Source organism: Glycine max, chromosome 14 (assembly GCF_000004515.6).
Source record: "Glycine max cultivar Williams 82 chromosome 14, Glycine_max_v4.0, whole genome shotgun sequence".
In the NCBI taxonomy this organism is placed as follows: Eukaryota; Viridiplantae; Streptophyta; class Magnoliopsida; order Fabales; family Fabaceae; genus Glycine; species Glycine max.
In genome coordinates, this window is record NC_038250.2 from 20,818,390 (window position 1) to 20,887,822 (window position 69,433).

General features: G+C 36.8%; 2 non-coding genes across 2 annotated transcripts; one reads left to right on the forward strand and one right to left on the reverse strand.

Moving 5' to 3' along the window:
• Window positions 1-27,801: 27,801 nt before the first annotated feature.
• Window positions 27,802-27,908, reverse strand: LOC112999416 (small nucleolar RNA R71). The gene has a single exon (XR_003264603.1). It is a non-coding gene; the product is annotated as a small nucleolar RNA R71 (small nucleolar RNA).
• A 13,784-nt stretch (window positions 27,909-41,692) lies between these two features.
• Window positions 41,693-41,799, forward strand: LOC112999426 (small nucleolar RNA R71). Its single transcript, XR_003264613.1, has one exon. It is a non-coding gene; the product is annotated as a small nucleolar RNA R71 (small nucleolar RNA).
• Window positions 41,800-69,433: the final 27,634 nt, after the last annotated feature.

Genomic DNA, 69,433 nt, shown 5'->3' on the forward strand with positions numbered 1-69,433 from the left:
TTGTTTTAATTTAATGATCACCTGCAAACAAAGACCCATGTACTCCCTGAAATTAAGCATGTACTAAGTGCATTATTTGTCTGTCACTTTCCATAGAAGTATATGCAAAGGTTAAATAATAAAAATAGATTGATCACATGCATCCTCTTAGATTATTTTTTAAGTAAATTATTAGAGGAAAAGGTACATAATGTGGCTTTACCAATGAAGAGAGAGAACAAGAATATCAGTGGGAAGACAAGCTAGGAAATTGTCCTCTGCATCCGTACTGCGGTTTCCAACAAAATACTCAACAAAAGAAAGGAAATGTGATAACAAATTGTCCTTTCTTTTTACTTATTTATTGATGCCTTCTTAATTGTAGAAAATTGATTAACTATTGCATTTTGCTAGCTTCTGAAACAAATAGTTGCAATGGCCCAATCAGTTTACTATTTTGGTAACATTAGAAGGCAGAAAGAAATATATGCAGATGAAAAAATATAGGTAAGAAACCATTATCTACCAGAAACCTAATAGCAAATATTTCTTGCATCCCACCATATTTTCCTTTTATGGTTTCAATAGTTTCTCAAACTCTTCGATCAAAATAAAGTTGTATGAAAAACTGCTTCTTAATAATTTTCCTAACACTGATAAAGATGCCACAAGCTTTGACTGTTAACAAGTCAACCCCAAAATAGATTTGAAAATACCATAGAAAAGAGGTTAGTGAAAAGGGTGATACAATCAATAGGAGGATAAAATAGTTATTTTTAGTTTAAGAATAATGCTAAAGCAATTTGTCAAGTAAATCTAAGACAACATGAAAACCTACATTTGCTTCCATCCAAAATAAATACAACTTAATGTACAAACCTGATAAGCACTACAACTCTAGAAAGCTAACTAGTACCACAAACAAGTAAACTGTTAAAATGTGAGCCTTCTAAAGAATCTCATTCCTCATATCTCTTTTCTTGACTAGAATATGCATTCCTTAAAAATTTCCATCAAAATAAATCATAGTCATGTGAATGTATGAATACATGATTTTGATGATGTCAAAGAATAATCAAATAAGGCTGTGTTCAAGATTACTTCAACAAACATTCAAAGGTTAAGCATTGCTTCAAGATTAATACAAGATTGCTTCAACAAACAAGCATTGCTTCAAGATTAATTCAAGATCAAACTTTGCCTCAAAACAAAGTGTTTCAAGACATCCAAGGCTATGGTAATCGATTACCAAGCAGTATAATCGATTACCAGAAGACAATTTTGAAAAACAACTTTTAAAAAAAAGATTTTGAATTTGAATTTTGAATCATGTAATCGATTACCAGATGTTTGTAATCAATTACAAACAATAGAACTCTTCAAATTCAATTTGAAAAGTCACGACCCTTCAAAATATAACTGTGTAATCAATTACCAGAAACCTGTAATCGATTACCAGTGAAGAATTTCAGAAAAAGTTTTTTGAAAAAACACATCTTTTCAAACCATTTTGAAAAGGCATGAAGGGCCTATATATGTGTGTGTCTGACTTCAAAAAGCAAGAGAGAGATATTCTAAGAGAACTTCATTGCCAAATGTTCTCTGAACAACTCTTGGGCAAACACTTACAAATCTATTGAGAGTTCATCCAGGAATTTCAAATTGTATTATCATTTCTAAAAGAGAGAAATTCCTCTAGGAACTTCAATTTGTATCATTCACTGTAAAGGAGAGAAATCTTTCTGTTCATCTTAGAAAGTTAGTTGTAATCAAGAGACTGGTTGTTTCTTGAATTGTGAGTTTCCTGAACACAAGGGAAAGGGATTCCTCGGGTGTTCAGAAGTTGTAAAAAGGATTTTTACAAAGTTAGTGAAAATCTCAAGAGGGTTGCTTGAGTATTGGACGTAGGCATGGAAAGTGACCGAACCAGTATAAATCGAATTTGCATTTCTCTCTTCCCTTATTTCATTTATTTTATTGCAATCAATTTTATCTTACACATTTAAAAGAACATTGTTAAATTGATTACTTCTTCTTCTTCTTCTTCTTATGTATTCTAAGCCTATCATTTAAAAGGGGGGGGGGTGATGCAATCCTACCCCCAAGGGTATTGGATAGAAGACTCCAAGAGGATTGAACTAAAGCTACTAAAGAAGGCCCTTGGGTTCTCATGAAACTAAGGGTAGATTTTTTGAGCTCATTGGCCAAGGTTGGGTCCACTCTTCTTTGTAAATATTAGAATAGGTTTTTCCTTTTTTTGGGCCTTGTATTTTGGCCATTCTAGTAGTATAGGGTTTTAGCCTTGTATTTAAGGGCATTTTGAGTAGTCTTTATAGTAGGGGCTTTTTTTTGTATGTTCATGTACTTTTGGAATGGGGGTGAACTTAGACATTATAGGGGGTGTGTAGCTAAGCTCTAGCTTCTCATCTCAAGGAGGTGAGCTTAGCTATTAGAGAGGTATGTGTAGCTAAGCTCTAGCTTCTTTAGGAATCTTCTCAAGGAAGCTTCTCAAGGAGGTGAGCTTAGTTATTAGAGGGGTATGTGTAGCTATGCTCTAACTTCTCAAGGAAGTTTTCTCAAAGAAGCTTCTCAAGGAATTTTTCTTAAGAAAGCTTCTCAAGGAAGCTACCTTGTCTATAAATAGAAACATGTGTAACACTTGTTGTAACTTTGACGAATGAAAGTCTTATGAGACACACTTCAAAGTTCCACTTCTCTCCCTCTTTTATTCCTTCAATTTTGTGCTCCCCCCTTCTCTCTTTCTTTTCCTCCATTAAAGCATCATCTTCAAGCTTCTTATCCAAGACACATTCTTGGTGGTGAAGCTCCTTCTTCCAGGGCTTATTCCCTAGTGAATAGTGTCTCCCTTCTCCTCTTCTCCTTTGCCTTTCGCTGCATCTCCGTGGTGGAAAATCACCATTGAAGCTCAAAGATCTAGCCTCCATAGAAGCTCTACAAGAAAGCTTCCCTCAGGGAGGGGGGGGGGGGGGTTAAAGTTTGTTAGTAGGAAAATTGTGAAACTTAATTCATCCCTCCTCTCAAGTTATTGAGGCCACTTGTCTAACAAGTCCTTCAAAAAGCTCCAACTAATTATGCCACAATGGCTCACAAGGAAAGTATCAATAACTTTATTTGTTTCCGACTTGTCCATTTATGTATAAGCCAAGAAAATACGCAAGAAAAAAAACATAGCAAATCTACGCTCAATACCATGGGGTAAACAGAATCAACTATAAGAGATAAAGAATCCCAAATAATTATGTTAGTTTCAATATGATGGGTGATATGAAACACAAACACTAAGCAGTGACTGAAAAATCATAAAAAATAGATGAAACAGATCAATGGTAAATTGGGAAGAAAAAGGATAATTATATCAATTCTCAACAACCCACCAATATTATGGCAATGAGCCAATAACATAGTCCATCTTTTTTTATGTTCAACTATCAAAAGAAAAAATATCAGCTTGTCATCATCAAATTTCAAAACAAATTAACCTGAAACTAGAACATATCTCACCTAGTTTAACTCTTATGATAAGCCTCTAGAAATCAATCGCCCTTGATCAACCTCCCTTCAATCCTTCTCAACTCTTGTTTGTCCTATTTTATACAATCCATTGATCAAAGTCCCATAACTAACTTGGTCTAGCTTAGATCCTTGAGCTGCCACTTTGTCATGAAAGTGCAATGCTTTCCTAATCTCGCCATTAAGGGTGATAACCAATTTTGAGAATGTTGGCTAATACAGAAAAAGCCAAGTTGATTTGACGGAGGTGACAAAAGCAATTGATGACGATGTTAAAGGTAACAATGTCAGGGAATTGTGATTTCTTAGAAAGGGAAATAACAGTGTATAGTGTTTGTTCTTCACAAGGGATCCTAAAATCTTATTAAATTGAAAGATGGGTGGTGTAGGATGCTCATGGAGCATGCAATTGAATGAGACAATGACATCATCAAGATTGTGAAAGAGTAGAGGCTAAGAGTGTAGGGTTGCGGCGGGGTGACAACAAAAAAGAAAACGGAGAAACCTAGGAATGGAAAGAGCATACCTTAACCTTAACATCGACATTATCATTGTTGTTCTGCTAAAATATGGCATAGTGTGACCTTGCAAGGATTGAAAGAGGTTCAAGAATGAACAAAATATGAGGGTTCTCAATGCTCTGGTGTTGCAGATGGGGGTCCTCTCTTCCACCATCTACGACCAGCTCGACAACGTCGACTGCCACCAGTGCCACTACTGTAACCAGATCTCCTATGATAATGAATCTTACACCAGAGGCTGGCTCGCTCTTGAAACAATCACGCTGGGAAAAAACCGTGATTCGGAACACCGCCATCGGCTACAGGAACTTGAACCAGGGAATGTTTATCAGTGCTGCTAGGCTTTTGGGCCTCGAGTTTTAGAACCTCGATGTCGGTGTAGTTGACGCGGTTCTCAAGTTGAGGAGGAGGTCAAAGTTGCGGAAGCCGACGTCGACGTCAATGGAGACCACAGAGGAGCCTAGGCGATGGGGGGTTTAGGTTTTTTGTGATTCCTCTGGAGGAGAGGGGAATAGGGGCAGAACGATGAGAGAAGCAGAATGAGGAGAGACGAGGGGAGGAACGAGGAGAAAACAACAAATGAGGAGAGACGAGGGGATGTGAGGTTTGTGAACGTGAGGGGTAAAATTATAATTATCTACATTCAAAGGCGGTTTTCACGAAAACCGTCCTTGAAATGTTCACGGTATTTACACAATTGCCATTATTATACAAACGAAAATGGTTTTTTGACAACCGTCGTAGAAAAGAGTTTTTTTAGTTGTGAGGAGAGGAGTGATGAACACAAGCTACGACTGTCTCAATCATATATTCTAAACACGTGTCTGAATTGCACGAAGGAGAAGTGGACGAGCCTGTAGGCACAAGAGAATCTCATAAGAATTAGAATAACCAAAGTCATTAGTTGAACATGTTAACTTGTGACACATAGTTTGATTATTGTAAAATGAACTATAAAGTTAGTAATTTTATTCATAAACATGACTTCTATTTTACTCACCTCATTCCACAAAGCCTGTACACTTTGACATTTTTCCATTTGTGTAATGTCAGACCTGCAACATCTACATTCTACACCAATGGTCCTAAATAAGGGATTACATATAGGGGGAACAACATTAACTTAATTAACATTGTTTTTTGGTAGGGCACCATCATTATAATTTTATTTAGAAAAAAACAAATAGTAGTAATATTATTAGACTATTAGAATTTTTATTATTGAATCTTACTTGAGTAATCATTTTAGTAGTTCCATTTATTTCATACAACTATCGTTAAATATAAAAAAATTCTGACACGATTTTGCCTCTCTTTTAAATTATAAAGCGCTACTCATCATTTAAATACCATGCATTGTTGTTGCTCATCTCTAATTTAATACTACTATATATGAAAATTATGGTGCTCATGTTGTTTACTATTTATGCCTAAATAGGTTTCACCACATTTAGACTAGAAATTCTGCTTCTGCATATTCTAATTTCTATTTAAATTGAAACCCTGCATCATCTTTACTCATTAAGAGAAGGATGATGGTCTCTCTCTAAATAAGATGGATACCCGTTAATATTTTTACTTTTTCCAATTACCAATAGTTTGTGCATTTTATGAAGGTTCTTTTTTTATCATTTCTGATAGGGCCTAGGAAGTTATAGAATGAGTGACAATGTAGTTAGAGAATTTAGTTCAATGGTGATAGTTGGAAGAGCAAGGGGGTTTAACTTTTATAGTAGAAGGGAGATTCAGATTTGTTAGTTTGAGAAAACAGAGCAGTTACTCAGTTGTGAAAGGGTGAAACCCTTTGTTGAAACGGAAATCCATAGAAGGAGAATTGAGATTTGGGTTTGCAGTTATCAATAACAGAATTGTCCTTTCTCCTTTTATCTTCATATGTTTTCTTTGTTCTTTGGGTTTTTGTTAGTGTTATTATGTTCCATAGTTAGTTAGAGAGGTGTTATTATGTATATAGTTAGAAGAAATAAGTTATATTTCTTATCAACAAGAAGGGGGTTGGGAGTGAGAGGTATCCTATCATTTTGTGAGAGTATTAGAGCCTTTGGGCATTGGGAGGTCTAGACCTTCGAGTCTAGGTACCTTATAATAATAACATACAGTGGAAAAATGTGTGCAAGAATTTGAGGTCTTGGTTTGAGATCTTGGTGACACGTATATAATAATAATGTGTGTAATTACTAAGCAAATAAATAAGTAAAACATAAATCTTTGTAATTTATTTTATTTTTTACTAACAAAATACGACTTACTAGTACTAGTAGATAAAAATAAAAATTTATTAAAAAATTGCAGATGAATCTACATTGGCACCACAAATTCATAGAGCAAACATAATACTGGTACTTCAGTTCACGTGTGCAGGGCAGATTGGGAAATTCACGAGCACTTGTACAGTTCTACCTCCCTCTCATTTCCCTCACAATCTCTAGATCTGCAAAAACAGTAAGAAAGATGAGAAAGCAGGTGCACAAAGAAGCGAGGAGGCTGTGGAGGGCGGAGGAGCTGTAGTGGACCCGGGCCAGAGAGGGTTGTAGCTGCAGGAAATGGACATCAGCATTTGAAATTATATAAAAGTTGAACACTTAGTAGCTAGCTATCCGCTTCTTTTTAGATTTGAACTAATGATTAGATTCTTCCGAAGTTTCAAAGTGTTATCAATGAGTTGATTTTTTATATAACAGCCTCGGTCTATTGAACATTCTCCTAGGAAACATCATCTTACATCCTTGTAAATTGTTTCAATTATTTTTATACTTGCCTATTTGAAACCATGCTGAATTTTATTTTCCTTCTCAAGTGACAATTAAATTAAACTATCCAAGTGTTTGAATATTAAACTGAGAAGATGAATATGAATGGTTTGATTTGAGTGTGCTGAATACTCTATTTTTGAATCTAATCCTACGTAAATATGGTTAAATCTAAACTTATATTTTTGTTTGTTGGTTGAGATTGTTAAAGACTAATACATCTGAAAGTTGCAACAACTTTTATGTTGAGTTTATTTATTAACAATATTTTTTTACCTTTTCATCTTTATTTGATAGGGAATTGTACATTCTTATGTGGCATAGGATCAATATATTCGATACGCAAGATATCATTACAAGCTCTTTTTCGCACATTCTCACCATTGAGATTTGTGAAACAATGTCTGAGGTGAAAGAAATGTCTTTCACATTGTAGCTTTCTTTTTCCCACATATACCCAAATTTATTTCAGTAAAACTATGATTCCGGAAACATTAACAGTTGGATAGTCGTGAAATTTAAGCACCAGGTTCTCAATTCACGGTCGCACACCTCCACCGTTGGGATTTGTCAAATAATGTCCACAGAGAGAGAAACATCCCTCACATGGAGACAGTAGAATGGAGGCTTCAATCCCTTCTCCTTCGCTTTAACTCTTGGAAACCCTAATAGAGTAACCAGATGAAAAATTTGAGGAATCTTATAAAACTGCTATAGATGCCACTATCGTTGCCAGAATACACACGTGAGCCCGCTTAGACGTAAGGGATGAGTTTATCGCAATTGGGGGTTAAAATGAGCATGTGTAAGGATCCTTAGAAGATTAAATTGGGGCTTATTTTGGGATGTTTATTGAATTATAATTTTCCTTTATGATTACAAATACAATATTGTTGTGTTTGACACACCAATTGATGTCCTAATGCGAATTGGTTGATAAAATTGAGTGCTCTTGGTGTTTTCGTGTTTTTGACCTATGATTTTGATTCATTGATTTTAATATGATTGTGTGAAATTGTTTGAGGGGTTTTACTCCCCATGTTATGAGAAGCATTTTTGTATACATTGTTATATTGAGATTATGAAATGGTGATTCAAATTGTGAGTAAGTGACAAATTGAACCTGTGATGAATGGTGAGATACATGTGTATTGAGATATTATATGTATTGAGTTGTGAGCTATGAACTGTGAAATCACACAATTATAAGACCCTTTAAGGGCGACGAGTTTTTGAACGACAAGTATTGTGATTGGATCCACTCTGGGAACCCGATGAGTTGAATCACTTTGAGGCCCGACGAGTTAAAATGATTTCAAAAACAATTGAGTAGTTGTATGTATTGCATAATTCATAGGTAAAGTGTATATGATTCATGAGGCGCGATAACATGCTGGTTTTGGATTATATCATTGGGATTGAGACCGACTATATGTGATAAATTGAGTATATATTGACTTGTAATATATATGTGCATTGAGTTGTAAGCTATGAATCATATAATCACACAACTATAAGACCCTTTAAGGGTGACGAGTTAATGTCCGACGAATATTGTGATGAGAATCACTGTGGAGACCCGATGAGTTTAATCACAAGCACAACGAGATAAAATTAGTTTGAGAACAATTAAGGAGTCGTGTGTTTTGTACAATTCATAGATAGAGTCTGTGTGCTAAAATGTTTTCTGGGTTGAACCTGAATCAGGAGGGAGCCTGACGGACTCTTCGGAGTCTAGGCCTTGGGGGTAAATACACCCGGTTTGAGTGCTCCTTTAAGCCTGTGCCGATTCCACGTGGTTGAAGCATTCTCGCAAAACAGCTTGACTCTGTTTAGTCTCCCTATGATTTTACCTAGTGAGAGTGACCTGACTTACCAATGTGTGGTTTGTCTTGTCATGTACTCCTGGGCATCCGATGAGGTTTTTCAATGACATGGTACCATATTAAATATATGATTGAGTCTTAGTATATCTGTTGCGTAACGCTTGTGTATTGGTTTATTTGATTGGTGGAGTGATAATGTTTGATCCTTGAGTACATGAATGATGTGAAAATGAATGAGACATGTTGTGTTGAGATGTGATGTTACACGACAAGTGGTAGAATGACATGAGCTATGTTTAAGTAAGTTGTATTTCATTTATATGATATGTATATCTATGCTACCTTGTTTCTCTCTATTAGTTAGGAATGTGATAACTCACTCCCTGTGTATTGTTTGTGTTTGGATCCTATGATGATCTCGAAATTTGTGTTCGTGAGAGCATATGGTTAGGTGAATGGCTATGGAGAACTTCATAATAGAAGACACTGGAACACAATGCTCTGATAGGATGTGATATTGGGGAATAGGTTTCTATATTAATTGCATGAAGTTTTGGACGACCTTGTTTTGAGCCGAGATAATTTTATTATTTATTTGGACACATTCCATTATGATGTTAGAAAAATGAATGTGAGCCTTTTACCCTTTTGAATTGTTTTTATTTAAATGTGTTTTAATTTTTTTTAATTAATTCCACATTCTTATTCCTTTTATTATTAGTACACATATGTGTGAGGTAGACGGTGTCTCAGATTGGATGTCAACCATAGTCCTATGAGGTGTCAAGGATAATTGGAAAATTGTAATTGTTTACTTCATAACTAATTTCATTTGTTATAGTTGTTATTATTTTTCACTGATTAAGTTATGTTTTATTATATGATGTAGAATTTTACTGATCCAAGACCATTAGAACCAGAGAGAATAAAAGCAATTTGCATTCAGTGGGCAAAATGTTTACTAAGTTAGAAATGAAGCACTAAGTGTTTAAGGAATTTTACAATTGTTAAAGTTATGTAAATCTTTGGTTATAGATCATATTTATGTATTGAGATTATTGTTTCATGTACTTTTAGTGTTTTTTCTATTTAATAGTATTTATTCAATAATAATTTGAATATAATATATACAGTCTGGATTGGTTCTAGTTTTAATTTGCAGGTTTGAGTTTATTTAAGAAATGGACAGAATATAAAAGAAAATGCAAAAAACAACATCGATTCTGTTTAAATCGATGTTGTATTGTACTATACAACATCAGTTTTGACCAAAATCGATGTGGTATAGTGCCAAAACAACATCAATTCTGGCAAAATCGGTGTTGTAATCCACCATACAACATTGGTTTATTTTATTTTTTTTTCTATTTGCTACTATACAATACCAGTTTTTGGGAGACTGATGTTGTATAAAGGATTTCAACATTGGTTTTTATAATCAATGTTAAAAATGACCTACTTTTAAAGAGGCCATTTCAACACCGGTTCAAAATCAATGTTAAATGTCCATATGAATCAATGTTAATGACCTATTTTCTAGTAGTGCATCAACCTTTTCTTGAGCAATGCTCCCTAAATAGGTCTTGAATGTCTTTCCATGTAGGCCTAAAGCTTTCCCGGTGTCAGGATCCACATTAACTAGTAGCTTCTTCTCATCAGATAATCTTTTTAGTCGTGTGAATTGTCTAGTCCTCCTAGATGTAGACCATCACTACTAGAAAATATTCTTTTAATGTCATCATTTTAACATTAGTTTTATAAAAGCCAATGTTAAAGAAAGTGTGGGGGCATAATTGTAAATAAGTTGAGTTAGTCAAGATCGGTTCTTTTAATAACTGATGTCGTGTGCTAACATTAATATCAGTTTGTATAAAAACCAATGGTGTTTTATCAATTGTTAACATTGGTTTTTTTAAAAATTGATGTTGTATGTCTATGTTAACATCAATTTTTATAAAAACCAATATTGTGTTTTTTCCCAAATTAAAACCCCAATCTGTTTTAGTCTCTTTTTTCACCCACTCTCATCACCACTCTTAGTCGTGGCTCTTGCCAAGCCCTTGAGACGCTCTTTGTGTTGTTGTTGTTGTCATCGCCTCTCATTGCTAACACCGTTGCCCATTGTCATTGCCTCTCAGTGTCGTTATTCTAGTACCTCTATGTTTTGGCCAAACCCTCTCGAGCCGTCAACTTTCATCCACGCCACGATTGGTTTTAGGTTATTAGATTCTCTTAGTTTGAACTACAACTAATGCTTTAAAGAACGCTGAGTAGTTAACACTTATTTTTGTGATTGGGTTATTAAATCCCATACCTCAAATGCATCACATTGAATCTAGTTTGAAGTTTTATTGATCAAAGTTAGAAGTTAATTTCTTTTTGTTGTGCTAGAGTATATCATTAGACTATCGTGGATGGTTGATGAAAGTGAAATTGTTCTTTAAGTATGACAACATAAATTTATAGGTTCACTATCTATTTGTGGCTGAAATTGAATTTTGTTTTCGCTACTGTTATTTACCATTGATTTTTTAGAATAGAATTGATCTTTTGATTATGAACACATTGGCCAATGAAATGCTTAAGTCACTACTATGTTAATTCTGTATGCATGTACTTTAGTCCATGATGAGAAATCTAAGACTTTATGAGTTTCTAAAATAATATATTAAGAAAAGGTGGTAGCTTACAGTAGAAAACAATTAATATACAAAATTACATTGCCCCATGCTCTAATGATTCCCAATTTATGGGTTGGAAGACATAGTAAACTCTAGGTGAGTCTTTAAAGAGCAATGCTACATAGATACATACAACTGTTATGGTCACGATGGAGAGCATGAATGGCCAATAAATCATTATTGTTCTCTTACCACCATAAGCCACCTTTTGATGGCATGCCTAGCATGGACATGACATTATTGTGGTTTCAATCTTCTCAATCAGTAAGCTTGAAACTCTACATGTCCTATTTCTATCTGATTGCTTCTATGTTGTGTTACTATCTACAATAGTTCTAGGGATATCAACCAAATGTTGTCTTTCACCTATTTTGTTGGTCTTCTTCTGGACTAGTTAAATGTAACAGTAATAGCCCCTTAGGCAAGCATAGTCGTTAGGGGTCAAACTTGTACTATCTTGGGCACCTTTCCATGCTACAATTCCCACCTGATCACAACTGAGATAAAGGTTAGAAACATTGCACACTAAAGTGAGACTAGTAATTCAATCAGGATCAATGTAAATATTTTGAAAACCATGCAAACTTTCCTACATAATTACTTTGTGCAAAATGTTCACGTTAGAGAACATACTCGTTGAGAAGTCCTAAAGCCATGTATGCCACTAAAAATCATTATATTGAACCCAATGATCGAAGATCCACCTCCTCAATTGAACAGTCTAGTGGGAATGACAACAAAGAATTGAATTATCATTCCCCACCCAATGTTTGGTGTGGTTATGACTTTCATTCATTGAAACACTAGTCACATTGACAATAGATCCCTTATATAACAACAAGGCAGGATGGTAGGGGTGAATTGAAGTCGTGGGAAAATATATTTTATATATTTTTTTTCATTTCAGAAAAATACATGGAATGTAAATTATTGAATTTATAATTCCACGATTCTAATTTGGAGAAAGTGATTGTTTAAACTCATTTTAACCTTAATTATTTTTCCATTCTATCCACCTTTATTCCACCAGACTAAATGCAAAGTGAAAAGGGGGAGAGACAATGCTCTAAGTAAAATTAATGTAGCCTTTATAGCCATCTCATTTCAATCTTGGAGACATTGCTCTAAAAGCATGAAAATACATAAAACATATAGAGCATGAGTTCTAAGCTACCGGTTTGTACTTAATTCAGTGCGAAAGAGAATTGAAAATCAGATTGACTGAATTTGTTTGTGTTTTTATGACTTGTTTAATGGAATTGAAAATGAGATTATGTGAGAAAAATACTTGGAATATTGTGATTTCACTTAAACATTGTGTAGAATAAAGCTTTTCTTTTATTATTTTGATGGAACGATAACATTAATAATTATGCAGTTGATTCTAGATTTTCTTATTTGGACTTGCAATGAGTTTATGAAATAGTTGAAATGAGTTTATTTTTTTTCTTTTATTTGAGTTGAAATTTTAATAAAATTATTTATTTTGATTGGAATATGACCAAATAAAATTTTGATAATAACATAGGTAATTAAAAACTGGATTTGTTTGACTGTGTGCACTAATATGCACTACACTTAAATCTATTGCAAGACAATATTCATCAGCAGTGAATAAGTGTGTAGTACAGTTTTCTTGCATTATCATTATTTTTTTCTTTTGCTTCTGCATCGGCTTTAAAAAAATTCAATTGATAGGTATTCAACTTGAGTCCATAATGGTCGGCACCTGATCGGGAAGGTCACACATACGATCTTGGGAAGTACTAAGTTATATGCTTTCTAATGAGTTATCCCGTGCCAAACTGTCAACTTGCATACAATTTCATCCCTCAAAGTACTAACTCGTATAAATGAAATCTTTTAGAGAACCAAAGCAACACCATTTACTTACAACTTTAGGGGACCAAATTGTATATTAACTCTCAAAAGTAATTGTAGAAGTAAATTTTGTTTTATTTAATAATTCTAGTGGAGCATAATAATTGCTTGAGTGAAAGGTTGCACTGCACTTGTGACTTGCCAGTGTACTGTGTGTTCTATCATTTATGTGTTCATGCAAGGACCAATTATGTAGTGTCATTAGTGTGTGTCGCAACCTACCCTTTTGTGGGTGAGTGAGGCAAGGCTCACGGGTGCGTCTTCCAAAGGAGGAAAATGCGCGGAGTCGCCACCAACGTTTATTTGTGAAAAACGTCGGAAAAACCGAAGGAAACCGCTCATGAAGAATATTCCAGATTCGGGAGTTGTATTTACGTTTGAGGAAGGTATTAGCACCTCTCACGTTTGTCCCAAAGGACAACAGCCTTAGATTAGAATTGTGTTAAATTATGTATCTAAACTTTTATTTCTTTTTTATTTTTGAGGTCGACAAAAGTGGGGCTCTTGCTCCTACGTACCCTCCATCGAATAGGAAATCAGACCTACGTAGTTCTTTCAAAAGGGCGAATCAAGCGATTCTTTTACTTGGAAGGTGGTCCTTTTAAGGCGTTGGACCTTAAAATGATCCATTTTTACTTGGTGAGAAAAACTGAGGTATCGAACCTTAAAATCCTTTTTAGTGATTTTTTTTGCGGATGAGCTTGACTTTGCGAGTTGATTTTAGCCTTAGTTTCACGTTAGTTATTAGTCAATTCAATTTAGAAAGAGAAATCCCAAAGAGAAACGTCCGATTGATTTTTTTTGGTTTATTTTATTAAAAGATATTTTTTGATTATTATATTATTATTTTACCTCTTTTTGGTTTCCAACGTGGTTACGGCATGACCGAGCGGTCGGATTTCATTTTAACAGAAATTAACGGATATTACAATTCAAATGATCGGTAGAAATTTATTTTATTTTTTTGATTAGGTGAGAAAATGACTTAAGTAAATGACTAAAGCACGTCAAAAGGGGGTACGGAAAGTAAATGAAATGAAAATAAAAGTACGTGAAACAAATGGGGACCACTAAGGGTACATAGAATGAATTGAAAAGTTCAATTTCGGGAACTTACCGATTGAAGAACGAAGAACAACGAAGAATGAACGACGAACGACGAAGAACGATTGAAAATCTTCGCGAAATCACCCACAGAAACGTTATGGAAACATTACGGAAGCACCTCGGCTTGGATTTTCTTCACGAAAACAATTTTTCTCACTAATTTTAAGTGATCCCGAAATACCAGGAGGGCTGAACCCTTTCTCCTTCACTCCTCCCCCTATTTATAGGAAAATAGGGGAGGAGCTTGCCACCCAGCTCGCCCAGGCGAGCCAGGTTGCTTCCTCTAGAAGCAACCGCCTTCTGGAGGAACAACCTAGAAGGCCCAAGTGGGCCTGGTTTCTATTTGCACCCCTTTTTTACTAAATACACCCCTTGCTTTTTTTGGTGATTCTTTTTCCGTAACATTAGGAAACTTTACAAATTTCGTAACGATACTTGTTTTCTTTCCGTAAGGTCACGGAACCTTACGGGTCACGTAATTACTCCTTTTTTGGCTTTTGGAATGTTACGGAACTTCACGGATTGCGTAACAATGCTTCCTTTTGATTTTCGGCATGTTACGGAATCTCACGGATTATGTAACAATGCTTCCTTTTGATCTCCGGCATGTCACGGAACTTCACGTATTGTGCAACAAAGGGTGCCCAGTACCTCGAAGCGGTCAAACAAAGGTTGCATGCCATCAAACAAAGGTCCCCGGACGAAATTAGGGTATGACAATTGCCCCTCTTTACTTACCTTTTATCGGAGATAAGAGGAAAGCAAAGATAAAACACTGGTTTCGTCCGTCTTCGCCCTCTCTGTGATTAGTCTATGACGACTCCCGTCTCTCCTTCTTCTTTCTCTGCATAACACAAAACAAGCACAAACAAAAAAAAAAACCAATAACATAATATATACATATACACGTGCTTGGCGAAGGAACCGATCGGGAAAATAACAAAAAAATCATATTTTCCAGTCACCGGAGGCACCGCGCTTGATAACGGAGGACACATGAACAACGCTAGGCTATCAATTCATGGGGCTCCGAATAGGATGGTGGAGGATACACGAAAGCGCTAGGCAATCAATTCGTGGGGCTCCGGACTTGATGGTGTTGAACGCACGAAAAGCGCTAGGCAATCAATTCGTGGGGCTCCGAACTCGATGGTGGAGGATGCATGAATGACAATCAATTCATGGGGCTCCGGATAAGATTTGAGGGTGGAGCATAAATGAACAGCGCTAGGCAATCAATTCGTGGGGCTCCAGACTCGATGGGGGAGGATGCATGAATGACAATCAATTCATGGGGCTCCGGATAAGATTTGAGGGTGGAGGATACACGAACAACACTAGGCAATCAATTCGTGGGGCTTCGGACACGATGGTGGAGGATGCATGAATGACAATCAATTCATGGGGCTCCGGATAAGATTCATTGGTGGAGGATGCACGAACAGCTAGACAATCAATTTGTGGGGCTCCGGACTCGATGGTGGAGGATGTATGAATGACAATCAATTCATGGGGCTCCAGATAAGATTCATTGGCGGAGGATGCACGAACAGCGCTAGGCAATCAATTCGTGGGGCTCCGGACTCAATGGTGGAGGATGCATGAATGACAATCAATTCATGGGGCTCTGGATAAGATTCATTGGTGGAGGATGCACGAACAGCGCTAGGCAATCAATTCGTGGGGCTGCGGACTCAATGGTGGAGGATGCATGAATGAAAATATATTCATGGGGCTCCAGATAAGATTCATTGGTGGAGGTGCACGAACAGCGCTAGGCAATCAATTCGTGGGGCTCCGGACTCGATGGTGGAGGATGCATGAATGACAATCAATTCATGGGGCTCCGGATAAGATTCATTTGTGGAGGATGCACGAACAGCGCTAGGCAATCAAATCGTGGGGCTCCAGACTCAATGGTGGAGGATGCATGAATGACAATCAATTCATGGGGCTCCGGATAAGATTCATTGGTGGAGGATGCACGAACAGCGCTAGGCAATCAATTCGTGGGGCTCCGGACTCGATGGTGGAGGATGCATGAATGACAATCAATTCATGGGGCTCCGGATAAGATTCATTGGTGGAGGATGCACGAACAGCGCTAGGCAATCAATTCGTGGGGCTCCAGACTCGATGGTGGAGGATGCATGAATGATAATCAATTCATGGGGCTCCAGATAAGATTCATTGGCGGGACCAAATGGTCCACCGGGTTCTTTCACCTAAAAGGCGAACATGCTTCAACAAGGAAAAATAAATCATTCACGAGAGCACCATATTTTAGAGAAACAATATACTTATGCCAAAAGTAATTTTCCTTGTAACTGATAATGAAGGGCAGGATGTGAACATTTAGCTTTTAAATGAACATTCAGGGGAAACGTCGGGTCAAGCTGAAACTGGGAATAAAATCACTCATAGTGTATAAAAAAACTCACACAGGTAAGTGTTTTACCCTAATCCCAAACCATAGTTGCACCATGACTTCATTTTGCACATGATTTCCTATCGAACCAAAAGATCACACGCACGATCACGGATCAATAGGATTTTCTCGAGGGTAGTGTTTTTGGAGGGGAAGCTGGGAGTTTCGGTCTTTTCCTCATTTTTATGTGGGGCGGGATATCGCCAGTCGAGAGTGACTTTGAATGGCAATCCCAAAGGAAGAACTACTTCAAAAAAATGGGTTTTCCATTGCCGGCAGTCATTTACCCTGCCGAAAATTTATCTGGTCAGAAGATCTTCTGTTCTCTTTCCTGGTTTCCTGTATTGATCGAGAATTATTCAGTTTTTCCTTCGATCTTTTTTTCTTTTTACTTTCTTCCGATCTTCGATCGGGAATCCTTCTTTTCCTTTTCTTTTCTTTCTTTTCATTTCTCCCTTTCTGATCTTTGATTAGGAATTCAGGTTTTAGCATTCGTTATTCGCTCTCCCTTGCGGAGATTCTACTGTCTTTTTCTTCGGGGGAAAGGATGAGGATTCTTTTCATGGGCCAAGGTTCAAAGTAGCTTAAGGTTGTGTCTCAACATGGTCTTTTCATCGTGCGAGCCCGATTTTGATATCTGGGGCAACACAAATTCGTGTGTCAAGGTGCCGGTCTCGGGTTGAATTTCCATATTATTTCCACGAGGCACGCGTAACAATGATGATTTGGAAACAACGTGCAAAATTAGTCATGGCTACAGATAGGTGGGTACTCAAGCATCCAGTTTATGGCATTGTGATACTAAGGCTTGGGATTTACACAAGTAGACCCAATATTTCCAAATTATGTTCTTTCATCGGTTCAACGAATCCATCCATTCTTATCTCGGTTGTTCTGGAAAATAAACTCTTAGCATCAGTTTCTTGTTTCCAAAAGATATGTTTGCTCTCTATGAATGATTTATTCTTCCTATGACCATAACATGCTGAACTTCGAGGTCTTTCTTTCTTTTTCTTTTTGTTTCATTTTTTTATGTTTGCAAAAACTATACATCCATCACTATCTATGAGAAAAACTTTCCTTTGTACACCTACATTCCTATACACGACAAACTTTTTCTGTATACACACGTATTAAAAACTCTTTCTCTTTATATCAACACGGTCTATATAAAAACTCTATTCCTGTTGAAAGATTTATTTTTCGTTTTTCAACATACACTCGTGGTTTATACAAAAATTTCTTTATATACACTCATTACTCACACACAAGAATTTCTTTTCACACATTATTTATACGCACACAAAATCTTTCCATACACTTTTTACATATAAAAAACTCTTTTATTTTCTTTATATATAGACACGACATTTGTTCACAACGCCTCTTTCTTTTTCTATTCTTGGTGTTATCATGATTTTTGTTCATTTTATTTTTAGGACGACGTTCCTAAAGGAAAACTCTACAAGGTTCTGGAATTTCAACAAACATTATCGACAATAACGAAGTAAGCACTAATGCAACAGTCCAAAAAAAATGTATGCACAAAACAAAAGACAATCGAAAAAACAAAACAAACGTTAGTCCCTCAAGTTATAAAAATAAGACAACATACATAAAAATGAAAAGAATACGAATCTGGGGATCCCACGGTCATGTGGCTCCGCATGCCACCGGACTCTTGGGTCACGGTAACAAAAGGTGGGGTGGTCAACAAAAGCAGGGCTTTTGCTCCTACGTATCCTCAATTTGTGATGAGGAACTCAGACCTACGTAGTTCTTGATAACTGTGAGACTAAAATAGTCTCGATGTTTTCTTCACTAAAATGCGAACATGCATTAGTAAAGAAACAAAACTTCCAACTGATCGGAGCAACATATGCTTTTTTGGATGAAAAACAACGTGTCTATCGGGGAAGGAGAGTATGTTGATGAAATTTTCTCATAACCATGAATGAGATTTAGCATTTCATTTCTAAATGACCATTTAGAGGAAATACTAGGTCCAAAAAATAGAAGAAAATCACTCAAAGGGTATCAACCTCACACAAATAAGTTTTTTATCCTAATTTCGAACCATAGATATGTCATGACTTTATTTTGCAAATTATTTCCCATCAAATCAAAGATTACATGCGTGATCATGGATCAATGGGACTTTTTTCTTGGGAATGGTTTGTTTTCTTGGTGGGAAATTTGGCTTTGAGTGTTTTTGGCCTTTTCCTTTTCTGTTTTTGTTTAGTGTGAGGCGAACAAGTCACCGACGCACAGGATTTTGGTTGGCAATCAAAGGGAGAGGACCACTTTAGGTCGTGGTTTCCTTTCTTTTCTCGTTTACTTGGTGACAATTCTGTATTGTTCAGATGTTGTCTGGTCCAAAGACCTTTCTGCATATTTCTTCTATTTTCTTCCGATCCTTGATCAGGAATTTTCTTTCTTTTTTGCTTTCTCTCCCTCTTTTGATTGGGAATTTTCTTTCTTTTTTGCTTTCTCCTATTCTTTGATTGGGAATTTTCTTTTCTTTTTTTTTCTTCCGAGGGCAAAGATTATGGTGAGTTGGGCCTTTGGGTCAAGGCTTGTAGGACGGCTGGACATGATATATGTCAGGGTTTGGCCAGCGGTTCGGGGATAAAAGGGATGTCCCACATTATTTCCATTATACACATGCAACAATGATGATTAGGAAATTTTATCCAAAACTGGTCATGCATGCACCCATGTGGACACTCAAGCATCATGTTTTTTTATGGTCATGTGACACTAGGGCTCAAGATTCATTTTCCCTATTTAAGTCAACCCAGTGTCTCCAAAATATGCTCATTTATCAATTTATGCATTCATCCGAGTCCATTTTGGGCGTTCGGGAAAATTTTCACAGCATTCACTCTTCAGATGTATCACACACATTTTCTTTCAAAAATTGGTTATGATCAGTGAATTTTTCAAAGAAAAGCTGGAAGTTATCTCTTTTCAAAAGCATGTTGGTTTTTTTTCAGCTAGACAACTTATTTTTCTGTTTTTTTTTTCATGAGGTATTTTGCTACCTAAACATATGTATATTTTTGTGTGGTATTTTTGCTATATAGATGCATATCCCAGGTATCTTGCTACCTAAACATACATATATATATTTTGTGAAGTATTTTTGCTATATACATGCATATCTAAGGTATCTTGCTACCTAAACATACATATATATTTTGTGAGGTATTTTTGCTATATACATGCATATCTAAGGTATCTTGCTACCTAAACATACATATATATATATTTTATGAGGTATGACTACCTTCCGAGCTTGTGCTTGTTTTATTTAAATTCCTAGGATCATGAACAACTAGGTGTGTCCTACTATGACTGGAGAAACAAAGGTGATCAAATAACAAGCAGAGATTTAAAAGGTACTAGGTTGCCTCCTAGTAGCGCTTCTTTAACGTCTTGAGTTGGACGCCTTATGACTTGTCGGTCACAGACCTAGTACTTTGCTTACCTTTGGCTTTGGACTTGGTCGCCTATTGGTCGGCCATGTGTCGTAGGCAACACTCTAACCTTTTGTGGATGAGCTGAGGTGAACTCTAGAGGTGGTGGCAGTGCGTTTGTTGCCCGCTGCCGGCCATCCCTAGGTTGCTGTGGTGTCTCGCCCTGCGCTTGCCTGGGGGCGCAGTACTTCTTGATGAAAGCCCGGTTAATAGGGAGCCTTATGAACTTGCTGGGGGCGACGGGCACTCCGTAGAACTGACAGAGGCCCGTAATTAGAGCTGGAAACCCTAGGACCCTGTTCGACTTCTTTGGGTCCACTGGGTGTCTTGCGGGCGCGATCCCTGCAAACAATAGATGACATCAGAAATCAGTTGAGAGAAGTGCATACTTACCTATGTCATGATGGCATGACCATGCTGGGGGGGGACGGGCACCTTGTAGGACTGACAGAGGCTAGTAACCAGAGCTGGAAATCCCAGGGCCCTATTGGGCTCCTCCGGGTCAACTGGGTGTCTTGTGGGCGCGATCCCTACAAATAATAGATGACATCAGAAACCAGTTGAGAGAAGTGCATACTTACCTATGTCGAAACGACACAGACCAACTGATATTTCCACAAGGGGAGATCGGCATTGCGGTCGCCGGGTGGAATGTTTCTAAGCAGCAACATCATCCATATATGTGCAAGAGTGGTCATGTTGGTGCGCATGACCCACACTCGTCTCTTTGCAGCGACATGGGTGAAATCTTGCCCCGGTATGCATAGTAGCTGCATGATAGCCTCCCTCTCTGGTTGTGCTCGCACAGTTGGTTGCCCTTCAATATCAGGAGGTGGCCTAGGAACTGATAAAAGGAAACTACTGGCCCCATAACCGGGAGTGCAAGTCTCGATTAAGCATTTAAGGGCAGAGGACCTTAAATTCTCTTAAGGCACAGATGAGGAGCCCTTTGAAAGTGAGGATGCGTAGCCCTCTAAAGGTGAGGACGTGCAACACTCTGAAGGTGAGGGCATGCAGCTCTCTGAAGGCGAGGACATGTACTCCTCTGAAGGCGAGGGCGTGTAGCCCTCTGAAGGCGAGGGCGTGCAGCCCTCTGAAGGTGAGGATGTGTAGTCCTCTGAAGGTGAGGACGTGTAGTCCTCTGAAGACGAGGGCGTGTAACCCTTTGATGGCAAGGACGTGTAGTCCTCTGAAGGCGAGGGCGTGTAGCCCTCTAAAGGCGAGGGTGTGCAGTCCTCTGAAGGTGAGGACGTGTAGTCCTCTGAAGGTGAGGGCGTGTACCCAAGGGTCCACCCTTATGAGAATGCAAGAGATTGACTCATCGAGAGGGTCGATCATCCCAAATTCAAAAGATTGGACATTAGATGTAGGAAATCTATGCAGTTAACATGATTTTTAGGGATGCAGATGTATGCAACCTTTGAAATTTGGTAAATGTGGACTTCATATGAAACAATGCAATGCAACGGAAAGTTGTACAATGTTCATGACATTCTTTCCCTATTTTGTGATTTTGATTTTGATTTAAATTTTTTGGAAAACACAGATTGACTGTCCTTTTGAAAGAGGTGATAATTCATGCAACCTTATCCTATCTTTTGCAAATCTCTCAGGGAACTCCCTCAGAGTGTATGTTCTGTTTGATTTAGTCACTTGACCATTTTGGAGTGATGACAATGGAGCTTTTTGATGTTTAATCAATCCATTGAAATGCCAGGGTTTGTCCCCCCCCCCCTTTTTTTTGTTTAAAAACATCGACAGGTGAGAACTTTTGATCTGCCCCTAGGTTCGCTTGAGGCTCATGCACGATGCCCCTTATTGCCCCAGTGTAGGGCTTTGAGGTACCAATCGTTGTCTTTCGTCATGACCTTGTAGCAGAGAACCTATTTGGTGAGAACTTCTAATCTGCCCCTAGGTTCGCTTGAGGTTCATGCACGGTGCCCCTCATTGCCCCAGTGTAAGGCTTTGAGGTACCAATCGTTGTCTTGTTTTCACAACCTCGTAGTGAGGAAGAATGAAAGAAGCAGTTGATTCTTGCAAAAAGAATTTTCCAAGGACGAGAAATAGTTGAAGGATTTTTTTTCAGTTGATGGATTAAGTCAAATGACTCCTATGTAGAAGCAAGATGTTTTGATGATGCCAAAGGATCAAGTGCTTCTAAGTTTTATTCAAGACAAGAATCCAAGAATCCAAGAAAATCAAGATATATGATCAAGTTGATCTCTAGAATCTTAGGAAGAAGTTTCCAAATTGAAAAAGAAAAAGGTTTGGCCAAAGAATTCTATCTAAATCATTTCAAATTGAGATTTACAAAGAGAGTGGAAAATCTCAAGTGGGTTGCTTGAGGACTGGACGTAGGCACGGGAAGTGGCCGAACCAGTATAAATCAAGTTTGCATTCCTCTCTTCCCTTAAACATCTTTTATTTATTGCTATTTATCTTTTGCTTTAACGAAGTTTATTTTGAATTGTCTTTTGAGTAATTCATGTTAAGGGTGCATTGTTAATGCAAAAAGAGAGAGTGAAAGTTTAATTGGGGAATAGTCTTTGTATCTTAATTCAACCCCCCATTCTTAAGATAACTAAGGCCATTTGTCCAACATCCTATTATTGATAACTCTCTTCTCTCTAAAAAGACAAACTTTCCGGAATGATAAAATGAGGTCACATAAACGTCTTGAAAACACAGTCAATCAAATGCTTTTTTTTCTTTTCTTTTTGAACTTTTATTTTATTTTGAAACTTATTTGTTTTGAACTTTACTCGTTGTTTTACGGCATCCCCACCAACGTGCAAGACGAGTAATTTCTGATTGAACGGTCTTGGAAGTCAGCACTCAGGAGCGCATGTCGCTCGAGCAAGCAAACCAATGGCTTGCACCCACATTCCAGTGGAAGCATAGATGTAATTATGAGAGGATGAGGGACAAAGATGTCAGATTTATCCATTTTATTTAGCATTGTAACTATGGTTTACAATAATGGCATAAACTTGTAGATCCTGATGAGTCATTAGAGATATCTAACAACAGCTTTCAAAATTGCCCCATGTGTGGTGTCCCTTGTCAGTGTTAGGATTCAACAAGTGATTCTCCTTAAATTTCAGCCAGCCCGCATCAATTAGACTTTGCATCTCATGCTTCAGGGTCATATAGTGCTCAATGGAATGCCCTAGGGCTCCCCATGATATGCACATGTTGCGTTCAAGTCGTATCCTCGGAAAGATGGAGGTTGAGGAAACCTAGTAAGGGTTATGGCTACCATTGAACTATTAAGTAGATATGGGAGCAAGTCAGCATAGGACACCGGAATCGGGGTGAATTCTACAGGCTTTTTCACTGCAAAATTCATTTCTTGGTTGGTGTTTGGGTTTGTGCTAAAGGTGGTGTTCGTCATTGGAAGTGCGGTAGACAGGTTTTGTGGTTGATTTAGGGATGGCCTTTGTGGGTAACTGGGTGGTGGGTAAGGAGAAGGTTTGTTATTGGCTGAGTAATGACATTGTTGGGTTGGTGGGAAACTTGGCTGTATAGGAATGGCAGTCACAGCATGGGTTTCTCCCTCATTCTCACCCTCTTCATTTGCCCCAGTTTTTTGCACTTATCAAAGCATGATGATCAGATTTGCCTTTTTTTAGACCCACTTTGAGCCTTTCGTCTGTGAAGACCATATCCGCAAAGCTTGAAGGTGTGTAACCCACCATTTTCATAGTAGAATACTGGTAATGTGTCTACCATGACGATTATCATCTCCCTCTCCATCATTGGGGGTGCCACTTGGGCTACCAGATCCCTCCACCTTTGGGTGTATTCTTTGAAAGATTCATGCCCCTTTTTGCACATGTTTTGTAGTTGCATCCTATCCAGAGCCATATTAGAATTATACTGATACTACCTAACGAAGGCAACCATTAGGTCCTTCCAAGAATGGACTCGGGAAGGTTCCAAGTTAGTGTACCAGGTAGCAACTACCCCCGTAAGACTTTCTTGGAAGAAATGTATCAACAGTTCTTCATCTTTTTTGTATGCCCCCATCTTCCGACAATACATCTTTGGATGGTTCTTGGGGCAAGTAGTCCCCTTGTACTTGTCAAAGTCCAGCACCTTGAACTTGGGAGGGGTGATGATATTGGGTACTAGGAATAACCCTTCTAGGTTAGCAAAGGCATAATCTTTACCTCCTTCAATGGCCCTGAGCCTTTCCTCTAGATGATCCAACTTTCCCATTTCCGCCATAGCATGAGGGTTTTCAATCGCTGTGGAATGTGAGGGGGTGTGGTTGTGGGTGATACTGAGGGCCCTCCCAAGTGTTTTGCAGGGGTATATCACCAACTGCTTGCCCTTCAGTGGCATATCCGAGGCAAGGCTCGAAGTCGGCTAGATTGTGGTGAGGAATTTCATGTGTCTCCCCCACGGTTTAAGAGACATGTGCATGATCAGTTTGGGGTTGTTGGCTCTCAATGAGTATAGGAGTGGAGTTATTGACATTCTCATTGGGAGTGTACGCCACATTGGGTGGCGTATAGTTGAGAGGCAAGCCATATGGCGGGAAGGTGTGCTCGTTTTCAATTTGACCATCTTGGGGGCCGCCCGTAATTCCCAAATCTTTGCCTACCATATCTGAGGTTGGATGATTCATTTGGTTGATGCTGGATGGGGATGTCGCGTTCACCTTAGCAACAACGTTGGTAGCGGCAACTACAACCGCATTGGCTTCATTATCTTCTTCATGCTCATCATGGCTTCCATCTGCTCTTGCACCTCCTCTACTTCACCCATTACTCTAGCTCTATCACAGGTTTGGTAAGGGCGCCATAAAACATGTTCTTTTCTTTTTTATAACAATGATTAAGTTCTCTTTTTTTTTTCTCAAGGAAAGAATGCAATGAACAATACAACCAATGAAAAGCATGGATGTATGCGAATGATGCACAGTTGAAGTATTACAAATTTTTCCACAGGACATGGGGTTGAATCAATTTAGATTTTTAACATGGTCCATGACATATTTGTCAAGGTGAAACTGGAAGTAACAAGGACATCAATAGTCCTAAATGTGTTTGGCAATAGATGAAGCAGCGATGTAACTCGATCCTAATTTTTGCAAGATGGTTACTTTCATGCTTCAACTTGACTTGATGAACCTTTTCGTAAAAGCATGAGCTTGGTTCAACCCCATAATCCAAAGAATGACAATTTGATCACCAATACTTCGACAACATTTCATAGAGATGAAAGACTCGGGAATACACATGCTATGCATGGAAAATGTAATTATGAAATTGAGATGCCTGAAGAAACATCTTTTCTTAATTAACCATGCATTAGGTACCATGTTCAATCATTTTGTTTTTTTGTTATTTTTATATATATATATATATATATATATATATATATATATATATATATATATATATATATATTTAGAAATGGGTTTATGATCCCAACATGGTTGGCTCATGGTACCTCACACATGCAACTAAGAATGCATCATGAATTTTTATGCTTCCTTTCTTTTATTTTGCAGAGGAAAATGCAAGGATCATGCATGTGCAAACATGAAAACAAAAGGTGCGTAGTTTGTAGAAAAAAAGTATGTTGAACGCATATGCATGATGATGCAAAATATGATGCTGGAATATGATAACGGACAAATGTAGGAACGATACGTTCATTATGATACCATGAAGAGATGCTTATGCGATGCATGATATGAATGCATTTACGGACACGAGGGCCCTGAAAATTATCTCTTCTTACTTGCGCATTAAGGGGTGCAGTGCCCCATGTGTGCAGTTTAAGAAGGTGATATGGATCTTCCGGCTTCCCATGACAAAAGATGAGACCAACATACAGCGCGTGCGTAACGACATGATGTAGACGTGAAAAAGCATAACACGGGGATGCACATAGTACGACAATATCCACAAATAATTACAAGCAAAGGCGTACATGACATTTAGGACTACATGCATGGCAGTGTTTAAAATGGAACGCAGCGTGTTTGCTCCGTGCCCCTATTTGGGGACCTATAGGATAATATCTAGGGGTCTCTAATAACTACATCCAACGATCCATATCTCACATGGCAGTTTTCTAGAGGTATCATCACTCAAGATAATAATATTGCGGCGGTATGGAATACCAGCGACAACACATTATAAAGAGTGAAAGCTCTAGACGAGGTTTCACTATTATCAAGCAAGTCGGAGACCTAGCATGACCATAGATTCACCTCCACTCCTTAGATTTCCATGAACCCGGGTATAGGCCCCTTTTTTACTCAAACCTGTGGGTGCTTAGAATGCGGTGTAAAAATGTGGAAAAGACAACATTTATTATTTTACACAGTTCAAGAAAAAGCGCACACACAAAGTTTCATAATTCCACACTTTCCTAAAATAGGCCTAACTCACAAAAATAGTCCCCAGTGGAGTCGCCAACTGTTTGATGCTTTTATGTTTATAATAGCTAGTGATTCGTGTTTTATGTTTAGTTGTTTGATGCTTTCGTGTGTTGTGTTAGTGTTGCATTAGTGTTGTTTAGTGTCTTGTTATTTTGTTTAGTGTGGTGTTTTGTTTTAGTTTTTTTGTTCAGCGCTTCCCCTGTTTCAGTTTTTGTGTTTTGCTGTGAATAGTGCTTTGTGACGGATTTAGTGACCACTTTTGCTGATCTGGAAAACAGAGTAGTAGTGCAAATTTATTATATATGTATTTGGGGTAGAAAAAAATTTCCCATACCGTGGCAGCCCGCCGAAGGCCGGCTGAGGTCTCTAGCTAGCCAAAATCGCCTGTTTACTAGTTTTTTTTATTTGCAAGTTTTATTGTTTTATTTTTCTAAACTTTCCTTAGGTAGTTTCCATAGTTAGACTTGGAATTTTTGACTGAAAATCTTTGTGCCATCTTTTCATGATTTTAGGGTGTTGCCCAGAAAATTTCAAGTCATTTGGATATCATTTGAGGGTAGTTGTAGTTCAAACCTACACTGTTACTTGCATAAGAAGGCAACTAGTTGTGCATGCTGAATGTAGTGTATGACTACAGGCAATCCATCTGACTTACAACCCTTTGATCCTAAGATAGATAGGACATTTCATAGATTAGTTAGGCATCATTTTGTACCTTTTGAATATCCTGAGCATTCTGTTATTTGTGAGTCTGAGCATTTTGTGGTTGGTAATTTTGAACATCTTGATTCTGAGCATTATAGTTTTGAACATTCTGAGAACATGGCACAACCTCCACCCCGTGAGAGGACTCTAAGGGAAATGGTTGCACTTGATTTCACTTATGAAAGCTTGTGCATTCAATACCCTGATGAGGATGTCCCATATGTTCTTAAAACTGGACTGATACACTTGTTGCCCAAGTTTCATGGTCTTGTAGGTGAAAACCCTCATAAACATCTGAAAGAATTCCATATTGTCTGCTCCACCATGAAACCTCCAGATGTCCAAGAATATCACATCTTTCTAAAGGCCTTTCCTTATTCTTTGGAGGGAGTGGCAAAAGATTGGTTGTATTACCTTGCTCCAAGGTCCATCACGAGCTGGGATGACCTCAAGAGAGTATTCTTAGAAACAATTTTCCCTGCTTCCAGGACCACGACCATCAGAAATGATATTTCAGGCATTAGACAACTCAGGGGAGATAGCCTATATGAATACTGGGAGAGATTTAAAAAGCTATGTGCCAGTTGCCCTCACCACCAGATTTCTGAGCAGCTTCTTCTCCAATATTTTTATGAAAGATTCAGTAACATGGAGAGAAGCATGATAGATGCTGCCAGTGGTGGAGCCCTTGGAGACATGACCCCTGCTGAAGCCAGAAATTTAATTGAGAAGATGGCTTCAAACTCCCAGCAATTTAGTGCCAGAAATGATGCTATTGTCATTAGAGGAGTGCATGAAGTAGCCACGAATTCATCTTCATCAGCTGAGACTAAGAAGCTTGAAGGTAAACTAGATGCCTTGGTTAACCTGGTAACCCAACTGGCCATGAATAAAAAATTTGCACCTATCGCCAGACTCTGTGGTTTATGCTCCTCTGCCGACCACCACACAGACCTTTGCCCTTATGTGCAACAATCTAAAGCAATTGAACAACTTGAAGCTTATGCTGCAAACATCTATAATAGACCTCCTTAACCTCAGCAGCAGAATCAGCCACAACAGAACAATTATGGCCTCTCCAGCAACAGGTACAATCCCGGGTGGAGGAATCATCCCAACCTTAGATGGTCAAATCCTTCACAGCAGTAGCAACAACAATAACATCCTTATTTTCAGAATATTGCTGGCCCAAGCAGACCCTACGTTCCTCCACCAATCCAACAATAACAACAACAACAGCCCCATAAACAACAAACAGTTGAGGCTCCTCCACAACCTTCCCTTGAAGAACTTGTGAGGCAAATGACTATGCAAAACATACAGTTTCAACAAGAGACCAAAGCCTCCATTCAGAGCTTAACTAATCAGATGGGACAATTGGCTACACAGTCCCAGAATTTTGATAGATTACCTTCTCAATCTGTCCAGATCCCAAAAATGTGAGTGCCATTGCATTGTGGTCGGGAAAGCAGTGTCAAGGACCTCAACCAACAACATCTTCCTCATCCGCAAATGAACCTGCCCAACTTCACTCTACTCCAGAAAAAGATGATAACAAAAATTTAAAGACTAAGTTACCTAAAAATTTCTATGCAGGAGAATCTTCCACTGGTAATTCTGATTTACAGAAGCAGCATATCCCTCTTCCATTCCCTCCAAGAGAAATTTCCAACAAAAAAATGAAAGAGGCAGAGAAGGAGATATTGGAAAAATTTAGAAAAGTAGAGGTAAACATACCTCTGCTAGATGCAATAAAGCAAATTCCAAAATATGCTAATTTCTTGAAGGAGTTGTGCACTAATAAGCGGAAGCTTAAAGGAAGTGAAAGAATTAGAATGGGCAGAAATGTCTCCGCATTGATTGGTAAATCTGTTCCCCAAATCCCTGAAAAATGTAAAGATTCAGGTACATTCAGCATACCTTGTATTATAGGGAACAGTAAGTTTGACAATGCCATGCTAGATTTAGGAGATTCTGTTAGTGTTATGCCTCTGTCTATTTTTAATTCTCTATCTCTTGGTCCCTTGCAGTCAACTAATGTGGTAATTCATTTAGCTAATAGAAGTGTTGCCTATCCAGCTGGTTTCATAGAGGATGTCTTAGTTAGAGTTGGTGAACTGATTTTCCCTGATGATTTTTATATTTTGAATATGGAGGAGGGATTTTCTAAAAGATCAGTTCCCATCATTCTAGGCAGACCTTTTATGAAAACTGTTAGAACTAAGATAGATGTATATGCAGGCACACTATCTATGGAGTTTGGTGATATAACTGTTCATTTTAATATTCTTGATGCTATGAAACACCCATATGAGGATCTTTTTGTATTTTGCGCTGAAATAATTGACCATATTGTTGATGAATACATGATTGATCTTCATTCTAATCTGCATGTTTGTCACTCTTCATGCATTGAATCTGAATTTGTACTTAATCATATGACTGAATTTGATGCTGAGAGTGAATCTGAATTTGATATTGATTACATGTCTGGTGATGTTTTACCTCTTGCAATTGATTTTATAGAGTCAAATAGAACTAACCATGTTTCAGGAAGTACACATACCTCTGACTTTCTTTATGAGGTACAGGTTGAGAAACCATCTTTTTTCTACCACTATCCAGCCGGCAACACTAGAATTGAAGCCTCTACCATCAAATTTAAAATATGCTTACTTGGATGATAGCAAAAGTTTTCCAGTAATTATATCTGCCTCCCTTGCTAATGACCAAGAGGAGAAGTTGTTAGCAGTTCTCAAGAAGCATAAGAAGACTATAGGTTGGACCCTAGCGGACATTCCTGGTATTAGCCCATCCACATGTATGCATCGGATAAATTTAGAGGATAGGGCTAAACTAGTAAGACAGCCACAAAGAAGACTCAACCCGGTGATTCTTGATGTAGTGAAGAAGGAGGTAACCAAGCTTCTACAAGCTGGAATCATTTATCCTATCTCTGACAGCCAATGGGTGAGTCCTGTTCAAGTAGTCCCGAAGAAAACCAGCCTAACCGTGATAAAAAATTAGAAGGAGGAGTTGATTCCTACTCGGGTGCAGAACAGTTGGAGAGTCTGCATCGACTATAGGAGGCTGAACCAGGTTACCAACTAGAACGCCTGGCAGGTAAATCTCACTACTATTTCCTTGATGGTTTTTCTGGTTATATGCAAATCACTATTGCTCATGAGGATAAGGAAAATACCACATTCACCTGCCCCTTCGGCACTTTTTCCTATAGGAGGATGCCTTTCAGCCTGTGCAATGCCCTTAGTACCTTCTAACGGTGCATGATTAGTATTTTCAGTGATTTTTTAGAATATTTCATAGAGGTGTTTATGGATGATTTCATTGTATATGGATCCTCTTTTGATATTTGTTTGGATAGTCTGGAAAAGGTTTTGAATAGATGCATTGACACTAACCTTGTTCTAAATTTTGATAAATGTCATTTTATGGTTGAACAAGGTATAGTTTTAGGTCACATTATTTCCAATAAGGGCATTGAAGTATATCTTGCAAAAATTTCTGTTATTTCACAATTACCTTACCCCTCTTGCGTGCGAGAGGTGCGATCTTTTCTTGATCATACAGGATTCTACAGGCGCTTTATAAGAGATTTTAGCAAGGTAGCCCTTCCACTATCCAACTTGTTGCAAAAGGAGGTGGAGTTTGACTTTAATGATAAATGCAAAGAGGCTTTTGATTGCCTCAAAAGAGCACTGACTACCACCCCCATCATCCAGGCACCCGACTAGACAGCCCATTTTGAGCTTATGTGTGATTCATCAAATTATGCATTGGGGGTTGTCCTTGCTCAGAAAATTGAAAAATTACTTAGGGTGATATATTTTGCTTCTAGAACTTTAGATGCTGCCCAAGCAAATTATACTACTTCTGAGAAAGAGCTACTAGCCATAGTTTTTGCTCTTGAAAAATTTCGTTCTTATTTGCTTGGTACTCGCATTATTGTTTATACTGACCATGCAGCTTTAAAGTACTGTTTAAAGAAGGCTGATTCAAAGCCTAGGTTGATCCGATGGATGCTCTGGCTCCAAGAGTTTGACTTGGAGATTCGTGATAGGAGCAGAGCACAAAATTTAGTTGCTAATCATTTGAGTCGGATCTAACATGTGTCTGATGAGGACTCACCCATTCAGGATGATTTCCTGGATGATCATTTACATATATTGTATAGTATTTCTGATTCTCTTTCTACTCCCTGGTTTGCTAACATTGTCAATTATTTAGTTGCTTCTGTTTTTCCTCCCTTAGCATCTAAGGCTCAAAAAGATAAGATTAAAAGTGATGCTAAGCATTTTATTTGGGATGACCCCTACTTGTGGAAATTATGCAATGATCAGGTCATTTGACGATGCATTCCAGATCATGAGACTAACTCAGTCTTGCAGTTTTGTCATTCTTCCGCACCGGGAGGTCACCTGGGTGTTCAAAAGACAGCTCGCAAAGTGCTTGACTATGGCTTTTATTGGCCCACCATCTTTAAAGATGCATGGAAGACTTGTAGCACTTATGAGCAATGTCAGAGAGTAGGAAGTGCACTTACATGGCGACAACAAATGCTTTTCTTGTCTCTTTTGGTTATGTTTACATTCTCCTTGCAGTTGATTATGTTTCAAAATGGGTGGAAGCCAAGCCCACTAGAACTAATGATGCTATGGTTGTTGCAGATTTTGTCAGATCTAATCTGTTTTGTAGGTTTGGAGTACCTAAAGCAATCTTTAGTGATCAAGGAACCCATTTTTGCAACAAATCAATGCATGCCTTGCTTAAAAAGTACGGGGTTGTACACAGGGTATCCACACTATACCACCCCCAAACCAATGGACAGGCAGAAATTTATAACAGGGAGATCAAGAGAATTTTAGAGAAGATTGTGTAGCCAAGCAGAAAAGATTGGAGCACCAGGCTTGATGATGCTTTTTGGGCACATCGGACTGCCTACAAAGCACCCATAGGAGTGTCTCTTTATCGGGTTGTCTTTGGAAAGGCATGTCATCTTCCAGTGGAGATTGAGCACAAAGCATACTGGGCAGTGAAGACCTGCATCTTCTCTATGGATCAAGCTGGTGAGGAAAGAAAGTTGCAACTGAGTGAGTTAGATGAGATTCGACTAGAAGCCTATAAGAATGCCAAGTTCTACAAAGAAAAGACCAAGAAGTTCCATGATAGCATGATAATTAAGAAGGACTTCATGGTTGGGCAAAAAGTGTTATTGTATAATTCTAGGCTTGGACTCATGAGTGGTAAGTTGAGGTCTAAGTGGATTGGTCCTTTTGTTGTTACTAATGTTTTTCCTTATGGTACAGTTGAGATCAAAAGCGACTCCACAAACAAGAGCTTCAAGGTTAATGGACACCGACTTAAGCCATTCCTCACAAACCCTTCTTTAGTGGACGTAGTGGTGGAAGAGACTTCCTTACTCCACCCTACTCTTCCTCCACCATGACTTAGGGAGTTTTTCTTTTCCTATCTCCTTCTTTACTTTTATTACATTTGTCCAATTCTATTTGATGGTTTACTTGCTTTTAATCTTTTAATTGTGCTACATTGAGGACAATGTGTTGTTTAAGTATGGGGGGAGTGTTCTTTGGTTTTGCTAGTTTTGTTGGTTTTGTTAATTTTGTTAGTTGTGTTAATTTTTTAATTTGGTTAGTTTTGTTGGGTTCCTAGTTTAATATTTTAGGTCAATTCTGTTTGCATGTACAACTTTGCATGTTTTTCTTTGAATTATAGGATATGTTCAAGAAATGGGTAATTTTTTGAAAATAAAAGTCTCTTGACATTTTGTGATTTGAAGTCCTTGTTTTTCCTCTACATGTCATGATAGTTTTGAAAGCTCAATTTGGAAGTGATAAGTTTACCTTTGTGAGAATTTGAGCCATCCATCATCATAATCATTTGGTGTGTTTTGTGGAAGTAAAGCTTCATGATGAATCAAAAATGATTCAAAGGTGTTTTGATGATAACAATGATGACAACAAAAGATGATGACAAAGGTGATGAACAAAAAGCTGAAAAGATCAAAGAACATCTCAAGTGAATCAAGAACAAGTCAAGAGTTCAAGAATCAAGAAGAATTCAAGACTCAAGAAGAAAGCCTACAATCAAGAATCAAGATTCAAGATTCAAGATCTCAAGAATCAAGATCAAGATTTAAGAATGAAGAAAAGACTCAATCAAGATAAGTATTAAATTTTTTTTTTCAAAACTTTGAATAGCACATGAGTTTTTGACAAAACCTTTACCAAAGAGTTTTTACTCTCTGGTAATCGATTACCATATTGTTGTAATCGATTACCAGTAGCAAAATGAGTTTGAAAAAGTTTTCAAACTGAATTTACAATGTTCCAAATATTTTCAAAAGGCTGTAATCGATTACAATGTTTTGGTAATCGATTACCAGTGTCCTTGAACGTTGAAATTCAAATTTAAATGTGAAGATTCACATTGTTTCACTCAAAAGCTTTGTGTAATCGATTACACTTATTTGGTAATCGATTACCAGTATTTGTTTCTGAAAAATCTAAAGATCTAACTCTTCAAAAAGGTTTTGACTTTTTCAAATGGATTTTAAGTTTTTCTAAAAGTTATAACTCTTCTGAATGGCCTTCTTGACCAGACATGAAGAGTCTATAAAAGCAAGGCTTTGTTTTTCATTTTTAATCAATCTTTCTAACAACAATCTTGAACACTTATTTCATACAATCCTTTACAAGCCTTGAATCTCTTTGAAATTCTTCTTCTTCTTTGTACCAAAAGCTTTCTGAAGTTTTCTGGTTTTCTAAACCTTGAAAACTTGTGCTATTCATCTTTTCATTCTCTTCTTCCTTTGCCAAAAAGAATTCGCCAAGGACTAACCGCCTGAATTATTTTTGTGTCTCTCTTCTCCCTTTTCCAAAAGAAAAAAGGACTAACCGCCTGAATTCTTTTGTGTCTCCCTTCTCCCTTGTCAAAGAATTCAACACGACACAGTCTGAGAATTCTTTTGATTCTTCCCATTCCCTAATACAAAAGCGTTCAAAGGTTTAACCGCCTGAAAATTCTTTTGTATCCCCATTCACAAAGTATCAAAGGTTTAACAGCCTGAGATCTTTGTCTTAACACATTGGAGGGTACATCCTTTGTGGTACAAGTAGAGGGTACATCTACTTGGGTTTGACTGAGAACAAGAGAGGGTACATCTCTTGTGGATCAGTTCTAGTGGAGGGTACATCCACTAGGGTTTCAAAGAGAACAAGGGAGGGTACATCCCTTGTGGATCTTTGCTTGTAAAAGGATTTTTACAAGGTTGAAAGAAATCTCAAGGACCGTAGGTCGCTTGGGGACTGGAGGTAGGCACGGGTTGTTGCCGAACCAGTATAAAAAATCTTGTGTGTTTGTTTCCTTCTTCCCTACTCTTTTACTTTCCACTATGCATTTAATTTCCGCTTTTACTTTCTATTAAGTTTCTTTTCTACTCCTCATTCTCTTAAAAATTTAGTAAAAGCCTTAAAAGAGTAATTTTTTAATTAGTAAAGGTTTAGGAATAATTAATTCAACCCCACCTTCTTAATTATTCTGAGGCCACTCGATCCAACATGTTTTACCCCATTGATTGCTTGCACAATAGCCTTGGCTTGATTCTTGTTGATGCTTCCTAATTCACATGCATATTTGGAAATGATTGAGGCAATTTTTTTCTTATAAGCTTCTAGCCAAATGGACTTACCTTGAATTAATTCATTTGATATCCCCTTTGAGCCTATGTTCCCCTTTCTTTGTTTTGAAGCTCATTACAAGCCTTAAGTGAAAAACCATGATCTCACCTTAACCTTAAGGAATTTTGGAGCTTTGGAATTGTTTTGTGAATAAGTGTGGGGGGGTTTTGTTGGATAACATGTTTTGTTGGCTATGCTTCATGATGTATTTTTGGGCCATACTAATGTACATTGTATATGGGTTAAATGTTGGACATGCTGCTAAATGATATGCTAGTTCTCAAATGCTACTGTGCACAAAAAAAAATGAATGATGAGACTCTTGGTTCTACTCTTTATGTTTAAATTTTATCTTTTGGTTTTCTTATTTTTTCTTAATATGCTCTTACTCCCCATTGCTCCTCTATTCCTTTTGGATTTAGCTTCTTATTCCATATTTTTCCCTACCTTGTCCTTGGCCCCATTACAACCTTAAAAGACCTTTTGATCCTCATGTGCTTGTGTTTATTGGTTGATTGTCAATTTTAGAATCTTGCCAAGTTTATGTGGTGTTGGTTTTCATGGGTGCTTTGAGGGTAAATAGTAGCCTAGACACTTGAGAGATAGAGTGTATATCTTGTGAGGCTTTATCACTTTTCATTCTTGAGCTGATTAACTATTTTGCCATGATTGGGTTGCTTGGATGATTTTCACGAATGTCTTGACTCTTTCGATCTCTTCATGTTAGATGTTACCCATTCCTTTCATTCCTTGATGTTCATTGAGAAATATGTGAATGTTTTTGTTTGTCTCTCTTTGATATCCTTGGATTTTGTTCTTTGTTTCATTTTGCCCAGGAGTGCAAAAGGCTAAGTATGGGGGATTTTGATGTGCCATTATTTTCTCCTATTTCTTAAACCTTTTTGCACCATTTTAATTACTGATTAGTCTTAATTGTCAAATTAATTAGGAAGTTTTATTATTTGGGCTCATTCAGCAAATTTGATGTTTTTAATCTAATTTCAGGAATTAATGAAGCATTGGGCTTGAATCCAAAATTGGGCTTGGACTTGAAGAGAGCAGACTATTTTATTCTACCAAATTTTATCTTATCTATATTTTATCTTATCTAGATATTATTTAGATTTGATCTCATCTAGATATTATTTCATCTATATCTTATCTTGTCTTATCTTATCTAGATTTTATTTTATTTATGGGCTTGGATTTAAAACAGATTTGTAAGCTTTGGGGCTAAAAACTATATAACAGCACCAAGGTTCTAGTTTAGCTCTTCTCTCTCTCCTCTCCTCTCTCTCTTTTTCGTTTTAGTTTTAGAGTGCTACTCTCTTTTCCATTTTAGTTTTAGAGTGCTACTCTCTTTTCCGTTTTAGTTAATTTTCGTTTTAGCAATAAAATTTTGTTCTTCAATTTATAATTTCATTCTCTATTGATTAATGGAAGGCTAAGTCTCCAACGTTGTTTTCTCTTGAGGATCAAGCACAGTTCTCTTTGAGGTTCTATTATTACTATTAAATTCTGATCAGTTTTTCCTCTTCACCAATTACTCTGTATTTGTTGCTATTAATTCATGCATGCTTAGTGCTTGATTAATTGTCTCTGCGCTTAATTTACGTTCATGCTTAATGATCGTTTATGATTAATTGGTGTATGTGTTGCTTAATCACATAATGAATGCCTTATGTTAATTTTCGCTTACTAATTTAATTTAGGGTTGGATTAAGTGGTTGAACTGATAAAGGATAAACTCTCGTAACCTAGGATAAGAGACTTGCTTGTGAATCAAGGGGAAGCAACGTGTTTTAATTATGATATTTTCTAATTCACATCTATTCACTGTTTAATTTACAAAAGCAAACAACACCCCCCCCCCAATTCGTTACTATTTTCCTACTATTTGTTATGAACGTTTGGTTGACCATTGCTTGTTGGGAAACGACCTAGGATCACTTCCTAGATACTGCATTTTTAATGTCTATTTGATTCGTTTACGGCCTCGATCAATCTTATCTAGCTCACTTAGTTGCAACTTTGTTTCCTCTCCAGCCTGATCAAAAGAGAAGTTGCATATCTTCACAGCCCAATTGGCTTTGTGCTCTATCTCTACGGGAAGACGACATGCCTTGCCAAAGACAACCCGATAAGGGGACATCCCTATGGGTGCCTTGTAGGCAGTCCTATGCGCCGAAAGAGCATATCCAGCCTAGTGCTCCAATCCTTTCTGTTAGGCTGCACTATCTTCTCCAAGATCCTTTTTATCTCCCGGTTTGAAATCCCAGCCTGCCCATTGGTTTGAGGGTGGTAAGGTGTGGAAATTCTATGAACAACCCCATACTTTTTGAGCAAGGCATACATTGATCTGTTGCCAAAGTGGGTGCCTTGATCACTAACGATGGCTTTAGGGATTCCAAACCTGCAAAACATATTAGATCTAACAAAATCCACAACAACCTTAGCATCGTTAGTTCTGGTGGCTTTGGATTCCACCCATTTTGAAACATAATCAACAGCAAGGAGAATATAAACAAAACCAAAAGAGACAGGGAAAGGTCCCACAAAATCTATACCCCATACATTAAATACCTCACAGAACAACATAGGTTGTTGAGGCATTTGTTGTTTCCAAGAAAGTGAACCACCTGCTCTCTGACAAGGCTCACAAGTACTACAAATTCTCCATGCATCCTTGAAAATGGTGGGCCAATAGAAACCACAGTCAAGCACCCTGCAAGCTGTCCTCTGTATACCAAGATGGCCGCCTGGTGCGGAAGAATGACAAAAATTCAGGACCGAGTCGATCTCATGGTCTGGAATGCATCTCCTAATAACTTGGTCACTGTACATCTTCCACAAATACGGGTCATCCCAAATGTAATGCTTAACATTGCTTTTAATCTTATCAGTTTGAGCTTTAGATGCTGAAGGAGGAAAAACATAAGCAACCAAATAATTCACAATATTAGCAAACTAAGGAGTGGGGAAGGAATCAGAAATATTATACAGAATGTACAAATGGTCATCCAGAAAATCATCCCGAATGGGTGAGTCCTCTAGCGCATGCTCGATCCTACTCAGGTGGTCAGCTACTAAGTTCTGTGCACCGCTCCGATCACGGATCTCTAAATCAAACTCTTGGAGCCAAAGCATCCACCTGATCAATCGAGGCTTTGATTCAGCCTTTTTCAACAAGTACTTCAGAGCTGCATGGTCAGTATAAATAATGACATGAGAACCAAGCAAATATGAACGAAATTTTTCAAGAGCAAAAACTATCGCTAGTAGCTCTTTTTCTGTGGTAGTGTAATTTGCTTGGGCAGCATCCAAAGTTCTAGAAGCGTAGTAAATCACCTGAGGCAGCTTGTCAATCTTTTGGGCAAGGATAGCCCCCAATGCATAATTTGACGCATCACACATCAGCTCAAACGGGGCTGTCCAATCTGGTGCCTGAATGATAGGGGTGGTAGTCAACGCACGCTTGAGGCGATCAAAGGCCTCTTCGCACTTGTCATCAAAATCGAACTCCACCTCCTTTTGCAGCAAATTGGAAAGTGGAAGGGCCACCTTGCTAAAATCCATAATAAAACGTCTATAAAACCCTGCATGACCAAGAAAAGAGCGAACCTCTCGCACATAAGAGGGGTAAGGCAATTGTGAAATAACAACTATTTTTGCAAGGTCTACCTCTATGCCTTTATTTGAAATGATATGCCCTAAAACTATACCTTGTTCTACCATGAAGTGACATTTTTCAAAATTCACCACAAGGTTAGTTTCAATGCATCTGTTAAGAACTCTGTCTAGACTATTCAAACAAGCATCAAAAGAGGATCCATAAACGGTAAAATCATCCATAAACACCTCTATGCAACTCTCTAGAAAATCACTGAAAATGCTAAGCATACACTGCTGGAATGTACCAGGGGCATTGCATAGGCCAAATGGCATTTTCCTATAGGCAAAAGTACCAAAGGGACAAGTGAATATGGTCTTTTCTTGATCCTCAAGAGCAATATGAATTTGCAAATACCCAGAAAAACCATCAAGGAAGCAATAATGGGACTTACCTGCCAAGTGCTCAAGCATCTGATCAATGAATGGCAGGGGAAAATGATCTTTCCTAGTTGCCTGGTTCAGCCTCCTATAGTCAATGTAGACTCTACAGTTGTTCTGCACTCTTGTGGGAATAAGCTCATCCCTCTCATTTTTTTATTACTGTGAGGCCTGTCTTCTTAGGAACCACTTGAACTAGACTCACCCACTGGATGTCAGAAATGGGGTAAATGATTATGGCTTGTAAGAGCTTGGTCACTTCCTTTTTTACCATGTCTAGGATGATGGGGTTGAGTCGCCGCTGTGGTTGCCTTACTGGCTTCACTCCATCCTCTAAAAGTATTCTATGCATGCATGTAGAGGGTCTAATACCAGGAATGTCATCTAAAGTCCATCCAATGGCTTTCTTGTGCTTCTTGAGCACTAGCAGCAACTTGTCCTCTTGCTCAGTAGTAAGGGAAGCAGAGATGATTACTGGAAATTTTTCGTTGTCTTCTAAATAAGCATACTTGAGGTTTTCTAGTAAGGGATTAAGCTCTGGTGTGGTTGATGGCTGAACAGTGGGAGGAGAAGAGGAAGGTTCTTCAGCCTGCATCTCATAAAGCAAATAAGAAGCATGTGTATTTCCTGCAACAGGGTTGGTGCATTCTGATTCTACAAAATCAACCTCAAAAGGTACAACACCCAACAAATCAGAATCACGCTCAAATTTAACATTACTGCCAGCCTAAAGATCAAATTTAGGATCCAATTTAACCTCGGATTCAATGCATGAAAAATGAGAATTATGTAGATCAGATTCAAATGGATGTTTGTTATCATGCATAGAAAGAACATCAATCATATATTCATCAACAAGTTGGTCAATTATCTAAGCATGGAAAACATAATGATCTTCAGATGGATGTTTCATGGCATCAAGAATGTTAAAATGAACAACAATATCACCAAATTCCATAGACAATGTGCCTGCATAAACATCTATTTTGGTTCGGGCTGTTTTCATAAATAGCCTGCCTAAAATAATTGGAACTGAACCATGGGAGAATCCCTCTTCCATATCAAGAACATAAAAATCAATAAGGAAAATAAGTTCACCGACCTTCACTAGTACATCTTCTATGAAACCTGCAGGGTAAGCAACACTTCTATTTGCCAAATGAATTACCACATTTGTGGATTGCAAAGGTCCAAGAGATAGAGAATTGAAAATAGACAGAGGCATAACACTTACTGATGCTCCTAAGTCTTGCATGGCATTCCTAAAATTACTATTCCCAATACTGCAAGGTACACAGAAAGTACCTGGGTCTTTACATTTATGAGGAATGTGAGGAACAAATTTACCTATCAATGCGAACACGTTTCCGCCCATGCTAATTCTTTCATTTCCTTTAAGCTTCCTCTTGTGGGTGCATAACTCCTTTAAAAACTTGGCATATCTTGGAATCTGTTTGAGGGCATCCAGCAGAGGTATATTCACTTCTACCTTCCTGAAAGTCTCCAAGGTCTCCTTATCTATCTCTTCCATCTTTTTGTTAGGAATTGGTCTAGGTGGAAATGGAATAGGAATAAGAGGTTGTCGTACATCAGAATTGCTAGAAGAATGTTCTGCATGGTTAGGAGGCTGTCTTTTTTGTGCATCTATCTCCTTCTCTCTTTCAGGTGTAGGTTCTGCTACTGGGATAAGCACTTCAGTTTGCTCAACGGACCTTAAGGTGATGGCACTCACGTTTCTCGGATTCTGCACAACTTGAGAAGGCAGCTTGTCAGAGTTTTGGGACTGAGCTTGGTTCAACTGAGTGGCCATCTGCCCCATCTGAGTTTTCAAACTCTGAATGGAGGCTCTTGTCTCTTGCTGAAATTGCATATTTTGTATTGTCATTTGCCTCACTAACTCTTCCAAGGAAGGTTGAGAAGGGGCCTCAGTTGATTGTTGCCTCTGTTGTTATGGCTGTTGTTGCTGCAGTGGTCGTGGCTGTGGCTGCTGTTGCATTTGTTGTTGTTTCATTGGAGGAGGAACGTATGGCCTGCTTCGACCAGCAACATTTTGGAAAGAAGGAGCAGGCTGTTGTTGTTGTTGAGGGCTGGACCATCTGAGATTTCGGTGATTCCTCCATTCGGGATTGTATCTGTTGCTGGAGAGGTCATAATTGTTCTGCTGTGGTTGATTTTGCTGCTGAGGTTGAGGAGGTCTATTGTAAATGTTTGCAGCATAAGCTTCAGGCTGCTCAATTGCTCCAGATTGTTGCATAAAAGGGCAAAGGTGTGTATGGTGGTCGAGAGAGGAGCATAAACCACAAACTCTTACGACAGGTATAGATTTCTGATTCAAGGCCAGCTGGGCTACCAGGTTAACCAAGGCATCTAGTTTACCTTCAAGCTTCTTAGTTTCAACTGATGAAGATGAATTCGTGGCTACTTCATGCACTCCTCTAATGACAATAGCGTCATTTCTGGCACTAAATTGCTGGGAGTTGGAAATCATCTTCTCAATTAAATTCCTGGCTTTCGCAGGGGTCATGTCTCCAAGGGCTCCACCATTGGTTGCATTAATCATACTTCTCTCCATGTTACTCAGTCCTTCATAAAAATATTGGAGAAGAAGTTGCTCAGAAATCTGGTGATGAAGGCAGCTAGCGCATAATTTTTTGAATCTTTCCCAGTATTCATATAGGCTTTCTCCACTGAGTTGCTTGATGCCTGAAATATCCTTTCTGATGGCAGTGGTCCTAGAAGCAAGGAAAAATTTCTCTAAGAACACTCTCTTTAGGTCATCCCAGCTCGTAATGGACCTTGGAGCAAGGTAATACAACTAATCTTTTGCCACTCCCTCCAAAGAATAAGGAAAGGCCTTTAGAAAGATGTGATCTTCTTGGACATCTAGAGGTTTCATGGTGGAGCAGACAATATGGAATTCTTTCAGATGTTTATGAGGGTCTTTACCTACAAGACCATGAAACTTGGGCAACAAGTGTATCAGTCCAGTTTTAAGAACATATGGGACATCTTCATCAGGGTATTGAATGCACAAGCTTTCATAAGTGAAATCAGGTGCAGCCATTTCCCTTAGAGTCCTATCACGAGGTGGAGGTTGAACCATATTTTCAGAATGTTCAAAATCAGAGTGTTTAAAATTATAATGCTCAAAATCAGGATGTTTAAAACTACCAACAACAGAATGCTCAGACTCACTAGTAACAGAATGCTCAAGATGAACACTATGCCTAACTAATCTATGAAATGTTCTATCTATTTCAGGATCAAAGGGTTGTAAGTTACCTGGGTTGCCTCTAGTATGCACTATATGCAGCAGTTCATGTGTTTCTCAGACAGGGCAAAAAAGGTGGGTTAAAACTACAGCTATAATCAAACAATATCCAAATGAGATGATATTTTGTGAGCAACACCCTAAAATCATGAAAAGATAGCACAAAAATTTTCAGACAAAAATTCAAAGTCTAACTATGGAAACTGCCTAAGGAAAGTTTAGAAAAATAAAACAATAAAACTTGAAAAAAAAACTAGTAAACAGGCGATTGTGGTTAGTTAGAGACCTCAATTGAGCTCTGCTGGGTTGCTATAATATGGGAAATGTTTTTCTACCCCAAATACATATATAATAATAGTCATTCTGATACCAGGAGCAAAAGCTATGGCCGTTTCATGTTTTGCTAAACACAAGTTCTCAAATTTTTTTGAATCTCTCAAATCAAGCCACAACAAGTGTTCCTGGTATTTTTCACACAAGATATGAGTCAAAAGAACCTACCACACAAAAAATCAGCCAAAAATAACAACCGTAACTATCAAAACAAAAATCACCAATTAAATTGTAAGCAGCAGTCACTAATTCAGTCTAATGTAATGTTGTGTGAACAGTAACATGGAATCAGTCTCTAATTCCGTCACTAAGCATTATTCTCAGCAAAACATAAAACTGAAATAAGGGAAACACTGAACAAGGGGTACTACTAAATTGCAAAATAGAACAACGCACTAACACAACACGAACACACTAAACAAAAGAATTAAACGTAAAACAACTAAACATAAAACACGAATCACTAGCTATTATGAACTTTTTGACCACTGCTCCCCGGCAATGGCGCCAAATTTGATCGAGGCCATACCCGAATCAAATAAACATTTGAATGCAGTAACTAGGAAGTGATCCTATGTCGTTTCTCAACGAGCAATGACTAACCAAATGTTCATAATATGCTTCGTTATAATAGTAACAATTGGGGGGTGTTTGTTTTGTGAATTAAAGAACAAGTAGATTGGAATACAAAATTAATAGTATTAAAAATATGTTGTTTCGTCTGATTCAAAAGTCATTCTCTTATCCTAGGTTATAAGGATTTCACCCCTAGCAGTTAACCACTTAATCCAACCCTAATTTAATTTACTAAGCGCAACTTAGGGTTGTCACTATGTGATTAAGCAACACATACACCAATTAACCCCTTGTTCATTAAGCACAAACGTAATTTAAGCACAGAGGCAATTAATCGAACACGAAGCGTGTATAGATTAACAGAATGCATGTGGGTTAATTGGTGAAGGGAAAACCGATAGGAGAGCAACATTAAAAACAGAACCTCAAAGAGAGTTACGCTTCACCCTCAGAGGGAAACAACACTAGAAATTTAGCCTTCCATAAGTTCATCAAAAGCAGAAAACATAAATGAAGCTAAAGGCAGAAAATGTAAATGAAGCTAAAGGTAGAAAACATAAATGAAGCTAAAGGCAGAAAAAGGAACAAAAACGAAATTGCAATTGAAAGCAGAAAAAGGAAAATGCATTCACGTGAACAGTAATACAGAGCTAAAAACATAAAACCCTAAAACTCCATGCACTCAGCTTAGGTATTCTCTCCTGAATAATAGAATAGTATATATCAACATAGCCTTTTACGAATCCCAAGGTTGTGCTATTTATAATGGTCACTTAAAGTCATTGGGCTTGATTACATTATTTCGGCCTAAAACGAAATAAAAACTGAACGGAATAAAATGAAATTAGACGAAATCTAATAAAATTGTCTGCTCTCTTCAAGTCCAATCTGGCTCAGCCCAATTGCTTATAATTATCTTGAAATTGAATTTAAAACACCAAATTAGTCAAGTGGGCCCAATTGATAAAACTGAATAATAAATTTGACAATTAGAGTTAATCAATAATTAAATTGGTGACAAAATGGTTTAAGAAATAGGAGAAAATAATGGCACATTAATCCTCCATGATTGGCGAGCGGGTTTGTCTTCACATTTAGGCCATCTTCTTGGAAAGTTAGCCATCCCGCGTCAATCAAGCTTTGCACTTTGGGCTTGAGGGCCACGCACTGCTCGATCGAATGCCTCAGAGTACCCCGTGATACGCGCAGGTCGCGTTGGGGTTGTTCCACTTTGGGACGGGAGACTGGTAAATCTTCCCAGGAGTCACTAATGCCAACTGGTTGGTGATTAAGGATGGAAATAAGTCTCCGTATGACATGAAAATTGGGGCAAACTCCAAAAGCTTCTTTACTAGAGGATTTCTCCCGGTGTTGGAATTCATGCTAGGATTGGCCTCGATGGCGGGGCAAACTCCAAAAGCTTCTTTACTGTAGGGTTTCCCCCTTTTTAAGCCTACCTCTATCCTTTCACCCACGAATACTAGATCCACAAAGCTAAAGGGCATGTAGCCTACCAACTTCTCATAGTAGAACACTGGCAGAGTGTCTACTATCATGGTGATCATTTCCCTTTCCACCATAGGGGGTGCCACCTGAGCCGCCAAATCCCTCCATCTTTGGGCGTACTCCTTGAATGATTCATGTTCCCATTAGCTCATGTTCTATAGTTGGGTCCTATCGGGACCCATGTTAGTGTTATATTGATATTGCCTTATGAAGGCAGTAATCAAGTCTTTCCACGAGCGGATGCGAGATTGTTAGTCGATGAAAATGACTAACTTTTGTGTATAAAACTTGTGTAAATTGTATCAAACTTCTCCAATTTATAGTTGTTTTGTAATATTATAATTACTTTTTGCTAAATACAGGTAATAGATAATTTATACTTTTGTTTTGTGTGTTTAATAATCAATTTCTCTCAATTTCAGGTTAATTAGGCAAATTGGAAAGAGTGTTGTTTTCACCTTCTCGCTAAGCCAATCTGCTAGCTTAGCGAGCATTTGCTAATCGCGACACTCAGTGGCTAAGTGCAAGGAAGAATCCAGAAGAAGATGAGTTGTCAGGTTCACTGAGCACACCGCTCCAGGTCATCAAGCGCATCGCTTCAGCTCGTCCGCTAAGCGAGAGAAGCACGCTAAGCCAAAATCCACTTATGCACGCTAAGCGATTCAGATTTTCACTAAGCGCGCGAGCATGGACCAACCCACCAATTTAAGCTTGAAATCAAATTTTTTGAGGGAGAGTTTGGCATTTTTTCTTGAGAAGCCTCTGCATGCACAATAGTCTAGCATTGGCTTGAAGCTTTTGCATGTTTAGGAAGTTCTAGAGAGAGAAAGGTCCAAGTTCTAGAGAGTTTTGAGAGACTTTGTTGTGTGAAGATCTACAAGAGTTTGAAGTGGAAGCCGTTCTAAGAGCTTGAGATGAGTTTGTGAGTGATTGTGAGATCCTAGAGGTGAAGGAGACATCCTCACCACTTGTATTTTTGCAATCTTTCGTCTTGTTCTTCTCTGTGTTGTAAAGGAGGTTTCTGGACCATGGAAAGTTAAATCCTCTATTGGATCTTCCCTGTAGGTACCTGATGTAAATATATTTCTATCTATGTAATGATGTTTTGTGTGTTCTCTGTGCTATCTGCTTTTCATTCCAATATGCCTTTACCTTGATCACGTAGATGCATGCTTTGTTAGGGTCATTCAACAGTGGAAACTGGTTTGATTCTAAAGTCCTTGATAGTACGGGGCTAAGTTGTTGTACTTTCATAAGGAATCGGGGTACAAGAACTTAGTTGTGTATGTGTGTCATAATGCGGTTCTGGTTGAGTTTAGTCTTACAAGAGGAATCTGTAGGCGAGGCTTGATCAGGATTAGGCTAGGCTATCATGAGGAATCGGGGTCTAGCAGTCCAGGAGACAACAAAGGAATACATGAGCATTGTTAGATAGAGAACATTCGTTTTAGTATCAGGAACCTATTAGGAAGACCAACGTGTTCTCTACTTGTTTTTACACAACATTTCTCTTGCGTGATTTTCTTTCTTTTTGCATAGATAGTTTACATACCTGTTCATAACCACAATCATCTTTTTATACCAGAAACCTATTTACCAAAATAGCTTGCTAGATAACACAAGTTCCCCAAGAGTTCGATACTCGGTTCTTACTGTTTTATACTACTTGTGCAATCTGATACACTTGCCGGCCACGAACAAAGATGCTTCCAAGTTGGTGTACCAAATGACTGGAGCTCCGGCCAAGCTATCTTGGATGAAGTGCATGAGCAATTTCTCATCTCTCGAGTATGTCCCCATCTTCCAACAGTACATTTTTACTTGGTTTTTGGGACAAGTAGTCTCCTTGTACCTATCAAAATCCAGTACCCTGAATTTGGGTGGGATGACGACGTTCGGTACCAAACATAAGTTGGTCATATCGGTAAAGGGGTAGTCACCGAACCCTTCAACCGCCCTCAATCTCTCTTTGATGAGTTCGAGCTTTTCCCTTCCCTCCACTATCGAAGGCGGCCCCCCTACGGAGAAGTGAAGTGGTTGCATGGGGCAGGGCTGAGAGATTCTCGTGGTATTAGGCAAGGCATTGGGTGTCCGTCCCTCATAGTGAATATGGGGTATGAGTCGATGTCCACTTGGGCATGCTCCCGAGGCTCTTCGTGGGTGCCCCCTATAAACTGGGAAGGCTACCCTTCGTGGATAAAAGGAACTATAGGATTCACGTTCTCGTGCATGGTAGGTGGTGTCAAATTCGGGGGTAGGCTGTAGGGGTAATTATTCCTATTATACCCCTGGTGCGGGCCGCTGGTATTCCCCAATGCGTCTCCTCTTCATCCTACCATTTCTGGGGTGAGTTGGTGTGCTTGATTTGTTGCAGATGGAAGGACCGGATCTGCCTCAACGGCGGTGCTGGCGGCAGCAGCCATGGCTGCTTTACTTTTTATTAATCTCCTTATGCTTAGCATGGCTTCCATCATGGAAGCCATTTGATCTTTCAGGGCCGACATGTCGACCTTTATCTGTTCCTGCACTTCATCTACTTCACCCATGGCTCTAGATTTAGAATGGGTTCTATAGGGATGCTTTGGAGCGCTCTTAGTTATAGTGTAACTCCCTAAAGGAACAAAATGCGGTGAGTAATGCGACAAAAAATTTAAACATGAATGTATGGTAAAGATAAGTTGTTGAAGCATTGGATTCACACAAAGTTTTTAAGTAAAAACATTATTAAATGAACCTCATTTTATTAGAGAACAAATGGGTTTATCTAGCCAAAATCAAGGCGACGATACAATTGCCTTAGCGGATCCAGTTATGTGGGCCATCAAATCAATCATGTGTTGGCAATAATTGAGGAGCCCATGAATTTCCTCGGGGGCTGAGTACACATCTGCCATTGCCTTGGCCTTGGCTAGCAGTCAGGGAAGATCTTGACTCCCATTAAAAGTTAAGGCGAATCTGTCCATCAACATCATTGCTTCTCTGTGCAATGAATCGATCACCCTTTCCCTTACTTCCCTTTTCGCTTGCAAGAATGATACCTTGGCGTACTCTTCCTCTAGCTTTTGCTCATGAGTGCTGCTAGGTCTAGCTTTTCTTTGTACTCGTCGATCATGGCCCATATATTTCCTTCGGTCTTGCTCAATTGCTAGGACAAGCATCTTTTTTACCTATGACAAGCTTTTAACTCATCTTTCAAGATCATGCCTTAAACCTGCGACTGATCCCTTTCATCTCTTCAGAGCTTAAGCTCATTGTTGCTGCCCCACAAAGCTCCTCAGAACTTGTTTTGGCCGTGTTCTTCTTTTTGGGCCTTCTTGGTTTCTCGTTCCAAGGCTTCGGCGGTGGCGATATTGATGTCCTTTAGTTCATCATACTCCTTTCAGACTTTGATGGCCGTTGACTTGAACTTCTATTTGACTGCTCGGGCTTGTTCAAGCTCTGCTTTTAGGGCTTGAACCTCCTCACTTTCTTCTAGAGCTTCAGCCTCTTCCTTTCTCACAGCCCTTAGCTTTGGGAGCCAATCCAACCCTTGTGTCCGGACTCTCAGCCACTTATGATAGCCGCCGATGATCCCATTACTGCTTCCCCTAAGCTCTTTGCCTTCCTTTGCACCACATCCTATGCCTTGCGGACTCCTTGAAGCACCCTCGTGTTGGGGTCCCTGAAACCCCGTGTGATGAAAGGCGTGATGCTTTCCTCCGATGGCGCTCCTCTCATGGGGTAGCCAAGTTGTCTTAAGGCGAGGACGGAATTATAATTAATACAACCCCTTGCTCCAACTTTTCCTTCCTTCCAACGGGGGAACCAATTGATGGATGCCCCTACCACACTAGCCAAGTGTTGCTCCCATTTTGCCTTTCCCTTCTCGGTGCATAAGCGGTGACCTTGCAGTGGACAGGTGGGCCTACTTTCTTGGAGGAAAAGGTGTGAGACGAGCCACACATAGAGAGCTGGCATACAACAAACAATTCTAGCACCCCTCTTTTTGCATCTTTGGTCGAACGTGTCATAGAGATCGACCAAGATAGCGACAACTGGGCTTTCCTTGCTATGGTGATAGCCAAGGAAAGCATCAATTACAGCTAGGTCCACTAGCCCTTCCACATAGAATGAATTCAAAGATTCAAAGATTCAAAACCAAAAACTAACCGGTTAAAGATCGACGAACGACGAAGAATGAACAAAGAACGACGAAGAATGTTCACGGAATTGATCATAGAAACATCATAGAAGCGTTATGGAAGCGTCTCGGCTTCGATTTTCTCCTTCTTTCTTCTTCTCCTCACTAATTTTAAGTGAAATCTGAATACCCAGGGTGCTAAACCCCTTCCCCTTAGCCTCCTCCGCCATTTTATTTCCAAAATAGGGGAGGAGGTTGCCGGCGAGCTCGCCCATGCGAGCTAATGGCTTCAACCAGAAGCAACCTTGCTTGCCTAGGCGAGCTGTTGCTTCCTCTAGAAGATTCCTGATAGGCCCAGATGGGCCCAGGGCTGAGGAACACCCCCTAAATTGATCAATTCACACCCAGTTTGAGTTTTTTGGCTTATTTCCTTTCGAAACATTGCGAAACCTTACGAATCACGCGGCAATTGCCTTTAAGCAGCTCAGCATGACCAGCAAAAATCCGCATGTCAACAAACAATTGTCCCCGGACGAAATTAGGGTATGACAAAAGATAAGAAAAATAAGAGAGGGAATTTATACAAAATCAAAATAAATTTACAAAGGAAAATAGCCTATCAAACTGAAAGTTTAAATCCAAAAGAACTAAGTGGATAACTCAGGTCCCCGGCAACAATGCAAGAAACTTGTTGAGACTTTTGGCAAGCGTACCAATTGTCATTGTAGGTTTCACATTTATAAAAGAGTTTGTCTCCACATGAACTTGAGTTTACTTAATTCATTCGGATACAAATTTAATTGAATGTCATTGGTTTTGGTTTGATTAACTAAAGACAACTTAAAGTAAAAGAAAAGTAAAAAATAACGGATTTACAAAAATAACAGAATTTAGTGCGTCGAAAATACGTAAATTACAAAAATAATAACAACAGCTTGAATTAATTTAAGATAGCGTAGGATTGGATTTCATCATTCATACCCTTAGTATCCTAATTAGATTAACATGTATAAATGATTTTCTAACATTATTGATGCAAACATAGTTATCCCAAGTCGATTCCTCGCACTTGAAACCTATGAATATTTACTAAATATTGATCCCTCGCATATGCAGTAAATATCCCATCATTACAATTATATTCTCGTGCTTTTTGCAATCAAAACTTTATGCTCTATTCCTAGCAACGCAACGTTAAGAGTAGAATCATTCGGTTCAAATTCTAAGATTACTTTCGAGTCTCACTTAAAATCCAATTTCATGACACTAGTGATCAAATAGAATTAAGTATTACAACTAGAATGAAATTACCAATAATTAGTAGAAAAGATTAATACATATATAATATCAAAATGGATACATAAGGGTACAAAGATTACATCAAATCCTTAAGAAAAGCTAACCGATCATTGTGCAAAGCACAAGACTAGAAGAGAAATGACAAAGGAAGTGATCCATGGTCACAACTCTATAGCGCCTCGGCTCCACTTTTCCAATTCTTCTTCTCTTTCTGTGTTTTTCTCTGTGGTTTCAGGCTGCTGGATTCTTTTTTCTCTTCCCCTGCATGTCTATTTAATAGAAAAAGCCATTTAGTGGATGGGAAACCCGCCCAGGCGAGCTGCTTGCTTAGGGCTGACGGTACCAACTCGCTCAAGCGAGTTATTTGCAAGATCTTTAGCCGATGTGAGCTGGGTGCTAGCTTGGGCGAGCTGGGTGTCAAAAATCTTTGTGAAATGACCATTTTTCTCTTCTTTTTGGCTTTGTTTGGGATCCAACAAACAACCATCAAAACCTTCAAAATCATGGGTGAATCTTTCATATTTAAACAACAAAATTAGTAAATGTGCAATATATATATATATATATATATATATATATATATATATATATATATATATATATATATATATATAAACAACTTGATTTAAGGGTAGTTTATAAGAAAACAATTACAATCAAAAGATAAGTGCTGACAATTTAATCCCAAAAATAATTGAAATTTGGCACTTATCAACTTTATTACAAAAGGAATAAACAATTTTCAAATAACCATAATTGGCAGGAGAAACAATAACAAGTATCATGCTCATACACAATTATCAATCAATACATCATACACTTAATAACTATTCATCAACTTTTCCAAAATTCCAATCAATCATGCTCAATATAATGTATGCACCTGACCTTAACTCTCAAATACAATGTGCTATCATTCATCAAGAAATAGCCTAAGCGTGTCCGAAAACCTCAGCAGCAAGTGTCGAGGTCACCTTATTGTGCACAGGCAACATCATCTCATCTCAAAGTCATTTTCAAGATCAACATCATCTCATCTCAATGACATTATCATCATCAACATCATCTCATATCAATGACAATACTAACATCAACATCATCTCATTTAAATATTATCATCAATAATAACATCACCTCATGTCACATTATCATCAATAACAACAACATTTTCATATCAATATTATTACCAATAACAACCTTATTCTTTATCAATATCATCATCAATAACAACATCACCTCATATAAACATTATCATCGATAACAACATCATCAGTAATCACATCCCACAAATACATACATATAAATTTCATGCCCGAGATTCACACTTCCGAAGCCTTCAAATAACATAAGTCTAAAACAACAACAATCCATAATATCATGAGACTGGTATTTTAGGGAAAAATTATAAATTAAAAAGAAGAACTATGGTTTACATAACAAACTCGTATGCCCATTTAAAATTTAATAAAGGAGTAAATAGAAGAAAAATATGAAATTTTGGGTAAAGTCTCCTTCATAATTAAGACTTTTCCTAAAAATTTCAATCGTTACAACAACAACAACATGTAGTTGCAATTGGCTTTGATGTTTTGATGATGATCATGATGATGTGTTGCAATTGATGCAAATGGGCTTTTCAAGATTAAAATTCAAGACAATACTTCAAGATTACAAGTCACAACATCAAGATGATCACTAGAATATTAGGAAGGGAATTCCTAATTGAATTAGCAAAGGTTTGGCCAAGTGATTTAAAATAAAAAGTGTTTTTCAAAGGTTTTACTCTCTGGTAATCGATTACCAGAGGATGTAATCGATTACCAGTGGCCAAATACGTTTTACAACAGCTATAAAAATTTGAATTCGAAATTTTGAAAGCTGTAATCGATTACACAATTTTGGTAATCGATTACCAGCAGTTAGTAAACGTTTTAATTCAAATTTTAAAAGCTGTAATCGATTACACAATTACTGTAATCGATTACCAGACAGGAATTTCAGAAAAATAATTTCAAGAGTCACAACTTTTCAAAGGCTTTACTCATGACCACCAATGGTCTATATATATGTGACTTAAACACGAAATTGCTCAGAGATTTTCAGAACAACAAAGTGTTTATCCTCTCAAAGAGCAAATTCATTTTATCCTCTTAAGAATTCCTTGGCCAACTTGATTGCAATTCATTAAGGAATTAATTGAGTGCTCAATCTGTAAAATCCATCTCTTTCTAGAGAGATTTGTTCCTCTTCTTCTTCTCATTCTCTAAGGGATTAAGAGACTGTGAGTCTCTTGTTGTAAAGAATCTCTAAACACAAAGGAAGGGTTGTCCTTGTGTGTTTAGAACTTGTAAAAGGAATTTACAAGTTAGTGGAACTCTCAAGCGGGTTGCTTGGGGACTGGACGTAGGCACAAGGGTGTGGCCGAACCAGTATAAAACTGAGTTTGCATTTTCTCTTCCCTTAATCTCCTTTATTTATTATTGCTTTATATTCATATTCAAGTTGCTTCATTTGAATTAATATTTAAGAAGTTTGTCATTAAGGGAATTCATAACTTAAGTAAAAAGTAAGATAGATTTTTAATTAGGAGAAAAGTTTGGAATATCTTAATTCAACCCCCCCCTTCTTAAGATATCTGAGGCCACTTGTCTAACAAGTGGTATCAGAGCTTCATTCTTGTACAAAGTTTAGAAGCTTCAAGAAAAAGATGGCCTCAGCAAATTCCTTATTTCCAGAAGGGAATTCTATCAATAGACCTCCAATCTTTAATGGAGAGGGTTACCACTACTGGAAAACCCGAATGCAAATTTTTATCGAGGCAATAGATCTAAATATCTGGGAAGCCATTGAAATAGGGCCTTATATACCCACCACAGTAGAAAGAGTTTCAATAGATGGTAGTTCATCAAGTGAAAGCATAACCATAGAAAAACCTAGAGATAGATGGTCTGAAGAGGATAGAAAACGAGTACAATACAACCTAAAAGCCAAAAACATAATAACATCTGCCCTAGGAATGGATGAATATTTCAGAGTTTCAAATTGCAAGAGTGCTAAGGAAATGTGGGACACTCTTCGATTAACACATGAAGGAACTACAGATGTTAAAAGATCTAGGATAAATGCACTAACTCATGAGTATGAATTATTTAGAATGAATACAAATGAAAATATTCAGAGTATGCAAAAGAGATTTACACATATAGTAAATCATCTAGCAGCCTTAGGCAAAGAATTTCAAAATGAAGATCTTATAAACAAGGTGCTAAGATGTTTAAGTAGAGAATGGCAACCCAAAGTAACGGCTATTTCTGAATCAAGAGATTTGTCTAACATGTCTCTTGCCACTTTATTTGGTAAGTTGCAGGAACACGAGATGGAACTATTGAGATTGCACCAAAATGAAGAAAATGACAAGAAAAAGAAAGGAATTGCTCTTAAAGCATCATCCTCAATTCAAGAAGAAAGTGATCAGGATAATGATGCAGATGATGATGATGATCTAAGTTTCTTTGTAAAAAGGTTCAACAAATTTCTTAAAGTAAGAGGAAATCAGAGGCGACCAAATTTTAAATCAAAGAGAAGGACAGAAAATTCATCCTCTACTCTAAAATGCTTTGAATGCAATCAACCTGGACATCTGAGGGTTGATTGTCCCATCTTCAAGAAAAAGATGGAAAAATCTGAAAAGAAAAATCATAGTGAGAAGAAACTAAAGAAAGCATACATCACATGGGATGAAAATGACTTGGAATCCTCTGATGATTCTGAAAATGAAGAGATAAATCTTTGCCTTATGGCAAAAAGTTACGAAAGTGATGAAGAGGTAACATCTTCAAACAACTTATCTATTTCTTTTGATGAATTGCAAGATGCATTTGCTGATTTACATAAAGAATCAATTAAACTTGCAAAATTAGTTTCATCATCAAAGAAAACAATTTCAAATTTAGAAAATGAAATTTCAAAATTAAACAAAGAATTAGATCTTCTTAGAAATGAAGTTTCAATCTCTAAAACAAATGAAAAAGTTAATATCTCCACTATAAATGACAAGAAAATAACAGATTCTTGTAGTTGTTGTGATAAATATGTAAAAGAAATTAAAGAGTTAAAAAATTCACTTGCAAAATTTTCATATAGTAGAAATAATTTAGATGTTATATTAAGTAAACAAAGATATGTGTCTAATAAAAATGGACTAGGGTATAAATCTGAAAAACTACAAAAGGTTCATAAAAACTTTTCCACTTCCACACAAAAATGTAATTCTAATTCTATCACTTGTTTTTACTGTGGAAGAAGAGGACATGGCATATCAACTTGCTACTTCAAGAAAAATTACAGTAATATTAAAATGATATGGGTCCCAAAAGGATCCTCAGTTAATACTAACATGCAAGGACCCAATAAAATTTGGGTACCTAAGTCAAAAACTTGATTATGCAGGTATCTTTGAGAAAGAAGTGGTACATAGATAGCGGATGCTCAAAACATATGACTGGAAATGCATCAAATTTTACACACATATCTCCAAAGAAAAGCGGGCATGTAACATATGGTGACAACAACAAAGGTAGAATTCTTGGAGTGGGTAAAATAGGTACAAATTCTTCAAACTCCATTGAAAATGTTCTACTTGTTGAAGGCCTTAAGCATAGCCTGCTTAGCGTTAGTCAACTATGTGACAAAGGCTATCTAGTATCATTTGATTCTCAGAAATGTCTTATAGAACATAAGCATGACATTAATATAAAGCATGTAGGACATAGAGTCAATAATGTTTACATGATAGACTTAAGCATAAAACAAGAAAACAATCATTGCTTTCTTAGTAAAGATGATGATCCATGGTTATGGCATAAAAGAATTGCTCACATAAACATGGATCACTTAAATAAATTAATTTCAAAAGATTTAGTAGTTGGTTTGCCCAAATTGAAATTTGAAAAAGATAAATTATGCGATGCATGTCAAAAGGGCAAACAAACAAGAGTCTCATTCAAATCTAAAAATGTTGTTTCAACCACTCGACCATTACAGTTATTGCATATGGATCTATTTGGTCCATCTAGAACCATGAGTTTTGGAGGAAATTACTATGCTTTAGTTATAGTTGATGATTTCTCTAGATATACTTGGACATTATTTATTACACATAAAAGTGATTCATTCCATGCATTTAGGAAACTTGCTAAAGTCATACAAAACAAGAAAAATCTCAAGATTGCATCCATTAGAAGTGATCATGGGGGTGAATTTGAAAATAAAGATTTTGAATTATTTTGTGATGAACATGGTATTGAACATAATTTTTCTGCACCAAGAACTCCTCAACAAAATGGAGTTGTTGAGAGGAAAAATAGGTCATTGGAAGAAATTGCAAGAACTTTATTAAATGATACTTCTCTTCCAAAGTATTTTTGGGCTGAAGCTGTCAATACTGCATGTTACATCATGAATAGAGCCTTGATAAGACCTATTTTAAAGAAAACCCCATATGAGTTATTTAACGGTAGAAAACCTAATATTTCTCATCTACATGTTTTTGGGTGCAAGTGCTTTGTACTTAATAATGGTAAAGATAATCTAGGAAAATTCGATGCAAAATCTGATGAAGGCATTTTTCTTGGATATTCTTTACAAAGCAAAGCATATAGAATATATAATAAGAGAACTATGAATATAGAGGAATCCATTCATGTTACCTTTGATGAATCTAATGCTATATTGTCAACAAAGAATATGCTAGATGACATTGCAGATTCATTAGAACATATGAACATTCATGAACAAGATTCTAAAGGAAATGACAAAGGAAACAATGAAGATCCTCCAGAAGAAGGCAAATCCAATGATGCACTCCCAAGAGAATGGAAAACTTCAAGAGATCATCCCCTCGACAATATTATTGGTGATATCTCAAAAGGGGTAACAACTAGACATTCTCTTAAAGATTTATGCAATAATATGGCTTTTGTATCTATGATTGAACCTAAAAATATAAAAGAAGCCATAGTAGATGATAATTGGATCATTGCCATGCAAGAAGAACTAAACCAATTTGAAAGAAACAATGTATGGAAATTAGTAGAAAAACCTGAAAATTATCCTGTCATTGGAACAAAATGGGTTTTTAGAAATAAATTAGATGAACATGGGATAATTATTAGAAATAAAGCTAGATTAGTAGCAAAAGGGTATAATCAAGAAGAGGGGATAGACTATGAAGAAACATATGCTCCTGTTGCAAGATTAGAAGCCATTAGAATGCTTTTGGCATATGCATCCATAATGAACTTTAAACTTTATCAAATGGATGTTAAGAGTGCCTTTTTAAATGGCTTAATTCAAGAAGAGGTATATGTTGAACAACCCCCTGGTTTTGAAATTTCTGATAAACCAAACCATGTTTATAAATTACAAAAGGCTCTTTATGGTTTGAAACAAGCCCCTAGGGCATGGTATGAACGATTAAGTAATTTTCTTCTTGAAAAAGAATTCTCCAGAGGTAAAGTGGATACCACATTATTCATAAAGAGAAGGCATAATGATATTTTGTTGGTTCAAATATATGTTGATGATATAATTTTTGGATCCACTAATGATTCATTGTGCAAGGAGTTTTCCCTTGATATGCAAAGTGAATTTGAAATGTCAATGATGAGAGAACTAAAGTACTTTCTGGGATTACAAATCAAGCAAACTCAAGAAGTTATATTCATCAATCAATCCAAATACTGCAAGGAATTGATCAAAAGATTTGGGATGGATAGTGCAAAACACATGTCTACACCGATGAGCACTAATTGTTACTTAGATAAAGATGAATCTGGTCAGTCTATAGACATAAAACAATATCGAGGTATGATCGGATCTCTTCTTTATTTATCTGCTAGTAGACCTGATATTATGTTTAGTGTATGCATGTGTGCTAGGTTTCAATCCAACCCCAAACAATCACATCTAAGTGCAGTAAAGAGAATCATGAGATATCTATTAGGAACAATCAATTTAGGATTATGGTATCCTAAGAATTCAACATGTAACTTAATAGGATATTCTGATTCTGATTTTGCCGGATCTAAAACTGATAGAAAAAGTACAAGTGGAACTTGTCAATTTATTGGATCGGCTCTTATCTCATGGCATAGTAAGAAACAAAACAGTGTTGCTTTATCTACTGCTGAAGCGGAGTATATCTCTGCCGGTAGTTGTTGTGCACAAATTTTATGGATGAAGCAACAATTATCTGACTATGGCATCATTCTTGATCGCATACCTATTAAGTGTGATAATACTAGTGCCATAAATTTATCCAAAAACCCAGTTCAACATTCAAGAACTAAACATATAGAGATTAGACACCACTTTCTTAGAGATCATGTCTTAAAGGGAGATTGTGTATTAGAATTTGTTGATACTAAGAATCAACTTGCTGATATTTTCACTAAACCTCTCCCCAAGGAAGTGTTTTTCTCTATTAGAAGAGAATTAGGTCTCTTAGATGTAAGAGATTTAGAAAAATAGGAATTGATTGGTTGATTGATTGGTTGATTGATTGATTGATTTACTTTTTACCTTTTGATTGTAGATTATTTTGTTTGATCTTGTTTGAATTCTTGTTTTTATGATAGAATTTATGATTTCTTGTGTATATAGTAATTGAATGATTGAATTTAGTGTATTAGTAGTGAAAATTAGTCATATAGGATGTATTTGAGCATAAATATAGATATTCTCTTAGAAACTAGCCTAGGATAGGCTCTGGTAATCGATTACCATCCAGTGTAATCGATTACACATGAACAGGCAGCCTGTAATCGATTACAACATCCTGTAATCGATTACCAGAAGGCTTATTGGGTCTGTAATCGATTACCAATACCTGTAATCGATTACAATGCGTCATCTTCTATAAATACTCACGAAATCAGAGCTGTGCGCAGCCAAAGCTTCCTCCACGTTTTCCTCCATACCTAGAACTTCAAACCTTCGATTCTCACTCAATTCTTCACCAAATCACGTCCCGTAAAGCCCAATCTTCCTCTTTTTCACTCCTCTTTCACTTCCACCGATCAAAATCCAGAAAAACTTCATCAAATGGCAGAGCCATCAAAGAAGAGAAAGGGATCATCTCCACCGCTACCGCTGCTGCCCATCGCCGTCACGGCCCATCCGGAGCACCCACAGCACCTATTCCTCCTTCTTTGTCATCTCCAAGATCATCAACATTGTTTTCATCCGATGATCAACGTCTACGGTACCTTTCTCAGTTTTCTTCTAGAATAATCTTAGACCCTAAGTACCTAGACGTAGAGTTCTTTAATGATGAAACGTTTGATTGCTATCAAGTGTTTCAAAATTCTGGTCTTGTTGATTTCATGTCATTTAAATTGCCATATTATCCTGAACTTGTAAAGGTCTTCTACTGCAATTTAAAAATTCAGGATGGTATTATTATGTCTGAGGTGCATGGTACTTCTATGGTCATTGATCAGTCACTTTTCTTTTCTTTGACTCATTTACCCAGTCAAGGTGCACCTTTTGAGGGCACCATTGTTGATGACTGGAAATTCGATTATTCGAGTCATGATGCTCGTCGCATGGTCTGCAATGATCAAGCTGACATGACTGGTAGATTGTTGGCCGGGTCATTAACTTTTGATAATCGCATCATGCATTATATCATTGTTAGAATTTTGCTTCCTCGGTCTTCAAATTTAGCACAAGCCTCTGAGGAGGATTTGATTCTTATGTGGGCTTTTCTAACCGGTCGTCAGATCGACTGGGCCCATTTGGTTCGGTACCGAATGCATAAGGCATTACGGGCCAATGCACCTCTTCCTTATCCACATTTGATTACTCTATTTTTGCGTCATTTTCAAATTCCGCTTGATGATGAACCCTTTGTTCAAGTCAAGCGTTCCTTTGCAATTGGTGCTGGAGCAGTGACCTCCTTTGGGTATCGTAAAGATCGGAATGGACAATGGCTGAAGAAGGATGCACTCCCTCCTCAAGATGAACGTACTCCTTCACCTCCCCCTCAACGTGAAGATTCCGCACTCATGAATGAAGTCCTCTCCGAATTACGGGGTCTTCGTTCGTATGTTGGTGACCGCTTTGACTCGTTAGATTCACGCTTTGCCGGTATGGACATTCGTCTTACACAGCTTGAAGAGGATGTCGGATACATTCGTCAGAGTTTCGATCTTCCACCACCTCCTCCGTCTTCTTAGATTTTATTTCTGCTTATTTATCTTTTATAAGCCGTGTATTTTGGCTTTTAGTTTCTTAGAATTTACATTATTATGCTAAGTACTTTGCTTATTTTTCTTGTGTTTCAGTCTTGGATATTTTGTGGTTGTTGACATTTTATGTTATTTGAATTCTGGTTTGATTATTTTCTTGATTATGAGTTTGGCTTATTGGATTTAATACTCTGATACTTATATCTTGCTACTCCATTGTTATAACTGTGTTGATTTCCTAGTTCTTTGGCTTTTTGATGATGCCAAAGGGGGAGAAAAAGGTTGTAGCAAAAGCTTAAGAAAAAGCTTAACAAACTTAGAAATCAAGTGATCATGTATTCCGAAATATAGGGGGAGAAAACGGATGCACACTTTATCTATATACAATTGTTTGTTGCTTGCTTGAATCTTGATTTCAGGTATTGTATTGTCATCATCAAAAAGGGGGAGATTGTAGATGCAATTGGCTTTGATGTTTTGATGATGATCATGATGATGTGTTGCAATTGATGCAAATGGGCTTTTCAAGATTAAAATTCAAGACAATACTTCAAGATTACAAGTCACAACATCAAGATGATCACTAGAATATTAGGAAGGGAATTCCTAATTGAATTAGCAAAGGTTTGGCCAAGTGATTTAAAATAAAAAGTGTTTTTCAAAGCTTTTACTCTCTGGTAATCGATTACCAGAGGATGTAATCGATTACCAGTGGCCAAATACGTTTTATAACAGCTATAAAAATTTGAATTCGAAATTTTAAAAGCTGTAAATCGATTACACAATTGTGGTAATCGATTACCAGCAGTTAGTAAACGTTTTAATTCAAATTTTAAAAGCTGTAATCGATTACACAATTGCTGTAATCGATTACCAGACAGGAATTTCAGAAAAATAATTTCAAGAGTCACAACTTTTCAAAGGCTTTACTCATGACCACCAATGGTCTATATATATGTGACTTAAACACGAAATTGCTCAGAGATTTTCAGAACAACAAAGTGTTTATCCTCTCAAAAAGCAATTTCATTTTATCCTCTTAAAGAATTCCTTGGCCAATTCAATTGCAATTCATTAAGGAATTAATTGAGTGCTCAATCTGTAAAATCCATCTCTTTCAAGAGAGATTTGTTCCTCTTCTTCTTCTCATTCTCTAAGGGATTAAGAGACTGTGAGTCTCTTGTTGTAAAGAATCTCTAAACACAAAGGAAGGGTTGTCCTTGTGTGTTTAGAACTTGTAAAAGGAATTTACAAGTTAGTGGAACTCTCAAGCGGGTTGCTTGGGGACTGGACGTAGGCACAAGGGTGTGGCCGAACCAGTATAAAACTGAGTTTGCATTTTCTCTTCCCTTAATCTCATTTATTTATTATTGCTTTATATTCATATTCAAGTTGCTTCATTTGAATTAATATTAAGAAGATTGTCATTAAGGGAATTCATAACTTAAGTAAAAAGTAAGATAGATTTTTAATTAGGAGAAAAGTTTGGAATATCTTAATTCAACCCCCCCTTCTTAAGATATCTGAGGCCACTTGTCTAACACAACATTCATCAATAACAAATATATCACATCCCATTAGTCGAAAATACAATTTTTCTTGAAAACCAACATGCAACAGGGACAACCATGCATCCCACAGTTGGGTTCCCTAACCCCAGCTACAGTATCAAAGTGGTAAATCAAAATAAACTCCACTCGCCTATCGTGAGCTTTCCATCAACTCCTCTCTAAGTCGCTCGGAGACCTCTCTCGTTCACATTCGTTGATCCAAACACATAGTTCTACCAAATCGAAGACAATTTAGCATAAATTTCAAAAACAAGGTTAATAATAACATTCAAGGTCAAATACCCTGTCAAAATTAAAAGTTTTTCAAAGGAAGTGTAAAACATCCTATTACAATACCGAAAACACAAGAGATACTAAGAGAAGCTCAAACTCACTAGAAGAAATGCATAGAAGTCAATACTATCTCAGAGAAACTACAAAAGAAATGATTGAGAGCTTGTTTCTATACCAAATCCTTGAGGTGGATTCTAAGGATTCCACTCTAATTTAGACGTTCCTCTTTGTGTGTTTGTTCGATGGCAAGCAACGACAACTCATGGTAGCCACTGGTGGTCGTGGAGGGTGGAGGAGGAGTTTCTAGGACTGTTTGGGTGGAGTTTTTTAGAAAGGGAGATGTCAAATCGTGTTTTTCATGCTATAGAATGTATATATCATTTGCAAATCTTGCTTATCGAACTTTTCTCATTAACAAGGAATCCACTTTTGGTCATAAGCGCATGCTTTCGTGTTGAGCACAACATTTCGCGCTGAGCACAATTCCTCTCAAGTTGGAATTGCACTTAGCATGCTTCTCATGCTTAGTGAGATGTCAAAAAATGTTATTTTGTGAATCCCAACGATCAAACCATGGGGACTTGGTTTATGAACCTTCAGTCTAAATTTGAAGGCAATCTAATGATTAACGAGTCTAAGATTATGGTTTTATTGGAACAGGTTTAGGTAAAACTTGATATCTCATAATTTCAACCTAAGTCAATAAAACATCCACATCAAGCAAATAACACATGGCTAATTCACACAATATCTCAACTCTTCCAAATCAATTACATAATCAAATAACATGAGAAACACATTAAACATCGATTTACAGTTAACGAAATTCCATGGCGTTATAGTCTACATACTTAGTCTGCCATTTCAAAAGATGAATTGAACTCCATCCTGGTCACAATTATACAGAAGCTGGAAATTGGGGGCACTATATAAAAAAACACTGATAAAAGTAATAGATTGTTCAAATAGTTTGGTCTACTACTCCACCTTCTTCCATCTTGCATTCAACAATTCTGCTGCATATTATTATTATTATTAACATGTGTCTTTGTAGTTTCCCTAGAGCAACAATGAAAACAATATTATAAGTGGCTAAATTTTAGGAAGAGAAAAGATTAATTGCCTGTTCATTTTTGTACTCCAGGCTTGCCCCTGAATCCATAAGAATGAAAACTATATCAATTTGATTGAAGAGTACACCCTACGGATAAAATTAAAAGAGTTAACCAACATGTGATTAAGAAAAGAGGATTATGTTCCTGCACGCACAATCATGAGTGAGAAAGGTACCAAATGTTATAAAGATAGTCCTTGCTTGTTCCTATAATTTTCATCCATGCATAATACCTTCCAAAAAAAGAAAAAAAAAACTATAAAGGTGTGCGTCTAATTTGAAAGGGACAAACCTCATTAAAAAGTTTCTTAATAGCTGCAATGTCACCATTTTTTATTGCTTCTCTTAAACCCTGAAAGGTCACAATAGATTCAACATATATGATTTCGTAAAATTGTTTAATTTATTTCTACCTATGATATTTGTATTAATAAAAGTATTAATTTGTCCCTATTTTCTATTAGATTGGTGGGGGAAGTGTAAAATATTATATACGTTATATACAACAAAAGATTTTGGAGATTGTTGGCATCTCGGTGGAGTAGGTTAATGGACCATTAATCTAAAACAATGACTATGTCACCATTCCTATGCTTAGTTATCTTTTCATTTATTGTGCATTTTGTATATTTATAAAATGCTTCAATAGTGTCAGACAAATTTAAACTAGAATTATGTATGGTTATTGTTTTCCTGTGTTCCATTACTTTTTCTGGATTCTTACCATCCATAATGTTTCTGAATTAATGGATGAAAAATCTAACTAGTTTTATTATTAATTAAGATACTATTTTGATAATTAAAAGGGGTATAGATCCTAATGGAAATAAATTTTAAGAGATCTAAAACTAAATGGCTAAAGGGTAGGAAAATCATCTTGTAAAGCCTATTAAAATTTTAGAAATGCTTTCCAAAATGATACAGATCTTAACGGAAAGAAAAACTAAATAGAATTATTTTCCTTTGAGATGCTCTGATTTAGTTTTAAAGGTTATGTGTGGACTTTCACTGATGCAATGAATTTCCTTGTATATGACTCTGTTTTATTTTGTGATTATTATCTTTACACAAAATGCAGTTTTGACTTTTGTTTCTTTGATGATTTGTGACACATTTGATATTTATTAGTTCTATTTTTGAAATAGGGACTAAATGTGTATATGTGGTATCATAGAAGACATTTTACCATTATTATATAGTGAACTTTATTATAGCCCTTAGCAAATGCTATATTTGAACTTGTAGAAGAAAGCTTCATGTTTTTTTCCCCAGACTAATATTGTACATGATGGCCGAATGATATGATTTGAAAAGGCATAGGCATGTCCTCTTCTTTATTTATTGGTTTAGTACAAGAGTAGGTTTATTATAGCCCTAGACTTTTTGAGAATTTTCAATTAGGTCCCTAAAATAAAATAAATTGTAATTAGGTCTTTCATATTCATCAATTTTTGTAAGTGAGTTCTTAGAGTTGGTTTATAGATGCTTGATAGTTCTACTAACTCTAGGGACCCAATTGCAAAAATAATATTAGTTATGTCAAAACCAATGTATTGTGTTATACAACATCGATTTTGGGGACAACCACTGTTGTACTATGGATTTTAATTAATATCAATTTTATAACCAATGTAAAGAATGACCTACTTTTAACAATAGTTGTTTCAACATCGGTTCAAAACTGATGTGAATGTCCTCTAGAAGAGATGTTAATGGCCTTTTTTCTAGTAGTGTGTGGTGGTTTTTCACTTTTTTAAGCTAGTGGATGTCAAGTATATTATTGCTATTGTTTAATTAATCTTTTTCTTAACGGTTACATTTGAATGATGTTTTCATGTTTGAGCTGTTTAGCTCTACCAATTTCATTAATGATTTTTCTTATAAATTATAGTAATAATATTATGCATTTGTTTGTTTAGTTTTTTACCATTTCAGTTTTTTAATTGAAAATTCCAATGCATTTAATGGTATTATTAATTCTTTTCAAGAAAATTAAATATATTATTGCATTTAATGTGTGCCTTAAATGACCTTAATTAATGACTACTATTGATAGCACAAATTCAACTTTAAGTTTTATATTTTTCATTGATTACATTAAATAGGAGAGATTATTTTAGTAATATTTATTGTGAAAGAGATAAGAATGAGATTTAAATATAATTTTATTGTTTATCAATATTTGGTTAGTTTGAGTGGAACAAAACTCATACATCTATAGTAAGATATTAGTTTGACTCTTGTCAATGAAAAAAAAATGTGATTAAGAGAAAAGACTCCTTAAAGGTTGACTATCATATTTTTATAAAAAATAGTAACTCGCAAAGCCGGTAAATATTTGACACGTATAACATAGCAAATACATGTTCCAATACTAGAAAATCGTTAATTAGTGAGGGATATTTTTCGTCTCAAATCCTTCGCTATTTAACAAGGGAATGGCGATGGATACATGACTTTTGCACATGTGTCGCTAATTAGCAAGAAATAGCATAGGTGGCAATTAGTTGTCATTGTTCGCTCGCTATACGGATAAATAACATAGCTAGGAAATACATCCCTCAGAAATCCCTTGCTACAGTCTTATAAACTCAAATTTTCAAATTAGTGAATGCTCTTTTCTGTTAAATCAAAGGCAACTATAACATTCATTGATCCTTTGCAACAAGCCAACCATTGAATAGAATTGTTGAAGAGGCACCCGATTTGGTTATCACTAAGACTAGAGCATTCATAACCGTAATAGGAAGCCAAAACTACAAATTAGTAATCTAATTGAGAAAAAGGCCACTTGGATTTCCCAATTACCTTCAAAACTAAATCAGTCATAGGAAGCCAAAACTACAAATTAGTAATCTATTACTAGGTCATACCCAAAACCCCAAAGAAATGTGGAAAACACAAAATATATTTTACGGGATGATGCAATGGATGACCAATCTATAGACTTATGTGTAACATCCCGATTTTTTGTACCTTACAAAGTTTCTAGTAAAAATAGCAAACCTTTGAGCGGTAGACTATAGCATTTTAAGCAGTGAAATAATTGTTTTGTGTATGCATAACATCCTTTAATGGATAAGGGCTCTATAATTTTAATTATAAGCTTAAGAATATGTGTTTTAGGCTTAAAAAGCCTTGGTCAAACATCTAGTCAACCAAAGTCAAACCAATCAAAGTAAGAATATCATCATTAACGACATTTTGGTAATCATGCGATTTTTAGGCTAAAAATTATTTTGAGCCTTAAAAAAATTAGTTTATTTATAATTGAGAATTGCCATGTTCTTAGTTCAAGGAAATATTTTATTATCCATTAAGAATTAATTTATTGAGTGTTATTAGTGTTTTAATCATAGAAAATTCATTTTTAGCTAGATTTGAGTGATTCCAAAGGTATTGAACTAATAAAATTAATTGGGTCAAGATGGTTTATGTATTTTGTAAAATTAATTAAATTAGGATGGTTTAGATATGCTCATTTTTTTTTAAATTGCATTGTGAGAATGACTAAAGAACCCCTAGACCTAATTTGGAGCCTCCTATATAAACTAAAGTAGACCCCCTCACCCTAGATGTTGTGGTCTTGTTTGAGGAGAGAGAAAGGGAGGCGCTAGGGTGCTTGTTTTAGAGAGAGAGAGAGGGAGGTAAGTTCTCTCCCATTTCTCTTGGGATTTTAAAACTTCACTCCTCCTTTTTTCCCCTCTGATGTCTTCCTTTCTCTTTACATTTTTTTATATGTGGTAGAACCTTGAAAGAGCTACATTTGGGCTATTCATTTTCTCATTTTGAGCACTTTGAACTATTGGAACAAGGTAAGGGGGATTTTTCTAAACCCTTGGCGTCTATATGTGATTGGAATGAATAGAGCTTTAATTTTGATGTTGTGAAATTTTTGCGTTATTTTCGTATATGCCTTTGTTTGTGCAACTGAGAATGATGTGATTTTTTTTCCTCTTTGGATGCCAAAATTGGATTTCTTGACCCCAAAAACCTAGAAAAGCATATAAGATTTGTCAAATTTGAATTTGGGTAGCAAATGTTATGTTAAAATCAAGTTTTAAATCCTTTTCGGGTGATTCTGCAATAGTTGCGGGAAAAATGAATTTAGAACTGAAATTAGAAATTTTTTACTATAAAAATGGTTTTAGCATGTTTGAAAACATATGGTAACATGTAGACTTTTCAAAAGTTGGATTCCAATATCAATGAGAAAAATTGCTTCTAAGTTGTACTTCTATTATGAGATTGTTATTTTTTAGACTAAGAATGTGTTTTGAAAAATAGCTTGAGGAGGGAAAGTGTATGAGGAAATTGATACGAGGGTGTGTGTAATGTGACTTAAATGCATTTGTGTAGAATAATGTAAATAAAGCTATAATTTGTAAGTGTGTTTAATGCTTCTAAAATAGGTTCAAGAATCATGAGATGAGTATATGTTCATGGTTTCACTATGTGATCTAGAATGTGAATCAGTGAGTGATAAGATATTTATGATGAGATATTGTATAAAAAGAAATTTATTATTAAAAAATTAAATAAGTAATTAATAATTTATGCCCTTACTAATTAACATATGACTGACTGTGATTATCTAATATTAATTTTTTCCCCGATATTGAAGTCAAGTCAACAAAAATATATAATTTATACCTCCTATTAATTACAATAGAAGTGAAAATCCATAATAAATTTTGCCCATTAAATTGAGAATCAACCAAAATTGGAGTAACCATTAGATATGCATTGTGTAACACTCCGATATTTTTTTCCTATATCATATAAATATATGCAATATTTCATAAAATGTTTTGAATAATTAAACAAATAAACATTATTGTGGGTTATTACTGTGGGAAAATAAAATTAATTTGTAGATGTTAAAGATCTAGAAATAATAAAAAAAAAGAGTTTTTATGAGCATGTTTAGTATATGCATTTGGGCGTTATTGTGTTAGTGGGATTTTCCTTTCAAGATCCACTAACATAAGCTTAACCCTTAAACAAAGAGATAAACAGTCTCATTCCTTCCTAAGCAAACCCTATCCTTTGTGTTAGGGGTTGTCTCTTTTTGTCCCATTTGGGGATTTTGATTAATTATTTCAACTATATATATTTTGTTTGTTAATGTTACGGACCCTTTTTCTAATTTCTGTAATAGGGCTACCCATTGTGTGTATTGTGAATGTTATATGTTGAAATTGAATATTCTGCCAAAGGCATATAACTATTACAATTAGTAAACTTAAATTTTGAAAATCAACCAAAACTTTAGTACTAATTAGATATGCATTGTATCCACATCTCACATGAGAAGTACATTTTTTTTCTTTTTCTTTGTTTATAATAATGACAATGTTCTCCACCTTGGCATCTCGCTCACAGTCATATTTTTCATCTTTTTCAGAACTTTTAATCTCTTTCACGTGTCAGAGGAAAAAAAATTCGACCTAACCAATTAAGATGGATCTGTTGAGTAGACTTTCTGATGACTTTCTAAAACAAATAAAGGTAAGTGATTTTAAGTGTTCCCCTCAAATATCATCTAGTACTTTATATTCATTCTTTTTATTTTTGAAAATGGTCCATAATTCTCACTTAATACTCTCTATATAGTCCTTGAATTTTACTTTAATAAAGTTCTTAACAATTTAATTATTTATAACTGATACCAGGAGGTCATTCGTAAAGCCTCAGAAAATCTCCAGCATGGTGAGAACACAACCATGCTACCTATAGTCCCCAACAAAAGAGGGAGAAAGACGAGTACTAAGCTTGTTTTTGAAGTAGGCTTTTCCTTTGAACCTCCAAAATTTTGTAAAGATGAAAACATTGACTTAGACAAAGTAAGTTACTTGCTACTTATTCGTCCAAAACCCATTTAATTGTTTTTTACTTTATCTTTGTGTTTTCTTGCATGTATGATCCATGAACCAGAATAATTGAACCAATGATCTATGGTTGAATAAATTGTTCACCAAATAGATATATCCTTGCAATTTTCTACAGGAATTGTTGAATCTATACGAGGAGGGAGCAAGCAGAGGGAATCATGTTCCCAGATTTTCAATGAAAGGAAGACTAGAAAATTGGCTGTTGGAAAAAAGGGAACGCTGCACAAGTACAACTACAAGTACAAAGGAGGAGAGAAAAACGCAATATACTGTAAGATTAAACTATAAATAATTTAAATGTAAAATAAGATTATATATTTTTAATGATTTTCTTATTCCATCATTATAGTCCACATCTTAACATCATGCTTGGTATTAAGTTAAAGTTGCAGTCGCATTGGTTGAGAGCTTCAAAAACCTAGATACAATGAGAAATTGTAGACAAATACAAATGATATGATCACATATTATGTTGATGATATTATTACTGGCATGTACAAAAACCTTATTACACTTATAGAGCGCTATTTGAAACCATAATATAGATATGTTGTTATGATGATGAAACTAATGGAGTAACTAGTTTGTCTCTAATGGCTTATTCTGAATATACACATATATATCCAATAAATTATGTTAGCATACATTGACAACTAACAAATAAAACTGTTTTTGCAGTACTATCATCACTTGAGTTCAAATCTGAAATTCCGGTCTCAGCCAGAATTAATACATTTTTTGCTTCATGGAGGTCTTCCTCACAAACAACATCGAAAGCAAGCAAAACATGGAAACAAAAAACGAAACCGTGGTTGCAAGAAAAGAAAGCTGGCTGAGTAAGACGATTGAGAATGAGGATATGATTGAAGATCACCTGAATAAATTACTATAGTTAACGTTTAACAAAATAGTTTGTTTATGTGTGAACGAGACATGTTTTTGTGAGTATAGTTTTTTATTTTCTTAGCAATTGTCAAGATGCGACAACTGTTGTTTTCAAGTAGTGCTTATGTAATTGGTTATAGGCGGATAGTAGATACTTTACAATTTGGGACTATTTTGAAGGAGTTGCATTTATTGTCTGTTGTAATGACTTATCATTTCCATTAACGAAATTGATCATGTCAGTCAAAGGAAATCTCTTTAAAGAA